This window comes from Oncorhynchus gorbuscha, linkage group LG15 (genome assembly GCF_021184085.1).
Source record: "Oncorhynchus gorbuscha isolate QuinsamMale2020 ecotype Even-year linkage group LG15, OgorEven_v1.0, whole genome shotgun sequence".
Lineage (NCBI taxonomy): Eukaryota > Metazoa > Chordata > Actinopteri > Salmoniformes > Salmonidae > Oncorhynchus > Oncorhynchus gorbuscha.
Genome location: NC_060187.1, coordinates 28,074,315 through 28,136,639, shown reverse-complemented (window position 1 = coordinate 28,136,639; position 62,325 = coordinate 28,074,315). Strand labels below are relative to the sequence as shown.

Below are 62,325 nucleotides of genomic sequence, written 5' to 3'. Positions count from 1 at the left end.
CTGGGAAACTGGGAAGGATGAATGGAGCCAAACACAAGCAAATCCTTCATGAAAACCTGCTTCAGAGTGGAAACGACTTTGGCGAAGATTTAGATTCCAACAGGACAATGACCCCAAGCATACAGCCAAAGCAATACTGGAATGTCTTCAGAACAAGAACATATTTCAGTGAAAATCTGTGGAAAGACTTGTAGATTGCTTTTCACCACCGCTCCCCAATCAAATTTAACAGAACCTGAGAAAATCTACAAGGAAATCCAGATTAGCAAAGCTCTCGAGTGGTGCAGCAGTCTAAGGCACTGCATCTCAGTGCTACAGTTGTTACTACAGACTCTGGTTTGATTCCAGGCTGTATCACAAGTGGCTGTGATTCCCATAGGGTGGTGTACAATTGGCCCAGCGTGGTTAGGGTTTGGCCGGAGAGGCCGTCATTGTTAATAAGAATTTGTTCTTTACTGACTTACCTAGTTAAATAAATAAAAATGCACATAGAAGCTGCCAGAAGTGCTTCTACAAAGTATTGGCTCAATAAATACTTTTGTAAATGTCATTTTCAATAAAATGTTATAAAAACGTGTCCAGTATTGTGTAGAATAGTAGACCCAGAGTTGCCAAGGGAGGTGATAGGTGGAAATGGGGAGGATACAAAGTAATACTTTAATATATTACAGATGCAGGATTTCAGGATACATGGCTTGTCTCAAACAGTTGTCAATAACAGCAACATTAAGAATATGAAAACTCACACAAATGACAGAAGATGGCAAGTCTAAAGCTCAGCCCCTCAATAGAGTTGCTACTGCAGCTAATACTAGGCCTAAATACTAAAACATATATTGGGACGACCCGTTTATCCTGTTTTAAACAGAGTCCAACTGTCCCCTTAGTGGAAGGAAAGAGAGTCTACAACATCCTAAATCAACTGCCTGTACGTACATGATGCAACAGACTGCTATGGCGCACAAGGTAAATTGATGTTCAAGCGAAGAGAAAAGGAAAGCATTTATCGCGATACACCTAAACTCCGCCCACACGTACTAACCGATGAGAATGACAACGACTTTACTTTGTTAATTAGACCAGGTAAGACGATAGAAACTATGATTGAAGTGATTTGCATTCATTAGTTTAAATGACCACATTTCGTCGTTTACAAGACAGTGCCACATCTAATACAGGGGTGTAAAACTCATTCCATGGAGGGCCTAGTGTCTGCAGGTTTTGGGTTTTTTCATTCAATTAAGCCCTAGACAACCAGGTGAGGGGAGTTCCTTACTAATTAGTGACCTCAATTCATCAATGAAGTACAAGGGAGGAGCGAAAACCAGCTGCCATCTGGCCGGCCCTCCATGGCATGAGTACGACACGCTAATTATCTAACGCAGCACACCTGCCTTAAACCTGAACAACCGACTCAGTAGAAAACAATTAAGGGTAGGAACAGCTACACTGGTAGGTAGCTATGCATGGCAATGGACTAGTGCACGGTACATAAACCCCACTTTAAGCATTTTAGATAATATCAACTGAAGACCTTTAAAATGGTGATGTCAGTCTAAGGCTGTCTGACCATAATTGTTTTGATTTAAATCCATTTTGAATTCTGGCTGTAACACAACAAAATGTGGAATATGTCAAGGGATAGGAATACTTTCTGAAGGCACTGTTATGTACATATCTACCTTGTACCTCCGCACATCGACTCGCTACTGGTACCCAGTGTATGTAGCCAAGTTATCATTACTTATTGTGTATTTATTATTACTTTTATCTTTCTCTGCATTGTTGAGAACCTGAAAGCGTTTCACTGTGAGTGTACACTTTTACAAAGCATGTGACAAATATATTTTTTCTTTCTGTAGTTGTTTAGGGCTCTAGATGGGTTCTGAGTGGGTTTGGTTGGTTAGGTTACAGTGGTAGTCTGTGTGTGTGGATGGTTAGGGTTTGGGTGAAGGAGGACCAGTAACCCTAACCCTAACTCAATAATGTTCTCTGGGAGATCACACTGTCTCTGATTAATAAAATGTACCCCGAATCTTACAAACACACACACACAGGATTGCAGTATGAACATGGAGTACAGCTGCCATCTGCTGGTGAAATGACAGTTTCTTTGATAAATGTATTTTTTTTTTTTTCACCTTTATTTAACCAGGTAGGCTAGTTGAGAACAAGTTCTCATTTGCAACTGCGACCTGGCCAAGATAAAAGCATAGCAGTGTGAACAGACAACACAGAGTTACACATGGAATAAACAATTAACAAGTCAATAACAGTAGAAAAAAAAATTTCTCAGTTCAAAGTTAATGTTTTTAAATGATACATTTTACACAAGCTACAATCACATGTATGACGATCTTAAGAGACAGTAGTATTCACACAAAGCATAAAGGTAATTTTGTCATGTTAATTCAGTAATTCGGTGATGCCAGCAGCACAGGAAAACATTTAAAGAAGCTAATGTCCTTCAGTCAAAGTGAATTTGGTTGTCATCTGTGTAACTAACTTCTAGGTTAGGAGGGTGGTGATTCTACAGTAGTGTGCACCCAGCAGGGGACAATTCAGGATAAACTCAGTAAATCCAGGAAGTGAATAGCAATTTTGACAGGACTGACAGTGACCTGGAATGTTAACAGGAATATGGACACAAACTACCCAAAGCGCCATCTACACCTGGTATTAAGATGCAACTTAAATGATAATGCTAGGTGTAACATCTGGGATATTCCTCCGACCAACCCCAGGCTACCCCAATTCCTCTATATCAGGCTGATGTAGAGGTGTGGGTCTGCTTCCTCAGATCGTATATGTTAGGTTTGGTCTACAGCTTGGGTGAAGGAGGACCAGTAACCCCTCTTCCTCCTTCCATAATCCTCATCGCTTCTCCAGTTTTTTGAACTTGGCCTCTGCAGAGACAGAAAAAGAGATGAACTCACTCACCTTCCTGCAGTTAGTCACACACAGGAGAAGTGTATTTTTAGCTGTTCATTTGGGACAGTGTGCTAGCGCTCTCTGCTGTTGGAGCTCAGGGTGGAGGGGTAAACTCAAATAGCAGAGGGTGCTCTCAGGCTGTCCTAAATCAAATCCCTAACATTAATGTTGAGCTGAACACTGGATCATGGCTATTATTAATACATCTGCAATAGAGACTAATAAAGATGTCCTAGAAACTCAGAATGAAAATACAGATATTTATTTCTATCGACCACTTCAGTCAGTCTGGTGAAGGTTACCCACTGGAACTCAGTAGTCTCTTCTCCCCTTACAGCCCTGGTATAAATATAGACCTGCAATATGACGATATGGCCTGTCTCTCCACAGCCATGTGTGTGTGTGTTACCCAGCTTCTTTGAGTAGGTGTCCAGTTTGTAAGCAGCCTGCTCCAGAGAAGACACTTGTTCCTCTATTTGATTTATCTGGTCTAAGTAGGGCTGCAGGCTGGCATCTGCAACACACACAATACCATTTTTAAAAAGTCAGCTAAATTAAGGTTATACTTTTTTCGTAAAGACCTACGAGAATTTCGCCCCTGTCACATCCGAAGGACTAATAAACATACACTTATGGTTGAGGTCCTGCAGGTTCCTGCTGATGTTGATGCTGATGTCTTTCATCTCCATGTACTTCAGACTTGTCAGCTTGTTCATGTTCTCCAGTAGATGGTAGTCCTCACAGGTGCCTAGGAATAGGAAAACAGGGGAGCATGAGAATGACATTTTCTCCACAACAGGAGATTCTTATGACAGTTGTTGTTATCCTGAAGATAAGACAGTATATAGTATGTGACTATATAGGCCTGTATAGACAACAAATGGAGACAGACAGATATTCAGACCAGACAGATATTCAGACCAGTGAGTTCTCCTTGTAGGAAGACAGCCATCTTATCGAACATGTCTGTACAGAGTTCATTGATGTCTGGCTCTGCTGGCTCTACGGCCTCCTCTGCAGTCTCCACCCCACCGTCACCTACACACAGACATATAGTAGTTACACCATTTTCATTTCTGAGAAACATCCCACCTCCTGATGTTGCTGGCAACTCCCTCAGATTTGAACTAACAGGTCTCTAAGTTCTCCAAGGAGGAAGGATGAATTTGCCACTCCCTTAGTAGGGCTACTGCATTCTAATGTGTTGATACTAACACCAAATTCATCTCAGCATAGAGATCAATGGTAACAGAACTATAAAATAGTTAGATAGCTAAATTGCTAATCTTCCTTTCAATGACTAAAACAGCGCATCAACTTGCAGTTAGGACTGGTCTTTTCGTCCATTTGAGGGCAAATTTGCTCTTGAAGCCAAAACAGCCAACTCAATCTTTAAACGTGAATCAATTAAATTGTAGTACGCTTCTCGAAACATAAATCCCTTTCATATCACATCAAAAAGTAAATGCAAAAACACAATTCCGAACGAGCGTATGTGCTCTTAGCGAAGACCCCTAAATCCAGTTACGTATGTGTAATGGAACTGAGAGTCATGAACAAGGGCTAGCTTGCAAGCACCACTCACTGCTGTTGATGGGCTTCTTGGGCGCCGCAGTCACAACCTCCTGGCCCTCAGAGGCAGGCTCTCCCCGGGGGTCTGAGCTCCCTCCCAGGCTGAGGACGGTGGGATGGGCCAAGGAAACTCTTGAGATGCAGTCCATCTCAGCAGCCTCCTCTCCCGTGGCCGCCATTTTGCATCTACTACAGTCACATGATACAGAGCTTCACGTGACATTGATTCTTTTCCTCCCCCTACAATTCCAAATTCGAGCCACACCCTTTTCCTTGACAGGTGCTTTACCACCACACAAACAATAATACCATGATGAATGTAGCTATAGTGTTCCTATTCATATTGATTGATAGTTTTATATTCTATTGTTTTCAGATTGTTCGAGTGTAACGTTAGTGAGCTCGAGCTTTCCATGCTGTTTTGCCTGTAGTCATTTTGCATTAGTAACACTTCGAATCGGTGTGAATCATGTTAGTTTGACAAGTGTTTGCAGAGTTAGTCAACCTTACGTTATATGTTTTGGGCTAAAAAGGGGGAAAGAGGGCTCCTCTGTCCTCTGGTCTTGTAATGGGTGGGTCAGGGTGGTGACGCTCTACACAGGAAGCGTCCAGTGAACCATCGTGACAGCCTGTGTGTGACTGTAAACATGGCGCCGTGCACGGTTACAGGGCTGTGCTGTTTTACACCCCGTTTCTAGCTAGCCTGAGACGCACACAACCTAACTATGGAGACAGAAGAGGAGCAACACATGACGACCCTCCTCTGCATGGGTTTCCCAGATCCTGTGGCTATACGCAAGGCGCTACGCCTGGCGAAAAACGACATCAACGAGGCTGTGGCGCTCCTGACCAACGAAAGCCCCGGGCTTGGGTATGGATATGAGCCGATGGAGAGTGGCCCTGCCCCGGGCCCATGCGGAGACGGGGAGACCACCGGGCGGACTGGGACTGGAGGGTTCGACCCACCCCCCGCTTACCACGATGTGGTGGAGAGCGAGGTAAGGCTGAGGATGGTAGCTCGCTGGCTACGTTAGTTAGCGAGAACACCAAGCTAGTTAGCATCAAAGCTACTAGCTAGCGATGCCGGCTAAATGGGGAGAAAGGGCTCGCTCATAGCATTCCATAGCGCGCTATACTCGTGCCCTGCTGTCAAAATAGGGAGGGAAAACCCGCGGCATGCGGGACGTAATTTCTCAATCTCGGGCTACAAAATTCGACAGACCTCGGCTAGCTGAGTTGCAAATTCAGTACTTTGATGATCAATATTGAAAATGGGTGCACTAGCCAACATCAGGAACGTAGATTTGCCTAGCTTGTTGGTTACTGTATGTAGCTAGCTAGTCCAACGCTTGGGGGAGGGGATATGGTCGTTGCGCGAACCAGCGGGTTAGTTTACTTTAAACAAGTAGTTAGTGTTTTGCAATAGTTGCCGATAAAGGTCTGCAGAGAGTGAATGTGGTGATCTCCGCACTCTTGGGAAAATGCACGTCTGCATACAGCTGAGCAGATTGTAATGGAGCTACGCAAGCTGGATATATAGCTGTACTAGTGGAGTGAGACGGTGCGATTTCGCAACCGCCTGTGGCTAACCTGATATGGCCATTTTGTGCTAAACATTTTATAATCAAAGCTCTTTAAATGGTTTGTAGTTCACTGACAACTTGATGTCTCACACACCCGTCAGAACCACACGTTTAAATGTCTGAACATCAGCTTGCCAGAAGATACCGACCCTACCTTTACGCTAGTTTACAATGAGTTGCACTGGTGTTGGAACACAGTCATGGTTACATTAAAGTGGAACGGACAGCGTTTTAGCAACATTAAATCTCATACTATATGTTAATATAACCCCCCCCCCGGAAGAATATGACCTCCTTTTTTTACATAAAAAAATCTGACATGTGAGAACTTGAAAATGACCATATCTAAGTGTTCATAAATTCATAGAACGTTTGTGAAAATTCTATAGCAATATAGAATGTGAATGCGGCTGTGCATTTGTACAATGAATTAATAAATAAATAAAACCTAATAAAAACATCTGTCTTGTCCAGGACCAGAGTTTCTGCAGACCGGTGCATCATAGCCAATCAGAGCTACAAGTAGGCCCATATGCAAATAAACCATTTGCCACACACAATTATATTAACAACAATGCCTGTATATCATGGAAGTTTGAGTAAAATCAAACCTATTTTTTTAAACCTCTTATAAAGTTTGTTTTAAAGCATAAAATAAATATTTTTGACTGATGTTATGATTGACTGATTCATATCTGCAAAGTATTTAAAACGTTGTATTTTACGCTTTAAATGCGTGGTTTATCCCATGTCTGCAGTGGCCATACAATGGCCATGTACCATCTCCACCCGGCACAGCCAGAAGAGGACTGGCCACCCCTCATAGCCTGATTCCTCTAGGTTTCTTCCTAGGGTCCTGCCTTTCTAGGGAGTTTTCCTAGCCACCGTGCTTCTACATCTGCATTGCTTGGTGTTTAGGGTTTTAGGCTGTGTTTCTGTACAGCATTTTATGACATCTGCTAATGTAAAAAGTGCTTTAGAAATACATTTGATTGGTACAGCATTTACTGTGATGGGTCCTCCACAGAAGTCAGAGCAGTCATACTTCTTGCGCTACGGGGAGCTGTCATACACATCCAATACATTGGTCTGCACCGCACCACTCGTAGTGATTCAGGGCTAATCTCTACAACCATCCAGCTAATTACAAGCAACTGGCTAGATGAAAAGACAAGACCTTACCCCTTCTGGGATGTTGGAGTCCCTTTCCCGGTGGTTAAAATAGGAGCTCAGCCAAGATAGCACTGTTTTCCCACCTGCCTCTCCATCCCAAGTCTCCCCATTGCCCCACCAGGAAAATTAGCCTACATTTAGGCTATTATTTATGTGTATTTCACACTGTCGAGGTAAACATCAGAATATAATGCTTGTATGGATGTCAACCTCAATACATGTTCATGTCAGCAATCAACTGCATTACAGATAAAAACTACTTTGACCGATTTAATGTATGCTAGCTATGCTACCAGCTTATACAAATGGGAGTCAGCATTTAGCAGTCACTTTTTCTAAACCTGAAAAGAGGCAACTTCTAAATGTTATGCAGTGATAACAGCCAAATATATCCAAATCAGAATTTAGTGATCATATTGTGGGCCTGTTACAATGCATCAATCATGACGAATTTGACAAATATCCACTTTGTTAGATCAGATTTGGTAAATGTTCTACCCTCACGGTCTACATTCCATTGACCTCTTTACCGCAACTATTCCCATTACCTCCCGATCTCTTTCCAGGAGTTCACTCGTTTTCATGTCTTTAAAATCCCTACATGAGGTATCATAAAGATCTCTTGTTATTTGTGAACTTGTTATGATATCCTGTTGTCAAAGTTCTCCATGTTTGCTGTCAAGGAAGTGAGTTTGTGTTATATAGGATATACCGCCCCCACCTACCGTCTACCAATCATGTCAATGCGGAGCTATACAGAACCCCCCCATTGTTACAAAATTTGGGAGGCGCACGGCATCATTTTGAGCTCATTTTGGCCTTCGCAAGTCTCTGGATGCTCCGCAATTGAGTCACCGGACTGCATTGCAGGATAAAACATAAATTGGCCTTTAGACACGGTGGAGCTGGCGCAAGATATGGGTTGGAAACTTACCTCAATGCAGGAATGGGATTAACCCAATATTGAATTAAAGGAGCCTAGTGTTACTCCTTAGACCATGTTCTGTTTAAAGGGGATATTTCTCTGGAAGCCAAAACAGACAAATACTCCATCTAAACGTGAATAGATTCTCTATTATGGTTCTAGAGACATAAATCCCTCTACTTTCATATCACATCAAAATGATTTGAAAATACACACTTATTGTGCACTGTTTTATCCCGTTTTAACACAGTTGCAGTCAACAGTATATTTCAGTGACAACAGGTTTGTGGCTTCCTTTTTGTTTCAGAGATGCAGATACAGGCCCTTCAGAAAGTATTCATACTCTTGACTTATTCCACATTTTCTTGTGTTACAGCCTGAATTCCAAATGTATTCATATTTTTTTTTTCCTACACGTTTTTAGAAATGTTTGCTAATTTATTGAAAATGAAATACAGAAATATCAAATTTACGTAAGTATTCACAACCCCTGAGTCAATACATGTTAGAATGACCTTTGGCAGCGACTACAGATATCAGTCTTTCTGGGTAAGTCTTTAAGAGCTTTGCACACCTGGATTGTACAATATTTTTCAAGCTCTGTCAAGTTGGTTGTTGATCATTGCTAGACAGCTATTTTAAAATCTTGCCGTAGATTTTCAATTTTATTTAAGTCTAAACTGTAACTAGGCGACTTAGGAACATTCAATGTCATCTTGGTAAACAACTCCAGTGTATATTTGGCTTTGTGTTTTAGGTTATTGTCCTGCTGAAAGGGGAATTTTAGTGTCTGTTGGAAAGCAGAGTGAACCAGGTTTTCCTCCAGGAATTTGCCTGTGCTTAGACCTAGCCCGTTTCCATTTATTCTTAAAATATACTCCCTAGTCCTTGCCGATGAAAAGCATACCCAAGAGTGGTACTCAGTGACGTGTTCTGTTGGATTTGCCCCAAACATAGCACTTTGTATTCAGGACAAAAAGTCGATATCTTTGCCACATTTTCTACAGTTTTACTTTAGTGCCTTTATTGCAAACAGAATTCGTAGGCCGTCAATGTAAATAAGAACTTGTTCTTAACTGACTTTCCTAGTTAAATAAAGGTTGAATAAATTAAATATTTTTATTCTGTACAGGCTTCCTTCTTTTTACTCTGTCATTAGGTTACTATTGTGGAGTAACTACAATGTTGTTGATCCATCCTCAGTTTTCTCATATTACAGTCATTAAACTAACTGTTTTAAAGTCACCATTGGCCTTGTTGTGTAATCCCTGAGCGGTTTCTTTCCTCTCCGGCAACTGAGCTAGGAAAGACGTCTTTGTATTGATACATCATCCAAAGTGTAATTAGTAACTTCACCATGCTCAATTCAATGTCTGCTTTTTTTTACCCACATACCAATATGTGTTCTTTTTTTGTGAGGCGTTAGAAAACCTCCCTGATCTTTGTGGTTGAATCTGTGGTACAGAGATGAGGTAGTCATTCAAAAATAATGTTATTAAACACTTATTGCACGCACAGTGAGTCCATACAACTTATTATGTGACATGTTAAGCAATTGTTTTTCATCTGAACTTATTTAGGCAGGTTATAACAAAGGGGTTGACTCAAGACATTTCAACTTTTCAGATTTTATTAAACAACTCCACTTTGATATTATGGGCTATTGGGTGTAGGCCAGTGACCAAATATCTCAATTCAATTCATTTTAAATTCAGGCTGTAACACAACAAAATGTGTAAAAAGTTGGGGGGTGTAAAGACTTTCTGAAGGCCCTGTATCTAATTGGCGCAGGTAGTCCACTCTGTCTCCTGTCTGTAACATGGAAATATGGCCGTGTGGAAATACTAACTCTATAAAAGTGTGTCGCGATTGAACCTTTTTTAGTTTTTAGAAAATGATTTCTCCGTGATATGAAAGGTAAAGTCCATATGCTTCCAAAACCGTACCGCAAGTGATGCTTGGCAATGTTCAGACCGTAGGGTCGGTATCTTGTGGAAAAGCACCAGCGTAGCTGCAGTCTTAACCAGCTAGCATCAATGTTCAGACCGTAGGGTCGGTATCTTCAGGAAAAGCACCAGCGTAGCTGCAGTCTTAACCAGCTAGCATCAATGTTCAGACCGTAGGGTCGGTATCTTCTGGAAAAGCACCAGCGTAGCTGCAGTCTTAACCAGCTAGCATCAATGTTCAGACCGTAGGGTCGGTATCTTCAGGAAAAGCACCAGCGTAGCTGCAGTCTTAACCAGCTAGCATCAATGTTCAGACCGTAGGGTCGGTATCTTCTGGAAAAGCACCAGCGTAGCTGCAGTCTTAACCAGCTAGCATCAATGTTCAGACCGTAGGGTCGGTATCTTCTGGAAAAGCACCAGCGTAGCTGCAGTCTTAACCAGCTAGCATCAATGTTCAGACCGTAGGGTCGGTATCTTCTGGAAAAGCACCAGCGTAGCTGCAGTCTTAACCAGCTAGCATCAATGTTCAGACCGTAGGGTCGGTATCTTCTGGAAAAGCACCAGCGTAGCTGCAGTCTTAACCAGCTAGCATCAAGTGTTTCCCGCTAGCTATTTTCTAAACATTAACATTACAATGCCTGCAAAGACAACTAGCTATCTATGTAAGTGCTGTTCAATAAGCAGCTATTTTCTAAACATTAACATTACAATGCCTGCAAAGACAACTAGCTATCTATGTAAGTGCTGTTCAATAAGCAGCTATTTTCTAAACATTAACATTACAATGCCTGCAAAGACAACTAGCTATCTATGTAAGTGCTGTTCAATAAGCAGCTATCTAGTCAAAATACATGCTGATTCGACACATCACCATGCATTTATGAATCTCAATGGATCACTAGAGTTTTGCATCTAGTGCATTGATTCAGTATCATATACAATATCACTGTTTCATCAATTATGACTTCATTTGATTGGTTGTTTGACACACTTGTCGTGTGATGAACTCAGATGGAGGACAGCTGGAGGACAGCTGTTAATCATGTACAGAATAGATGGGGGGGGGGGGGTGCTTCAACAGCAAGTCAACAGTTGTCTGTTTTCACTCCGTAAATGCCGTGCATAGAGAATGCACACCTGGAGATGCAGTTTTGCAAATCATTTTATTTCCAAACTGGACTGATGAAGGTGAATGGTATTGGCTCTCACTATTCCAGTTCGCTCAGATAAGTGCTAATGAAGGAGTTAAAGGCTCAGTAGACTATTGAAAGGAAGGAGAGGAGAGGAAGCCACTGTAGTACAGATGAATCTAGGGGAGGATTGTTGAAGGACGAGGTGGAGAGGAAGCCTAATGTGTAGCGTCCACCAGGTGTGTATCTCTCTAGGGTTCGGGTGGGTATGTCTCTGTTCGCTACACACAGTAGATCATGTCAGATGTCTTCATCGCTGTGGGAAATGGTGTGTAGGGTGACGTAGCTCACCAGGGTGTGTCTGGTGTTGTTGATTTAGTGGGATGTTGAGGTGCTGAAGACAAGCGGCCCCTAAGAAGAAACACGACAACGGGGTTGCATTCAGTAGGGCACAGTGTTGCGAAATGTTTTTAAATGTACCCCATTTTCCAGGAACAGTGCACTGTGACATCAAAGCAGCCTTGTTTTGTTTTTAAATTAAACGTGTCCATCCAGGTTAAAATAATATTTCACATTCAGACCATTGTACCAGACACCCTCCCTCCCTCTATCCCATTATTTCTCCTCCATCCTCTCCTCTTGTTATGTGTCTCTGCTGTTTGTGCCTTAGGATGCATGTCACTGGTCTGTGGCCCTGCGCTCCCATCCTAATTATAGCTCTACACACACACAGCCCTGCAGTCTCATATGCCAGACATACTAGGGGCTCAGTTACTTAGCTGTCCTGTTCAACACACACACACATAAAAACACACACACCGGAAAGACACAGACACCACACCCTGTCCCCCTGAGAGAAGCCCAGAGCTCCAGTCCTCCCCTTCTCCTCATGCAGGAAAACAACACTAGTCCTGTTATCATTACTGTGTTAATATGCCTAATGCTGACAGGAAACAGTGCTAACTGTCTATTGGATCAGCAGCAGCTAGTTACTACCTGGAGCTGTTTTTCTATCTATTAACCCAGATGAGTTTATTTCTAGACTAAAACATCATTCTATGGAGATTCTCCTATAAACATGCTTAGTGATCCTGGAGTTGACTCAGTCTGGGAAACTGGCCACCTTTTAAGCCACAGTTATTCTGTAAGTGGTAGGTCAACAGTTGTCCATACTGTCTTATCCTCAGAGGTATCTGATTGGACTGTGCTGTTCGGAGGTTTCTGATTGGTAGGTGCTTCCCAACCGTGGAATGTTTGCCTGTTGACCTTTGCGTCTTAGAGAAAAGCTCATCTCCATGACTCCCTCCATCCAGACTTTAACGCTCCACTTCTTTCTATGGAGGAGGAGCGCTGAAACCTGACGCTTCTCTCTCTTTCCTTCCATCCATCATATATTGGTATGCATTACTGAATGGGCAGAACACACACACACCCTCCTCTCCATCATCCTGTTGACACTGTCATAAAGCATCAGAAGTACAGTAGAACTATAAAGTGTTTGTGTTTCAGAGGAATAATGATGAGAATGGGAACTGTTCTGGGGGCAGTATGGAGTTCCCCACCACTAACCTGTATGAACTGGAGAGCAGAGTGTTCACTGACCACTGGTCCATCCCCTACAAGAGAGAGGAGTCACTGGGCAAATGTCTGGTCGCAGCCACCTGCTTAGCCAAACACGGTAAGAGAGAGTGATTGTGTGGGTTTTGTGTCATGTTGTCCCTGTTGAATGCTTTTCACACCTTATTATTTTGCACCCAGTTGTCAGACAATAACTACAGTCTCTCTCTTTCTCCTCCGCTCACTTTCTGTCTCAGGTCTGGCAGATGCAGATGAGAACTGTAAGCGGTTTATGGACCGGTGTATGCACGAGGCCTTTAAGAAGGTGAGGTGAGGTGTGTGTGTGTGTGTGTGTGTGTGTGTGTGTGTGTGTGTGTGTGTGTGTGTGTGTGTGTGTGTGTGTGTGTGTGTGTGTGTGTGTGTGTGTGTGTGTGTGTGTGTGTGTGTGTGTGTGTGTGTGTGTGTGTGTGTGTGTGTGTGTGCGCATGCACAAGGCCTTTAAGAAGGTGAGTTGTGTGTGCGCACGAGTCCTTTAAGAAGGTGAGTCGTGTGTGTGCATGCATGAACCTTTAAGAAGACGAGGTGTGTGTGTGTGCACGAGTCCTTTAAGAAGGTGAGTCGTGTGTGTGCACGAGTCCTTTAAGAAGGTGAGTCGTGTGTGTGTGCATGCACGAGTCCTTAAAGGTTCATACCTTTAAGAAGACGAGGTGTGTGCATGCATGAACCTTTAAGAAGACGAGGTGTGTGTGTGTGCATGCATGAACCTTTAAGAAGACGAGGTGTGTGTGTGTGCATGCATGAACCTTTAAGAAGACGAGGTGTGTGTGTGTGTATAAACATAACACTTATGAGTGAGCGCTGTATAACCTGTTTATAACACCAGTTTCAAGAAAGGAATACTTTTTTTAACAGGATTGTTTAGTGTAATTTTGCCGCTTTCACTAACTCTACTTCCTCCTGCCCTCGCTCTCTCCCTTCTTGTAGCTCCTGACCAGTAGTGCTGTCCATAAGTGGGGGACAGAGATCCATGAGGGGATCTATAACATGTTGATGTTACTGGTGGAACTGGTGGCTGAGAGGGTCAAACAGGAACCCATACCCGTTGGGCTAATGGGAGTACTGGCTATGGTGGGTATACAAACACCTGTTACTAACACCTGTTACATATAGTACACACATGCTACTCCATCACATCACCCTTACAAAGGATAACCTCTCTGTCTCTGTCTTTTTGTGTAGGCCTTTAACCCAGACAATGAGTACCACTTTAAGAACCGTATGAAGGCTTGTCAGAGGAACTGGAGCGAGGTGTTTGGAGAGGAAGCCATGTTCGCTGTTTCGCCTAGCAACAATTACCAGAAGGTGAGGTCACATGGTTGTTGCTCTAGGACAAAAACATGACTGACTGATCACCTATGTATGTATGCCTTTGTTTCTACAGGAGCCTCATGGCTGGCTGGTAGACTTGGTCAATCTGGTAAGCCCCACCTACACACACACACACACACACACACACACACACACACACACACACACACACACACACACACACACACACACACACACACACACACACACACACACACACACACACACACACACACACACACACACACATATTGGTGATAGTTCAGTGCTGTTGCTGTATTTAGTGATGTGACTGTGTTTCTCTCTTCATGTCCTTTTTTTCTTGCTCTCTCTCTAGTTTGGAGAGATGGGGGGGTTCACTGCTATCCAGGCTAAACTCAATACAGAGGAGATAGAGATTGGGGTAAACACACACACACACACACACACACACACACACACACACACACACACACACACACACACACACACACACACACACACACACACACACACACACACACACACACACACACACACACACACACACAGTCCTGAAGCCTCGCTCAGATAAATGCTCCGTTGTGTGCCTACTCTTAGGCCTCCTTGTGTGAATTGCTCCTTTTGAGGATCCTAACCGGAACCACACACACATTTGATCCCTCTCACAGCCCAGATGATCTCCACCATTAGCATGATAATCTCTCTCTGGCACTGGAGAATGCAGCTGCCCAAGCCCCCCACCCCCTCGCCCGTGGGAGACGACCACTCTGGTTTTTGAAAGTATGTGTGTATGTAACTGTGTGTGTCTCTGCAGTGTGTGTCTGCTCTGGTCCAGCCTCTAGCTGTGTGTGCAGAATACCTCAACTCCAGCCTTGTGCAGGTAACATCTTTTCCTCCAACATGCGTCAAACGTTACATCCTCAGCATTGTTGATTAGTTAATGAGGCAAATAATGACGTTTGTGTTTGTAGCCCATGTTGGATCCTGTTATCCATAAGATGATCACCTACGTTCAGAACCTGGAGGAGAAAGATCTCAAAGACAAGGTACCACAATAACCCCTGCTCTATATACCCACAATGCCCTGTTCTACATACCCTGGAAAGCTCCCGGAAACTTTAGAAATATAAGTGTCCAAAATCGTTCATTATGCGCTTCCATGTCTGAAGCAACTCTTTGTTTCCCAGACTGACTGTTCAGAGTTTCCTATGAACGCAGTGTAAGGTGATGGCTCATCATTTATATTCCCCTCACCTCCTGTAGAGGCTGGTGAGCATCCCAGAGCTGCTGTCGGCCATCAAGCTGCTGTGTATGAGGTTCCAGACTGCCCTGGTAACTGTTGTGGACGACCTACGCCTGGACACTCTGCTACGCATGTTGAAGACTCCTCACTTTTCCACCAAAATGAACTCCCTCAAAGAGGTGAGAGGTCAGGGGTTACAGTGTCAAGAGTTAGAGGTCAAACCGCTCTCCTTATTATTATGTTACTCTGCATGTGGACGTTTCTTGTTATATAAACTGTATAAAATGTGTTTGTGTCTAGGTAACTAAGCTGATCGAGGAGAGTACTGTGTCTAAGACGGTGAAGAATGCCATTGACACAGACAGACTGCTGGACTGGCTGGTGGAAAACTCTGTCCTCTCAATAGCACTGGAGGGTAAAGACGATGTTAATGTTAACAATGGAACAACATATTATTACTATTTATGTTATTGTATTATCTTGACTATTGATTCCAGGTAACATAGACTAGTAATATAGCTGTGGAGTGTGTATTCCAGGTAACATAGACTTGTAATATAGCTGTGGAGTGTGTATTCCAGGTAACATAGACTAGTAATATAGCTGTGGAGTGTGTATTCCAGGTAACATAGAACAGTAATATAGCTGTGGAGTGTGTATTCCAGGTAACATAGAACAGTAATATAGCTGTGGAGTGTGTATTCCAGGTAACATAGAACAGTAATATAGCTGTGGAGTGTGTATTCCAGGTAACATAGACTAGTAATATAGCTGTGGAGTGTGTATTCCAGGTAACATAGAGCAGTAATATAGCTGTGGAGTGTGTATTCCAGGTAACATAGACCATTAATATAGCTGTGGAGTGTGGTAACATTAATATAGCTGTGGAGTGTGTATTCCAGGTAACATAGAGCAGTAATATAGCTGTGGAGTGTGTATTCCAGGTAACATAGACCATTAATATAGCTGTGGAGTGTGTATTCCAGGTAACATAGAGCAGTAATATAGCTGTGGAGTGTGTATTCCAGGTAACATAGAACAGTAATATAACTGTGGGGTGTGTATTCCAGGTAACATAGAACAGTAATATAACTGTGGAGTGTGTATTCCAGGTAACATAGAACAGTAATATAACTGTGGAGTGTGTATTCCAGGTAACATAGAACAGTAATATAACTGTGGAGTGTGTGTTCCAGGTAACATAGACCAGGCCCAATATTGTGATCGAATAAAAGGCATCATTGAGTTGCTGGGCAGTAAACTGTCTCTGGACGAGCTCTCCAAGATCTGGATGATACAGGCAGGACAGTCGTCCACGGTGATTGAGAACATCCACACCATCATGGCTGCTGCTGCCGTCAAGTTTAACTTCGAGCAGCTCAGCCACCTATTTGTCCTTATACAGAAGGTCTGTATGTGTGCTTAGGAACGTTTCTGTGGGACAGTAAATTGTGTGTGTTTGTATGTGTTAGTAATGATTGGGTGTAACGTGTGTGTTTCCAGAGCTGGGAGGTAGAGAGTGACCGTGTGAGGCAGAAGCTGCTCAGTCTGATTGGGAGGATCGGTAGAGAGGCCCGCTCTGAGGCCACCACAGGGAAGGTGCTGGAGGTGCTGTGGGAGTTAGCCCACCTGCCAACCCTGCCCACCTCCCTGGTACAGCAGGCATCTGAGGAACACCTGGCCATCCTCACTGACGCGTACGCTGTGAAGGAGACTGTCAAACGCTGCTACATCATCAAATGTATAGAGGACATCAAGAAGGTGAGAAACACACACGGTTTCTCTCAAGGTTGAAGCGTTATGTCACTCACAGCTTTCGAGTTCAAGTCTAATATCAATTGAAGACACACAACCTGAATAAGCCAGTTTATGTTTATAGACTCAGACTGAGGAGGAGGGTAAAACCAGCGACATTCAGACCTCATTTCTTACTGGCTCCTGGGGCAAGAAGAAAGCCAAAGAAAACTCATTGGCCAAAGTAAGAGAAGCCCCTCTCCTTAAAACTCTAATGACCAATCAGTATTCACCTACAATCTTCTCACTGCTCACACCAACCAATCCTGGAGGAGGGCTGGATGGGGGTGGGTTGATTTGTAACTGAATGATTGCTGTATTGTTGATTTTAAAGAGCTGTTCCAGTACTACAGTGGGTGTCTAATTCTCTATGGGTTGGGCCAGTCTTCATTGAGGTTGTAAGGGGTATGTGTGTGAGTCAAGGTGTGAGGGGTGAGTTATTGGATAAGTGATGTGCATGTATAGTAGGAATGTAACTACTCACCGATACACAAATGTTTAAGATCTGAGTGCATCGGTCCATAGAACCTCAAACCGATCCAAGTGTACCTTGCATCAGTCAGAAAATCCATTCAGACATTATGAATAGCTGGTTCATGTTTTGCTCAAATAACGTTCTTTCTACCTTCCGAAAATATGTGGACACCTGCTCGTTGAACATCTCATTGCAAAATCATGGGCATTAATGTTGTTTCACATTGTCCAGTCGTTGTTTTCCTTTACCCCTTAGTCACGCACACACAGTTCATTCCCTTGTTCTCAAGCTTGTCAGTTCCTCTGTCACATCATGCTTACCAGGCAGGGTGTGCATGAACGCAGCATCACAGAACACAACAAACTGGACAACAGCAGCCTGTGGGGGGGACGGGACGGAGGAAGACAATGTCCCTGTACTATTAGACACCTTGCTTTATCCTCCTCTCCTTCCTTCATCTGCTCTATATTACAGCAGTCACAAAGGAGAGGAGGAAGGAATGCCTTTGTTTTATTCATATTGGAATGTGTTTAGTGAAGCCTGCAGAGAAGTTCTGGCCCGACAGCACATCTAGTTGATTCTAAAGTCAATACGTCATGAGTTCTAGCAGACAGTCTTCACGTTGGGGTAGCATTTGCATCAGAAAAAGGCTATTCAATGTTTGCCATTGTGATTGTTTCAAGGGTTATAGTATTATATGTGTGTGCACGTGCCTGGCTGTGTGAATATGCAGTATGTTTGTGCACGTGCCTGGCTGTGTGAATATGCAGTATGTTTGTGCACGTGCCTGGCTGTGTGAATATGCAGTATGTTTGTGCACGTGCCTGGCTGTGTGAATATGCAGTATGTGTGTGCACGTGCCTGGCTGTGTGAATATGCAGTATGTGTGTGCACGTGCCTGGCTGTGTGAATATGCAGTATGTTTGTGCACGTGTGGACATGTCTCCATGTCTTTCAGTGTGCAGAGACTTGTATTTGTTTTGTGTGTGTCAAGTGTTGGTAAACTCTGACTCAGTCCTTCCTTAGCTTTGAGGACATTGATTTCCCCTGTTAATCATCTCCAGATTCTGAGTTCATTCTCTCCCACAGAAAAACTATTCTGACATGCTGGAACACTCCTACACTACATGACCAATAGTATGTGGACACCTGCTCGTTGAACATCTCATTCCAAAATCATGGGCATTAATATGGAGTTGGTCCCCCCTTTGCTGCTATAACAGCCTCCACTCTTCTGGGAGACTTTCCACTAGATGTTGGAACATTGCTGCGGGGACTTGCTTCCATTCAGCCACGAGCGTTACTGAGGTCGGGCACTGATGTTGTGCGATTAGCCTGACTCGTAGTCGGCGGTCCAATCATCCCAAAGGTGTTCGATAGGGTTGAGGTCAGGGCTGTGTGCAAACCCATCAAGTTCTTCCACACTGATCTCGACAACTCATTTCTGTATGGACCTCGCTTTGTGCACGGGGGAATTGTCATGCTGAAACAGGAAATGGCCTTCCACAAAGTTGGAAACACAGAATTGTCTAGAATGTCATCGTATGCTTTAGCTTTTTTTAGCTTTTCCTTCACTGGAACTAAGGGGCCTGAACCATGAAAAATAGCCCCAGACCATTATTCCTCCTCCACCAAACTTTACAATTGGGACTATGCATTGGAGCAGGTTGTGTTCTCCAGCTCCAGTCCAATGGTGGCGAGCATTACACCACGCCAGCTGACGCTTGAGATTGCACATGGTGATCTTAGGCTTGTGTGTGGCTGCTTGACCATGGAAACCCATTTTCATGAAGCTCCCGACTGACAGTGCTTCCAGAGGCAGTTTGGAACTCGGTGGTGAGTGTTGCAACCGAGGACAGACGATTTCTACTCACTTCAGTATTCGGCGGTCCCGTTCTGTGAGCTTATGTGGCATACCACTTCGTAGCTGAGCCGTTGTTGCTCCTAAACATTTCTACTTCACAACAACAGCACGTACAGTTGACCGGGGCCGCAAGGCAGAAATTTTACGAACTGACTCGTTGGGAAGGTGGCATCCTATGACCGGGCCACGTTGAAATTCACTGAGCACTTCAGTATGGGCCATTCTACAATATTTGTCTATGGAGATTGCATGGCTGTGTGCTCGATTTTATACACCTGTCAGCAATGGGTGTGGCTAAAATAGCCGAATGCACTAATTTAAAGGGGTGTCCATGTAGTTTTAAATATATTTTGTGACAACTGCTTATATTCATTGGCTATGTCATAGCAAATGTTTTAAGATAAATATTGATACATTGCAAGCTCTAACAAATGAATTAGTGTGTGATGGTGATTTCTAAACAAAAGTGGGGGTGGCAAACATTGTGGGGTAGTAGATGCCCGGTGGGGGGGGGGGGTGCTGACGGTGCTACTCATCTAGTGTCTAACCTGTGTGGGTGCATGTAGTCTTCTCAACAGGGCAGTCCCCAGGCGGTCTGGGTGGTTCCAGCTCTGCGGCAGCTCCATGAGATCACACGCTCCTTCATCAAACAGACCTACCAGAAACAGGACAAGGTACACACTCACACACACATTACCCCTCACCCCCTGTCTCGCAAGAGAGCACTTGTCCAAGATGTCAGCAGTCGACGGCATTTAAAAAACCTGAATACAGCACATTAACGTAATGCATTTAAAACTAACAGACTAGAGCCGGACCGATATGTGATTTTTGTATTCTGATTTGTTTTTTGTTTTTATGGAAATTTTCACAGATAACTGATATATATCTGAAATAAAAAAAATAGTCTATATGGATTGTGCTTAAAGCAGCCCTACAAAGATACTCAAAGTTGATTTCTTACATTTGAGGAAAGAAAATGAATGGAAGGCCCACAGAATTTAGGAGCACTGAGAAAGATGAGATGTTTATTTATGGACAAATTGTGTATTACTCTAGTAAAAATTGGATAAACTGCACGGATTCCAGCTAAAGATTTGATTTGGCTCTGAAGAATGTGCTGCCTCATACTAGCCAGCTGGAAAACAACAACATGGGACACATTTTCAATGTATTAGTACTTCGCTATGTTTTCTTCGATTGTAGGGCTTTAGCCACTAAATTCTGGTAGTTGTCACTTTAAGGAAAAACCTAAATCACAAAATGACCCGCTGGCACAACGCTGCCTCTCGCACCAGGTGTTGCCTTAGTGCAATCTGAAATCTGTGGGACGTTCCCTACAAAGGGTTACGCTAAGGTTTGGGTTATGGTCCCAAGGATTCTGGATAGCACTAACCCTCCGTGAACGGCGTCAACTACTCTCTCGCACAGCTAGCTAGCTAGCACACGTCATGGAAATGGGGGTGATGATTGGCGAAACGGGAATTTGGACCAGTCCCTATCAAGTGGCAATGAACCCATACATCAAAACGTAGCTACGAAGTTCTACTTTATTTCCTGTAAAGGTATTTTTTTCTGTGTCTCTGAAAACATGTGAATGACAGTGGTTGAGGAATAACCTTCGCAATGAGAAAATATAACACTCCAGATTTCACTGGCTTCACTAAAGGGCTGTAACCGCATTTACTTTACATTTGGGCAAAGCATCAATTGTTGTTTCATGACACTATACGTTACAGTATATGGCCGTGTGCATTTTTGGCACTTTACTCCGCACTCACCAAAGAAACAGTAGTTAGTTCACTCTCCTCCCGGGTTGCCAGGTATAGTTAAAATTTCTAACCCAATGACTACTCAAAACCTGCCCACAAAGCCTGAAAACTAGCCCAAAAAAATCCTGCTTTTTCCTGCAGCAAGAGAGGAGTTTGCCACATTTGGCCAATAAACCCTGTTTCCATAAGGTTGACGTAACGACGTAAGAAGCAAAATTCAGTTTTCCATCAAATAATAATTGTCAGCTAACGTGACTAATAATGGAGTTTGAATATGCCGCAAGAGAGAAGATAATTTGCCCTTATTAAACTCGCCAGATGTTTTCCATCAATGGATGTTGATTTAACTTGTTTGACTGCTATGATTAAGTAATAAGGCCGAGGGGGTGTGGTATATGAACAATATACCACGGCTAAGGGCTGCTCTCATGCACGACGCACCACAAAGTGCTAGGACACAGCCCTTAGCCGTGGTATATTGACCATAACCACAAACCCCCAAGGTGCCTTATTGCTATTATAAACTGGTTACCAATGTAATTAGAGGGGTACAAATAAATGTTTTGTCATCCCCATGGTATACGGTCTGATATACCATGGCTTTCAGCCAATCAGCATTCGGGGCTCGAACCACCCAGTTTATAATTGTAAAAAAATCCCTTATGTGCATGTCCATAATAATAGATACATCCAACCGGAGAGTTTGAGGGATGAAAGTTTCACAGAGGATCTCAAAATCTCTGTTCAAAAAACACTTTTCAAAATAATGTTTGGCTATTTTCTGACAATTGTGCTGTTATTATGGGCGAGATGTTAAGACTACAAACCGTTATAAATGGCCTATTTGCAAGATTGACTTATGATTTCAATAGGCATAGGCTAGGCCTACTAAAATCAGGGTTCATGATTGTAATTCAAATTTGTTTAGTTATGCTAATTGCAGGTAGCCTATAGCCCCTGATGACCTACATTAGCTTAGGCAAGATGTAAGATGAACGATTTAGCAGCTTGCTTCGTTCATATTGACAGACTAATGTATTTAACATGAATAGTGAGGTGATTTTGAGATAAGAAGTGCTTCTGTTGCCCAATAGCCTGCTGGAGGAGGCTACTGAGGATGGGGTCTTCAATCACTGAATCGTATATTAATAATATGAATATGAGCTGAAAAGGCTTGTCAACAGCCATTGTTTTTAAAAATATTTTAATTTTTGAAATGTTTACCTGTAGTCTAATCTGACTGATTTACCTTCAATCTAATGCATTGTAACAACAGCTGATCTGCAGTTGTGATAGAATTGTGACCCATGATCACAATTGATAACTTCCAATTTCATTAACTAAACATGGCAATTAATAATTGCATAATAACACAAGGCTACAACAACAATAAGTTAAAGGTTATTTATTGAGTCAGTTTGCCAGCTCCAGGTGGGCTACACAAAGTGGCACATTGGTTTGCAACGACTCCAGTGCTGTTTGTCATTTCAACATAGCCTCCCGAGTTGTGCAGCGGTCTAAGGCACTACGTCTCAGTGCTAGAGGCATCGCTACAGACCCTGGTTCGATTCTCTGGTTCGATTCCAGGCTGTATCACAACCGGCCGTGATTGGGAGTCCTATAGGGCGGCGCACAATTGGCCCAGCGTTGTCCAGGTTACGGTTTGGCAGGGGTAAGCCGTCATTGTTAATAAGAATTTGTTCTTAACTGACTTGCCTAGTTAAGTCAAAATAATCAAATAAAACATGGCATAGAAATGAATGTATCAGATTTATAACTCTCCACATTCAATGTCAGTTTCATTGTGTAGCACTCGAGACCCAAGAACGGAGTATGCATAAAACCCTTCACTTGATATGGCTTTCCATAGGCAAAGTCGACATTAGAGTGCAGTTTAAACCACTTCCGATCAAATTGATCTAATGTGCTGTAGAAGTATGAATGCCCCGACTTCTGCAGAGGCCGTATCACTGTAAATGCTGCAGGGCCAATGCAGACGTCGGATTGACCATGGAGCACCTTTAAGAAACAGTAGTTAGTTCACAATAGTTCACTCTCCTCCAGGGTTGCCAGGTATTCAAAACCTGCCCACAAAGCCTGAAAACTAGCCCAAAATGTTTTTCCCTGCTTTTTCCTGCAGCAAGAGAAGAGTTTGCCACATTTGGCCAATAAACCCTTTTTCCATAAGGTTGACGTAACGACGTAAGAAGCTAAATTCAGTTTTCCATCAAAATAATAATTATTGTCAGCTAACGTGACTAAAGTAGTTTTCCTGTGCGTTGTCGCCTTATTTCAGTTCTAACACATTAAGATGTTTTATATAAAAAGGGTTGGGAATATGTGTCTCCATAATGACAATCTACCTACAACTGGTAAAAAGTTGTCATGACATGCGTGCGTGCTGCTCATGTGACTCCTGCCTGCTGCGGTGCTCAGTCTCAACATACCCACACACCTCCGCCCCCTCCCCACCACTAACACACTCAGCAACAGGCTGCCTTACGACCTGATAGTGAGCAGCAGCAGGTCACAGTGAAATATTTATTTTTAAGAAAAATGCATTTTCATCATTTTGAAAGTAACCCAATTTGTAGTAAAACCGCAGGCATGGCAACCCTGCTCCCTGACTGGTGTAGTTGAGTTGGGACACTACCAATGTCCCGTCTTAAAAGGTGCTCCATGGTCAATCCGACGTCTGCATTGGCCCTGCAGCATTTACAGTGATACGGCCTCTGCAGAAGTCAGGACATTCATACTTCTTGTGCTTCATGGAGCAGTGCAGAGCTGTTGTGGAGGAAGTTGTTAAGGAAGTGGAAGTGATTTTCTGTTTATTGAAGACCTCCCACCTTCAACTACCATCAACCAATCATGTCAATGCGGAGCCATACGGAGCCCTCCACATTGTTACAAAACTTGAGGCACATGGCAAAGGGGTATGGAGCTGGATTTGGCCTCCGTATGTCTCCAGAAGCTCCGTAGTTGTGTCGCACCCTCCATACAAAGCCTCCGACCACATTTCAGGATCAAGCATAAATTGGCTTTTAGTGTAGCGTGCCAAGGCAATATAGGCTTATGGCTATTTAAAGAGAGACATCTTCAGTACAAATAATGAAATGCACAAAACGTCAACTTCTATGAAGAACAGTGTTTTCTCCATCGGTCCTTTTCAATGGATTAAACGCTGATGCAAATACATCGGTAAAAGGCTAATATCGGCCAACAGTATCGGTCAACTGATAAATCGGTCGGGCTCTATTGCAGACATCCAAAGCCACAGACACATCTTCATAGCACATGTGCTCCCCCAGCAGAGCATCATCCAGGACTTGAAGAAGAACTTTGAGATCGTCAAACTGATTACAGGATCTCTGGTGGTCTGCCATCGACTAGCGGTGTCTGCAGCTGGGAACAACGGACTCACCGGACACACACTAGTGGACGGACGATACACCTACCAGGAGGTACAGTTCTATCTGTCTCTCTCCTGTCTGTCTGTCTGATTTGCTTTGGTAGAAGTTTATGTGGTTGAGATGCTGGATGATGGATTGAGGATTTTGATATCTGTGAGATAAACACATGAAGTCCTTGCTGGTTCCTGACTCACTCTCCCTCCCCCTCCAGTATCTAGATGGCCACCTGAGGTTCCTGGCCTTCTTCCTCCAGGAGGCCAGCCTCTACCTGGTCTGGAACAGAGCCAAAGAACTATGGGACTGCCTGGTCTCTGGACCCGAAGTCTGCGAGCTGGACAGAGAGGTACACACACGTGTTACATACTCTATATTACATAGTCTACTCCATCTATATGTATACGCTAACTTTAACTGTGTGTGTGTAGATGTGTTTTGAGTGGTTCACTAAGGGCCAGCATGATCTGGAGAGTGATGTTCAGCAGCAGCTCTTCAAAGAGAAGATCCTCAAACTGGAGCCCTACGAGATTACTATGAATGGTGAAACACACATAATCACACACACTGACACTGAATTAACTCCAGCCACTTTAATAATGGGAATTGATGGGAAATGATGTAAATATATCACTAGCCACTTTAAACAATGCTACCTTATATAATGTTACTTACCCTACATTATTCATCTCATATGCATACGTATATACTGTACTCTATATCATCAACTGCATCCTTATGTAATACATGTATCACTAGCCACTTTAACTATGCCACTTTGTTTACATACTCATCTCATATGTATATACTGTACTCGATACCATCTACTGTATCTTGCCTATGCTGCTCTGTACCATCACTCATTCATATATCCTTATGTACATATTCTTTATCCCCTTACACTGTGTATAAGACAGTAGTTTTGGAATTGTTAGTTAGATTACTTGTTGGTTATTACTGCATTGTCGGAACTAGAAGCACAAGCATTTCGCTACACTCGCATTAACATCTGCTAACCATGTGTATGTGACAAATAAAATTTTTGATTTGACTTTTGATATATTATTTTGTTAGCATTTTTGATGGCCCACTCTTTTAATATTATATACAGTGCCTTCGGAAAGTATTCAGACCCCTTGACCTCTTCCACGTTTTGGTATGTTACAGCCTTATTCTAAAATATGGGGTATTGTGTGTAGATTGAAGAGAAAAATATATATAATTTAATCAATTTTAGAATAAGGCTAACGTAACAAAATGTCTGATTACTTTCCCAATGCACTGTAGCGCTTACATAGTGGCTTTAACCAGTGTTTTTGATTTGGGATATTTCAGGCTTTAATCTGTTTAAGACCTTCTTTGAGAATGTCAACTTGTGTGACCATCGCTTGAAACGCCAGGGGACTCAACTGGTGAGTCATTCCACACTAGGGTTGCCAATGGAGAAGATATAACTAGTAACCTGTTAACTATAATATTTTTTGTTACTTTCAAGGATTTTATGAAATGTTATCCCATGACTACATGTAGTGGCATCATGTGTGGGACTTAAAACCCTAACCCTGTTTGTGTGTGTGTGTGTAGTGTGTGGAGCGGCTAGACCTGGCTGGGATGGACTTTATCTGGCGTATCGCCATGGAAACGCCTGATGAGGAGATCGCTAACGAGGCCATACAGCTAATCATCACATACAGCTACACCAACCTCAACCCCAAAATGAAGAAGGTGTGTGTGTGTGTGTGTGTGTGTGTGTGTGTGTGTGTGTGTGTGTGTGTGTGTGTGTGTGTGTGTGTGTGTGTGTGTGTGTGTGTGTGTGTGTGTCTCGGGGGGGCGGGGTTTATGTGTAGCAGGACTACAGTCTCTGGTATTCACTATTTGTGTCTGTGTAGGATTCTGTGTCTTTACACAAGAAGTTCATTGCTGATTGTTACAAACGACTGGAGGTGAGTTCTTCATTCATCACTATCAGATGGAATGTGTTCAACTTCTTATATAAGATAATTACATACTATGCTAATAAAGCTTACTGACTTGATGAAATGAAGTCTCCTTGCCTTGTTCTTTCTCTCTCAGGCAGCCAGTTCAGCTCTAGGAGGGCCCACGTTGACTCATGCTGTTACCAGGGCAACCAAGATGCTGACCGCCACCACCATGCCGACTGTAGCCACGTCTGTCCAATCACCTTCCAGGTCCACCAAGCTGGTGATCATTGAGAGGCTGCTGCTATTGGCTGAGCGTTATGTCATCACTATTGAGGTAATCCCCTCTCTCTGGCTCTGACATCAAACTGACCAAGCAATTTCAACTGGTTTTCACCCTCAACATATTCACCCGTAGTTACAAACTATTTGCATTTGATTGATGAGAAGGGGGGTGAAAGAACGAGATGGAAACATGAAAAGAAGATGACTCTGTTTCTATGTGTAGGACCTGTATTCTGTGCCTCGTACCATTCTACCTCACGGAGCGTCGTTCAACGGCCACCCTGTCTCTCTACATGTCACCTATGAGTCCACCAAAGACACCTTCACCTTGGAGGCCCACAGTAATGAGACTATAGGCAGCATCCGCTGGAAGATTGCTGAGCATCTCAACTGTCCAGTCGACAACGTTCAGATCTTTGCCAACGACAGCGTGGTGAGTGTATTATTTGTGTCTCTGTAAGCCAAAATATGTGTGTGTGTGTGTGACTATGTAACTATATGTGTGTGTTTTGTGTAACTCTCCCTCTTGCTCTGTAGTTGACTATGAACCGGGACCAGAAACTGCTGTCCCAGCTGGGTTTCAGTGATGAGCAGTCTCTGACAGTGAAGAGCTCTGGCACAGGGACACCCTCTGGTGGCAGCTCAGAGTCCTCTGTCTCCGCTTCCTCCTCCAGCTCCGCTGTCTTCAACTCAGCTTATGCCATGGAACAGGTACGCCACACACATGCGCGCCCATGTATATGCAAACACATTGAGTGATGTTTGAGTTGGATTATGTGCTAACGGTATATGTTTGTGTAGGAGAAGTCCCTTCCAGGTGTTGTCATGGCATTGGTGTGTAATGTGTTTGAGATGCTCTACCAGCTGGCCAACCTGGACGAACCACGGTGAGTTACTCACGCAGATACTTCAAGGATCGATTTGATTTGAGAGGATCTGGACCTGACTCCCGAATGGTCAAAAATGTATAACGTTCTGTGTGTGTGTATTCCAGGATAACTCTGCGTGTACGTAAGCTGCTGCTGCTGATCCCAACAGACCCAGAGGTTCAAGACGCTCTAGATAACTTTGTTCCCAAAGAGTCCAGTGTCTGGAGTCACCAGGTACATATTATATATATATATATATATATATATATATGCGCTGTGCTTAGGTTGAAATTATGATGAGGAGAGTTCAACTGCTCTGACCTGAGCCAGTGTGAAAACGTGTGTGTGTGTGTGTGTCTCCTATAGAAGACATTGTTCACCTTGGGTCAGGGGTCAGGCTCTCGGTCTCCGTCTCTGGGTTCTAAGCAACAGCACCAGCCCAGTGCTGCCTCCATCTTGGAATCACTCTTCAGATCCTCTGCTCCTGGGATGTCCACCTTCAGAGTCCTCTACAACCTGGAGGTGCGCGCGCACACACACACAACACTCACATTTGTGCATGGACACACTTCACACATTTCTTCCTTTGAAATCTCTCTTTCTCTCTCATTAGGTGTTGAGTTCTAAGTTGATGCCGACCTCAGATGATGAGATGGCTAAGACCAGTGTCAAGTCTTTCTGTGAGAACTTCCTGAAAGCTGGAGGTCTCAGTTTGGTGGTGAACGTGATGCAGCGGGACTCTATTCCCTCCGAGGTGGACTATGAGACCAGACAGGGAGTCTACTCCATCTGTCTACAACTGGCCAGGTACACACACACACACAGCACATGTGTTTTTCTAGCCTTGTGCTAGAGCTAACATTTATTTCCATTCAAAATCCTATTTTCCCTAACATTAACCCCTAACTCCTAAACTTAACCCCTAAGCCTAAAATAGCTTTTGCCCTCATGGGGACATGAGGGAGAGGTTTTCCTTGTTTTGCTATCCTTATGGGGACTTCTGGGGATTTCTGTGATCCACGAGGACAGCAATACAAGACCACACATCCACCTTGTTAGAGGTTGAATGTGATTGGATCTTCCTTTTCCCTGCAGGTTCTTATTGGTTGGCCAAAGTATGCCGTCGTTGCTGGATGATGATGTCATCCGAGAGGGTGACACTCTATCTAGTCGGCCATTCCGTAACGCAGGGCGACCAGGGAGACAGCTGTCGCTGTGTGGAACGCCTGAGAAGAGCTCCTATAGACAGATGTCTCTGTCTGAACGCTCCTCCATCAGAGTAGAGGAGATCATCCCTGCTGCACGCGTAGCTATACAGGTACACACACACCTCTAATGTATACCTAACACACACCTAATACATGCACACACACCTCTAATGCATACCTAATACACCTAATAAATACATACATACACACACACCTCTAATGCATACCTAACACACACCTAATGCATACCTAACACACACCTCTAATGCATACCTAACACACACCTAATGCATACCTAACACACACCTCTAATGCATACCTAACACACACCTAATGCATACACACACACCTCTAATGCATACCTAACACACACCTAATACATACACACACACACCTAATACACATACATACATACATACATACATACACACACACACACACACCTCTAATGCATACCTAACACACACCTAATACATACATACACACACACACACACACACACACACCTCTAATGCATACCTAACACACACCTAATACATACATACACACACACACACACGCGCACACACACCTCTGCATACCTAACACACACCTAATACATACATACACACACGCACACACACCTCTAATGCATACCTAACACACACCTAATACACACACACACCTCTAATGTATACCTAACACACACCTGATACACACCTCTAATGCTTACCTAACACACCTAAAACACACACACACCTCTAATGCATACCTAACACACATGTAATATACACACACACACACACACACCTCTAATGCATACCTAACACACACCTAATACAAACACACTCCTCTAATGAATACCTAACACACACCAAATGCATACCTAACACACGCATACACCTCTAATGCATACCTAACACACGCATACACCTCTAATGCATACCTAACACACGCATACAAATGCATACCTAACACACGCATACACCTCTAATGCATACCTAACACACGCATACACCTCTAATGCATACCTAACACACACATACACCTCTAATGCATACCTAATACACCCCTAATACACACACCTCTAATGCATCCCTAATACACACCTAATAATGCATCCCTAATGCATACCTAATACACACACCTCTAATGCATCCCTAATACACCCCTAATACACACACCTCTAATGCATCCCTAATACACACCTAATACACACACCTATAATGCCACCTTACACACACACACACACACACATACATACATGCACGCAAACACACACACACACACACACACACACACACACACACACACACACACACACACACACACACACACACACACACACACACCTACCTCTAATGCATACCTAATAATCACACACGCACACCTCTAACCCTGTCTCTCCTCTGTAGACGATGGAGGTGGGGGACTTCACCTCAACGGTGGCGTGTTTCATGCGTCTAACCTGGGCGGCAGCCGCCGGCCGATTGGATCTCGTCGGCAGTCCTCAGCCAATCAGACCTGAACACAGCTCACTCCTCCCCCTCGTGGTCCGCAGCCGTGTCAGCAGCACTGGTGAGACACACACACACACACACGCACACACAAGAAACTGATGGATAATAATGGCACCGACAGCCTGAATTATCAGCCTGTTTCTCTGGTGTTCTGATTGTTTTGCCTTCTACTGATGTCTGTCTCTCTTTCTACAGGAAGTAACTGCAGCTCCAGCAGTGAGGGCGAGGCGCCGCCCACAGCGTTGCATGCTGGGATATGTGTGAAGCAGCAGAGTGTTTCTATTAAAGACTGCATCATTGCTAGAGAGGCCCTGTCTCTACTGGTCACCTGCCTACAGCTACGGACACAGCAGCTAGGTAACAACACGTGTTACACACACACACACACACACACACACACACACACACACACACACACACACACACACACACACACACACACACACACACACACACACACACACTATCTTGTGAAGACCTAATGCTAACAGTGTTTGTCTCTATCCAGGGTCATTCTACAACCTCCCCTGTGTCAGCGACTTCATCATCGACATCCTGCTGGGATCAGCCAGTGGAGAGGTAGCTAGGGTGTGGGTGGGGGGTGTGTGTGTGGGTGAGTGTGTGTCTTATAACCCGTGTCTCTATGTCAGATCCGGCACGTGGCGTGTGACCAGCTGTACACTCTGAGCCAATCAGACACGTCTGCATTCCCTGAGATCATCAAGCCCAACGTGTTCCTGCTGCGAGTCGTCCTCACCTCTCAGCTGCCCCTCTGGAGCCCCACGTCTGTCATGAGGGGAGTCAACCAGAGGTACACACACACACGTGTTGTTGTTGTCGTTGCTGCTGGGAGGCAGTAGGAAGTTAATTTGACAGCAGATCTGCTGTCAAACATATCTGTGACTAATGATAGATTGACAAAATTGAAAATATAATGGAAGCTAATATGTATGTAGCGTCATATAGCTATAGTTGGTTCTAAATGTATTTGGATGTATAGCGCCAGGGCCCATTTTGTTCAGTGTGTGCCTGTCTATCTGTGTATCTGAGTGTATAATATTGTTCTATCTGTCCAGGTTGCTGTCTCAGTGTACGGAATACTTTGAACTGCGATGTCAACTACTGGATGACCTGACCAGTGAGTTTACACACACGCATGCACACACACACACACATGCACCAACAGTTTTCCAACACTGTCATTGACCCATGAGGAATGTTCCTGTCCCCTCCCGCAGGTTCAGAGATGGAGGTGTTGTCAGTGAGTGCGGCAGCCATGTTGGAAGATGAGATCAGCTGGTTGGATAACTTTGAGCCCAGCTGGAGCTCTGAGATGGAGACTAGCGAGGCTGACAACATCCTGCAGGCTGGACACCTCCGCCTCATCAAAACACTACTGTCACTCTGTGGCACCGAGAAGGAACACCTGGGTGAGAACACACATAAGCATTTTTTGAGATTTTGATCGGGAGGTCGTACGGCCATCTGGAGCTCGTAGACTGTGTGTGTTCTGATGTCTGTCTGTGTCTGTGTTTGTTCGCTCTCCGCAGGTCCTTCTCTGATCCAGCAGCTGTTGGATGACTTCCTGTTCCGAGCATCCCGCATCATCCTGAACACATCTGACCCCGCCTCTAGCTCCCCCCCCAGCCACGACTTCCACCCTAAGTGCAGCACGGCCAGCAGCAGATTGGCAGCCTACGAGGTGCTGGTGATGCTAGCAGACAGCTCTGTGGCCAACCTACAGCTCATCACCAGAGAACTGCTGTCCATGCACCACCAGTCAGACCCCTCGCTCAGTAAGGAGTTTGACGTGAGTCTCCCACACATGCTTGAAACACACACACAACAAAGAAACAGAGGTGAATGGAGAATTGCGTGATAGAACTGAAGTGTTACAGGTGCGTGATAGAACTGAGGTGTTACAGGTGCGTGATAGAACTGAGGTGTTACAGGTGCGTGATAGAACTGAGGTGTTACAGGTGCGTGATAGAACTGAGGTGTTACAGGTGCGTGACGATATAAGAAAGGCTAATAGGTTTTCTTGATATACAGTCTACCTTCAACGTGTCTCTCTCTTCTGTTCCCTCCATGCCCCTCTCCCAGTTCCTCCCGCCGGTGGACAGTCGCTCTGTGTCGGGGTTCGTAGGCTTAAAGAACGGTGGAGCCACCTGCTATATGAATGCTGTGTTCCAGCAGCTGTACATGCAGCCTGGCCTGGCTGAGGCCTTTCTGTCTATAGAGGATGACACGGAGCAGCCAGACGAGAGTGTTTTCTGTCAGGTCCAGTCTCTGTTCGGACACCTGATGGAGAGCAAGCTGCAGTACTACATCCCTGAGAACTTCTGGAAGGTATCTAAACATGCACACACACTACACACACACACACACACTACACACACACACACACACACACACACACACACACACACACATACACTACACACACACACATACACTACACACACACACACACACACACACACACACACACACACACACACACACACACACACACACACACATACACCATACACACACACATACACACATACACACACACACACACACACACACACACACACACACACACACACACTGCACACTACACACACACATACACTGCACACTACACACACACACACATTGCACATTCCCAACTGACTACCCACGTTTCGGTCAGAAATAACAGGTGTATGTGTTTCTGTAGATCTTTAAGATGTGGAATAAGGAGCTGTATGTACGAGAGCAGCAGGATGCCTATGAGTTCTTCACTTCACTGGTGGACCAGTTGGACGAGCACCTCAAGGTAACACACAATAACAAAAGGCACTAGTCTTGTCCCACTAAGGCACTAGTCTTGTCCCACTAAGGCACTAGTCTTGTCCCACTAAGGCACTAGTCTTGTCCCACTAAGGCACTAGTCTTGTCCCACTAAGGCACTAGTCTTGTCCCACTAAGGCACTAGTCTTGTCCCACTAAGGCACTAGTCTTGTCCCACTAAGGCACTAGTCTTGTCCCACTAAGGCACTAGTCTTGTCCCACTAAGGCACTAGTCTTGTCCCACTAAGGCACTAGTCTTGTCCCACTAAGGCACTAGTCTTGTCCCACTAAGGCACTAGTCTTGTCCCACTAAGGCACTAGTCTTGTCCCACTAAGGCACTAGTCTTGTCCCACTAAGGCACTAGTCTTGTCCCACTAAGGCACTAGTCTTGTCCCACTAAGGCACTAGTCTTGTCCCACTAAGGCACTAGTCTTGTCCCACTAAGGCACTAGTCTTGTCCCACTAAGGCACTAGTCTTGTCCCACTAAGGCACTAGTCTTGTCCCACTAAGGCACTAGTCTTGTCCCACTAAGGCACTAGTCTTGTCCCACTAAGGCACTAGTCTTGTCCCACTAAGGCACTAGTCTTGTCCCACTAAGGCACTAGTCTTGTCCCACTAAGGCACTAGTCTTTGCTGATATATACTTTGTGGGGGGAGAAATGGACTTGATACGATTGTGATGTGTTGTCTCACTTAGCCAGTTTATGACTAAAATGTCAAATGTAATGTAACACACACTCTCCATCAACTTAACACGTGTGTACTACAATGTAACACAACACACACCTTTATAATGCTAGAGATGTTGGGTCTGTCTTGTTTTCAGAAAATCGGCCGTGAGCAGATCTTCAAGAATACTTTCCAGGGAATCTTCTCTGATCAGAAGATCTGCAAAGACTGCCCTCACCGGTGAGCGCACACACACACACACACACACACACACACACACACACACACACACACACACACACACACACACACACACACACACACACACACACACACACAACAAAGGCAGCCATCACGTATAAACTATAACCTGTGATCTCTGATCATAGGTATGAGCGAGAGGAGACGTTTATGGCGCTGAACTTGGGTGTGACCTCCTGTCAGAGTCTGGAGATCTCATTGGACCAGTTTGTCAGGGGGGAGGTGCTAGAAGGAACCAACGCCTACTACTGCGAAAAGTGCAAGGAGAAGGTGTGTGTATAAAGAGGGTGTTTTATTAAGTCGCTGTCCAGTGTTTTTGTGTACATTTATGTTAACTCGGTGTGCGCATCTCTCCAGCGTACCACAGTGAAGCGGACCTGCATAAAGTCCCTGCCCAGTGTTCTCTGTATCCATCTGATGCGCTTCGGCTTCGACTGGGAAAGCGGACGCTCCATCAAATACGACGAGCAGATCAGGTTTCCCTGGGTGCTGAACATGGAGCCCTACACAGTGTCTGGCATGGCTCGTCAGGATGGGGGGGCGGAGGGGGGAGATTGCCGGGGCGAGGCAGGGGGCTCACCCAGGAAGAAGGTGACCATCTCAGAGAACTACGAACTGGTGGGAGTTGTAGTCCACAGTGGACAGGCACACGCTGGGCACTACTACTCCTTCATCAAGGACAGACGGTAAGAGACACACACACACATGTATATCTCACGTTTAAGACAAGTACTTGTACTTTTAACACAAATTATCAACTTATCATCCTGTCCTCTCCTCTGCTCTCCCTCCTTTCCTCTACTGTCCTCAGCAGTGCTAGGGGAAGGTGGTATAAGTTTAATGACAACGTGGTCGAGGAGTTTGATATGAATGACGAGACTCTGGAGTACGAGTGCTTTGGAGGAGAGTACCGGCCTAAAGTCTACGACCAGTGTAAGTCCTATTTAACAGGTAGACCAAGTAGTGGATGTCAACAAAACATTCTCAGCGGCAAAAGTTGTGATGTCCCTCGGGTAGTGTCCTTGGTCCCCCTCTCTTCCAGTTCCTTCTGTACATTAGTGCTAATATGTAACTTTTTTGGCTACCTGACCAAATTCACATAGAAATGGGAATTAGAGATAAATCATTCCACTTGAAAGCAAGTCAAAAAGGGGTATCTGTTCTATGTGCCGTATTTCTATGCTTCCCTTAAGTTTTGTTTTTGTGTCTTTGTTACTTTCGGTTTTGTACACCAGCTGGAACAAGAATATTTTTCACAGGGGTTTAGATGGTACAATGATTCTCTACACTATACTAGCTTATTTTGTAACATAAACTGAAATTTGGCAAACCATTAGTGTTAGCAACCAGTAAATGGCGGAGCACTTTCTGCGTAGTGCTTTAATGACATGAAAGATGAAACATCCCATTCTAGGTGTGTGTGTTGGTATGTATCTGTGTGTGTGTAGCTAACCCCTACCCTGACGTGCGGAGGCGGTATTGGAACGCCTACATGTTGTTCTACCAGAGGATCAGTGACCAGAACTCTCCTGTTCTCCCTAAGAAGAGCCGAGTCAGTGCCATGAGGCAAGAGGCAGAAGACCTCACACTGTGAGTCTCACACACACACAGTCTAAAATATACACCCACACAACTCGCACTTTAACCCTCTCTCTCCCATGTAGTTCGGCACCCTCTAGCCCAGATGTCAGTCCCCAGTCGTCCCCTCGGCCCCCCAGGGCCAACAATGACCGTCTCTCTGTCCTGACCCGCCTCGTACGGAAGGGAGAGAAGAAAGGACTGTTTGTGGAGAAGATGCCTGCTAGGATCTACCAGGTAAATACACTGGTTCTGTAGACCACGTTTTTTTTAAATCAATAACCTTACTTGAGACCAGGAGACTTTAATAGCACACTGTGTTCATGCTTTGGCTAAGAAAGCTAACAGACTCTTGTGGTACACAGACAAACTTCTTTCTATCTCTGTCTTTCTGTCTTTGTGTGTGTGTGTGTGTGTGTGTGTGTGTGTGTAGATGGTGAGAGATGAGAACCTGAAGTTTATGAAGAACAGAGATGTGTACAACAGCGACTACTTCAACTTCACTCTGTCACTGGCCTCCGTCAACGCGGTATGTGTTTGTGTGTGTAGGATAAACAGAGACGTGGCAGCATAATTCAAGGTTGTGCCTGTCTCTCCAAACTGTTCTTATAAGCAATGTGTGTTGGATTGCAGACAAAGCTGAAGCACCCAGCCTACCAGGCCATGGCCAGAGAGAGTCTCCAGTTGGCGGTCCACTTCCTGTTCCACACCTACCTCCACACCAAGAAGAAGCTGCGGGTGGACACAGAGGAATGGATGGCTACGGTGGAGGTGCTGCTGTCTAAAAGCAGTGAAGCCTGTCACTGGATGGCTCAGTACCTGGTGGGACCTGAGGGACGAGAGATCACCAAGTCAGTACAACTATAATACTACTACACTCCACACGGAACCACTGCAGTACTAACATAATACTACTGCTTATAGTACTTACATTACTACTCATCAATCCAACTGATCTACTACTCATCAATCCAGCTGATCTTCTCTTTCTCTCCTCCCTCCAGGGTGTGTCTGTTGGAGTGTGGGGTGAGGGAGGTGAGGGTCGTAGTGGCAGCCATCTTAGAGAAAACCTTAGAGAGTGCTCTCCACTTCGCTGACTCTGGATTGGACAGCCTGACCGATGCGCTCCTCTCCCTATTGGACAAAGACGTTCCTGAGAATGTCAAACACTGCAACCAATACTTCAGCCTCTTCAGCAACTTTGCTCAGAGGGTAACACACACAAGCACCATGTGAACACATTACATGCACACAGACAGATCCACTCTGATATCCAGTATCTCTTTCTCCCAGGGCTCTGGTCCGTGCCAGTTGTTGTTGAAACACTCAGCGTATCGCAGGATGCTCATCTTCCTCCTCGGACCCAACAGACAGAACAACCAGGTACACACACACACTCAATTCCTGCTCATCTGCAGACAAATTAATATGACAGGATGTTGTTGTTGATGGTTCTGGAAGCTCATCACCTTTTTCTTACTCCCTCTATCTTGCGTCCTCTATCTCTCTTTCGTTCTCTCGCTCTAGAATCGGAGGTGGAGTCCAGCCCAAGCCAGAGAGTTCCTGCACCTGCACTCCACTCTGGCCCTGATGACTCTCCACTCAGACCTCAACACACAGCACACACATGGTAACACACACAAACACACATTACTACAGTTAGGATGCTTCCATAATACGCTGATGTGTGTAACCTGGCGTGATTGTGTGTGTTTCTCAGATCAAGGTGTCTGTAAGCTGAATGTGAGCAGTGTCCCTGCCTCCTCCACCCTCCTCCAGCTCGACGCTGACATCATGGCCTCGCTCTTCACCCACGAGGGACAGCCTTACCTGCTGGAGGTAACATACACAGTCTCATGCACACACACACATTGACACATCTATATGGAAGAGGTTGTATTTGTAACTTTTTCCGTGTGTGTAGGTGATGTTTGCGGTGCGGGAGTTGTCCGGCCCTCTGACTGTGCTGATAGAGATGGTGACGTACTGCTCCTTCTGTAATGAACCCTTCTCCCTGGGAGTACTACAGCTGCTCAAGGTAAGAACTACAACTCCCAGCACTAAACAAATCCATTATCACAGATAACTAAAAATCCCAGCACAAAACGCATCCAATACCATTCATGTGTGTGTAGACTCAGTTGGAGACCGCTCCGCCCCATGAGCTGAAGAACGTGTTCCAGCTACTGCAGGAGCTGCTGGTGAGTGACAGCTGGCAATCAAACCTTTCTGCGTATCCTTGGAAACACTGAATAATGCCAGCTCCAGACTGCATGTGTAATGTGTGTGTTTTCTCAGGTGGTGGAGGATCCTCTTCAGACTCAGAGACTGAAGTACGCCTTTGAGTCAGAGAAAGGTCTGCTAGGTAGGCTACCTTCCACTCTTCACTGGGCTTTTGTGTGTGTGTTGTTAAGTTCATGTTTTAAGTATGCCTATATTTCTGTTATTATGGGGCTATCACTCAGTCAAGAGTGCGCCTGCGCAGGGAGTCTAGTTGTTGATGGACCTAGCCTTGAGTGGAATGGCTACCTTATAGTAAACTTTGTTAAACTGGAACTTTGTCGTTGTGTCATTTCGAGTTAACATTGGTAGCAGACGATGGCTAATAACTACAATGTGCCACCTCACTTCGACGAGGTCGTACGAAAGTTGGTAAAAATGAACTTGGAATCGACACGGGTTACCGATCTGACGTGAAAAAGCAAGCACTTGCGGTGGTATTATCGCTTGAGGGAAGAGCGAGAGATACAGTACTGGAAATATCCGTTGAGGATTTGAACAAGGATGACGGTATGGGAACTTTGATCAGAGCACTGGATTCTGTACTTCTTAAAGAAGAGAAAGACCGTGCCTACGAGGCATATTCAAACTGACAATGTTACGAGAGATATTTCGGTTGCTATGACAGACTACATCACTGATTTCGATGCGCAAGTACGACATGGTTCTCCCGGATGCAGTGTTAGCTTTCAAGTGGCTAGATACTGCCTGTCTAGGGAGAAACTGTGCTGACTTTTGCGTCAATGAAGTCGGCACTTAAAATAATTTTTGGTGAAAAGACGTCTGTCGCGCTAATAACATATGGAATGCAAGTGAGTGATTCAGCATATTACACTGAGCAGCAGAGAAAATGCGCCAACAAGTCACGTTCTCAAGATAACCAGAAGAGGGCGCCATTTCCCGGCACAAATCCACTGGACAAATATGGAAGGAGATCAAAACGTGCTATTTGTCAAAGCACTTACCATTGGCTTAAAGACTGTCCTCATAAAAATGAACAAGTTAAACTAACATAGGAAAATGTAAACACAGAGATAGAGCAGTGTAACATTACACGGTTTTCAAATGAATCTGCTTCTGATACTGAGATTTGTATAGTTGAATCCTTAGGATCTACTGTGATTGATACTGCATGTACACGGACAGTGTGTGGCGCAAGATGGCTTGATAGCTATGTCCATGAACTAAATATGAAATAAGTACAAAATATGATTGACACACCAAGCAACAGAGCTTTCAAATTTGGAGATGGGAGAATTGTCCATTCCACCAAGAGAGTTAAGATACCAGCAAAAATTGGTCAGACAAAGTGTCACATTGAAACAGGTGGTCCCTACAGATATCCCCTTACTATTAAGCAAAGCTTCCCTCAAGAAGGCAGGGGCTGTACTAGACATAAAATATGACAAGGCATTGATGTTTAAACAACCAGTGACTCTTGAACTTACTACCTCAGGCCACTATTGTGTAAACATTTTGGACAAAGACCTCAGAGTCCATGTAAAAATGAGATTCTGACGGACACGGAGCACATGGAGATTCTGACAGTCACAGAGAACATGAACACAAAAGAAAAACACAAAGTGTTGTTAAGCTTCACAAACAGTTTGGACATGCTACAGTTGACAGATTTCAGAAGTTACTCTGCAGTTCAGGGAATAATGATGATGAGAAGTACGAGACTGGAAACAAAGTGTACTACAAACGAGTTGACTGTCGAGTGGAAAGGACCGGGAGTAGTCATTGGCCAAGATGGTGTGGTGGTATTTGTGAGGCACAGAGGCATCATTGTCAGGGTGCATCACTCAAGATTGCGGAAAGTAAATGATCAACAAGAAAGAGGGGCTGTTGCTGAGAATCAGTCTCCTAATGAAAATGACAAAAAGGACACAGTAACAGACACAAACCTACCAGATGTCGCATCCAATGATATGGACACTGAAACTGACACAGGAAATGGAGCAGAGACCTTCAACCATGCCACAGATAATACTGTTGAGCGTTCAAATGAGGAAAACATTCAACAACAGCCACATGTGTTAAGAGAACATGGTTGTTCCAATCTGAAAACTGGACAAACTGTTAAATACATGGACAGAGAAAGTGGTATTCCACATACAGCAACCGTCAATGGGCGAGCAGGAAAAGCCAAAGGAAAACACCAGAACTGTTACAACTTGCAGTAATCTGAACCAGCTACACTTTCTGGTATAGCAGGGTCAGCTGACCTGTCACTTGTAGATAATATCAGAATTGAACCAATGGAAAATCGAGAAAAACAGAATGACATTCAAAATGATGATGTACTTCAAACAAAGGACGTGTCATTTGACTCAGCTAAGCTAGATGAGCTCAGTAATTGGAGGAAAAATGGAGTGTTTGAGGAAGTCAAAGACATTGGCCAAAAATGCGTCTCAACAAGGTGGGTGTGTACCCTTAAAGAATCCTTAACTGGAATAGTGCCTAAAGCACGTATAGTGGCTAGAGGTTTTGAGGAGCTGGCTGCGAAAGAACTCTCAAAAGATTCACCGACATGCTCCTCACTCACTCAGATTGCTGATGTCAGTGATCTGCCAGAAAAAATTGAATCTTAATTCCATAGACATCAAATCTGCATTTTTGCAGGGAACAGAGCTGTCAAGGGACATTCACATCTGACCTCCGCCTGAAGCTAAAAACAAAGGAACACTGTGGAAACTAACGTGTGTGTCTGGCCAGGCAGATGCATCACTCTACTGGTACATGGAAACTAAAGTGTGTGTCTGGCCTGGCAGATGCATCACTCTACTGGTACATGGAAACTAAAGTGTGTGTCTGGCCAGGCAGATGCATCACTCTACATTACATTACATTTAAGTCATTTAGCAGACACTCTACTGGTACATGGAAACTAAAGTGTGTGTCTGGCCAGGCAGATGCATCACTCTACTGGTACATGGAAACTAAAGTGTGTGTCTGGCCTGGCAGATGCATCACTACTGGTACAACAAAGTCAAGGCAACAATGCTGAATACAGGTGGAAAAATGTCACAAGTGGATCCTGCAGTCTTCTATTGGCTTGATCAAGACTGCAATGTGACTGGAGTACTTGCCTGTCATGTTGATGACTTTATCTGTGGTGGCTCACAGACCTTTGCCTGTCATGTTGATGACTTTATCTGGGGTGGCTCACAGACCTTTGCCTGTCATGTTGATGACTTTATCTGTGGTGGCTCACAGACCTTTGCCTGTCATGTTGATGACTTTATCTGGGGTGGCTCACAGACCTTTGCCTGTCATGTTGATGACTTTATCTGGGGTGGCTCACAGACCTTTGCCTGTCATGTTGATGACTTTATCTGGGGTGGCTCACAGACCTTTGCCTGTCATGTTGATGACTTTATCTGGGGTGGCTCACAGACCTTTGCCTGTCATGTTGATGACTTTATCTGGGGTGGCTCACAGACCTTTGCCTGTCATGTTGATGACTTTATCTGGGGTGGCTCACAGACCTTTGCCTGTCATGTTGATGACTTTATCTGGGGTGGCTCACAGACCTTTGCCTGTCATGTTGATGACTTTATCTGGGGTGGCTCACAGACCTTTGCCTGTCATGTTGATGACTTTATCTGGGGTGGCTCACAGACCTTTGCCTGTCATGTTGATGACTTTATCTGTGGTGGCTCACAGACCTTTGCCTGTCATGTTGATGACTTTATCTGGGGTGGCTCACAGACCTTTGCCTGTCATGTTGATGACTTTATCTGGGGTGGCTCACAGACCTTTGCTTCAACTGTGATTCCACACCTCAAAGCTGTTTTCTAGGTCGGCCGTGAGAAGCATGAAGAATGATGATTTTTGTTATGTTGGCATAGAGTTTTTATTCCAGTTGATGGAAAAATACTGATGCAACTGAACTGAAGAATCTTCAACCTGGATTCTTCAAGAGCCGTAAAAAGGAATTCCCCTCTATGTGGAATTGAAGCTGATCAATTGAGGTCAAAGATAGGACAAATTTTATGGGTTGCTAGACATAGTAGACCTGATGTAATGTTTGATGGTTGCAACTTGGCATCAATCACAAAACACGCCACTGTACAAACCTTTTTTTTTTTACCTTTATTTTACTAGGCAAGTCAGTTAAGAACAAATTCTTATTTTCTAGGAACAGTGGGTTAACTGCCTGTTCAGGGGCAGAATGACAGATTTGTACCTTGTCAGCTCGGGGATTCGAACTTGCAACCTTTCGGTTACTAGTCCAACGCTCTAACCACTAGGCTACCCTGCCGCCCCATTCATGAGGCAAACACAATTGTTTGTAAACTGAAATCACAACAAGTGACTTTTTAAAGTTTCAGCATGTTGGAAAAGATGACTCTTTGAAACTAGTTGTCTTCAGTGATTCTTCGCTAGGGAACCTTACAGATGGAGGCACACAAGGTAGACGTCTAATCGTGTTAATGGGTGAAGGAGGAAGATTCTCACCTTTCTGTTGGCAGTCAAAAAGGATCAGAAGGGTTGTCCGAACTTGCTGGAGAAACACTTGCTCTTGCGGATGGAATTGACAATGCGATCTTTCTTGCAACTCTGTTCTCAGAGCTTTCCACTGGTGAGACAAAACGGCACATTCTACCTGTAGTTTGTGTCACTGACAACTACTCATTAGTTGATGCTGTGAAGTCAACCAAGTCTGTCACAGAGAAAAGACTTCGTCTTGAGATTAGCAGCATCAAGGAACTTATTCAAGCACAGAGAATCCAGCGGATTCTGTGGTCGACCACAAAGGAACAGCTGGCTGACTGTCTGACTAAAAAAGGAGCATCCGGTCTTACAGGCTCTCCGTAATGGAAAGTGGCAGCTTGAATAATACTTTTCATTATGTTGTTGATGTTTTTTTATTTGTCTTTAAAGAAAAGGGGGAGATTGTTAAGTTCATGTTTTAAGCATGCCTATATTTCTGTTATTATGGGGCTATCACTCAGTCAAGAGTGCGCCTGCGCAGGGAGTCTAGTTGTTGATGGACCTAGCCTCGAGTGGAATGGCTACCTTGTAGTAAACTTTGTTAAACTGGAACCTTGTCGTGGTGTCATTTCGAGTTAACATGTGTGACTCTGTTCTCTTGTTTGCAGCATTGATGCACCAGAGTAACAATGTGGACAGCAGCCGCTGCTATCAGTGTGTCAAGTTCCTGGTTACCCTGGCACAGAAGTGAGTTCCTCCAGAGACCGTTTTGAGAAATGTGTTCATGTCACCACAATTGTGTCTCGGGCTGAAAATATTGAATGGGGGTAGATTGGACCTTTGCGGCAAATACATCAAAAGTATTGCACATTTTTCAGTTCTGTGAAAACCTCTCATTTCACACTTCCTGGTTTCACATAACGTATAAGTGTGTGTCTCCAGGTGTGTTCCTGCTAAGGACTATTTTAAAGATCTGTCTGGTCACTGGAGCTGGGCAGTGCAATGGCTGCAGAAAAAGGCAAGCATCAAGCACAAATAACACACACAATCCAGCAGACTATTTCAGACCTGTCTCTCATATGTACGTGTGAGTCACAGGAGGCTGCTGAGGGGAGGACAGATCATAATGCCTGGAACAGAGCAAATGGAATGGCATCAAACACCTGAACTATGAGTGACGTATATGATACCATTGCACTTACTTCAGTAATTACCACGAGCTCGTCCTCTCCAATTAAGGTGCCACAAACCTCCTGTGGTGTGTGTGCGTGTGTGCGTGTGTGCGTGTGCGTGTGTGTGTGTGTGTGTGTGTGTGTGTGTGTGTGTGTGTGTGTGTGTGTGTGTGTGTGTGTGTGTGTGTGTGTGTGTGTGTGTGTGTGGGAAAGTAGAGTATGCGTTAGAGTAACAGTGTGTTTCTCTGTCAGATGTCGGAACACTACTGGACTCCTCAGAGCAACGTGTCCAATGAGACGTCAACAGCCAAAACATTCCAGCGCACCATCTCAGCCCAGGACACGCTGGCCTACGCCACAGCACTGCTCAACGAGAAGGAGCCATCTGGCAGCAGCAACGGCTCTGACGGTAGTCCAGCCAACGAGAACGCCGACCGCAGCCTCCGACAGGTACACACAGTCTGACAGTGTGTTTATGGAAAACTCCAGAGGTAGAATGTATAAAGAGAACAGTAACAGCCCAAGAATAGAGATATTGCAACTTCTCAGAACGGGGCTTTAAATCTAGGCTGGAGAGTTTCGTTTGAATCGATTTCATAAAAACTATATCTACATATCTCTTTACTCTGAAATGCCACGTCTCATGTAATCCTCTCTCTTTATCTCAGGGTTCTGAGTCTCCCATGATGCTTGGTGATTCAAAGAGTGATCTGGAGGATGTTGACCCTTAGATCCTCCTATAAGACACAATTCCTATAATGGCAAGACCGCACGGCTCCATACAGCCAATCAAAGACTGCTTTTCACCTCTGATTGGTCAGAATATGGAGGGAGGGTCCCGCTACAGCCAATCAGAACACTTATTCTCCTGGTTGCTGGGGCAACAAAGGATGCTTGAATAATCATGTGTCTTTCTGCCACACCAGACTAATGGAATCAGAGCTGGAGGAGAGTTTAGAAACCTGACTAATGGATTACAAAGCAGTTTGTTCTCTTACTGGGAGTCTGAAATGTCACCTAGTGGAGACTGGTGGGAGGAGCTATAGGAGGACAGGCTTATTGTAATTGCTGAAATGGAACGGAGTCAAACGTGGTTTCCATATGTTTGATACCGTTCTATAGATTCCTTTCCAGCCATTACAATGAGCCGGTCCTCCTATAGCTCCTCCCACCAGCCTCCACTGACGTCACCCTGCTGCTTATAGTCCACTACTTTTGACCAAAGGTTCAGTGACATATATAGTGCACTATATATAGGCAGTAGGGTGTCTTCAGATGTAGACCGTATTGTCTCACAAGGAAGGGATGAGGTTGTTGTTGTTTTTTAAGTTGTTGCTCATATTTGCCTACGTAACTAAATAGACATTGATTATTGTAAAGAGCTGTTCCATAGCTGTAATTTCAAATGTAAGATATTTTAAAGTGTCCTGTGCTCCACTCTGTAGAGGTGTGTATGTGTGAGGCTGTGGTATAAGGTATAACCTGCTCTGGAGGAACTCAGACACACACGTCTAACTGGGGTTTTTAAGTATGCACTTTATAGTCCACCCCAGTCTTTAGTGAAGTAGAGAAGCAGTGATTAGGTCTGCTAGACCAGCTTAACCACCCTCCTCACACCTCTTCTTATCACATCAAACTGAGTTGTCAGTGCTTTACACACACAGACACAGCTGATACCTCCTCCATAGAGAACACGTGCTCCTATGGCTGTGTCTGTCACTCCACTAACCACAGTGATATTTATGGCAATGCAGTCTATGGAGGGTTCTAGAACACAAACGGAACCAAGCCAAGGAACCAATCTGCGCTCTCCTCCCCGTCCAGCTGATGAACAGTGACTCACAGTGCTGGATTATTTGTATTTTTTCCCCCATTTGTTTATCAGTTGACATCACTGTACTCATGCCTTATGCCACCACAGCTGCCCTTTGACACGGACACACACAAGACAGCAGAGGGTCAACGTGCCAACCAGAGGAGAGATCAGAAGCAAGTTTAATTTTGGGTGCCAATGAAATACACTCTCCCTCTTATATACACACACACAGTGTCCCCTCTGTGCTTGATCATTACATTATCATTATTCAGGAGCTTATTTGCAAACTGGGTTTCTCTTTGCCTTTGTTTATCTTTGCCATTGGGGTGCATGACCTCTGACACCTAAACCCCTCTTATTGACACCACAAAGTTCAAGGCTGACCACTGTACTGCAGGCATTGTTTGCAGAAAACAGGATCCCCATTATAGTGAATGGGAATATGGCAATCTTCATGTAATAAAAAAATGGAAGACAATCATGGTACCAATAATTGCTTCTATTACACTAGATGTATGTCCTTGAACCGATTATTTTAAAATTGTATAGTAGCCTGCAATACCCTGTTCTGCCTTCAACTTGAGTCAATGAGAGGGGGCAGCACTGAGCTAGCCTGCAACAACTCAAACTGCACATGTTATGTCTACATAAATCTCCCACATGAGACACCATCTTAACGACTTCCTTGGCTTCAAATGCACTATTGAATCTTCACATAGGAATGAATAGTGTCATGTGATTGATTGCTTTGTCCATTCATATACATATATAGTCATTGCTCTGACATCAAACAACCCCACTCTGACCACTAACCTCTTGACCTAACCCAACCCCTGGGAGAATTCAAGTGCCTTCATCTCCCAACTCCCCTCACCTCTCTCATCCCTCCTCTCACCTCGGGCCCTTGTCCCTCCTCTCATCCCAATCCCATACCTGTCCACAGATGACTTGCTATAATGAACTGTGTGTGAATGTGTGACCATGCTGCGTATTGTCCTGGTCTCAGAAGACTGTGTCAGATGTCAGAGTGGTCAGGTGTGCCAGTGACACAGCACTCCCCACTCACAGTGCAGAATGTTGTTTGACCCTCAGCAGCGCCTGTAGTCCTTCTCAACAGTACCAACTAATCAATAATGTATTTTTATCTGCGTGATAAGGGAGGGGTGAGGAAGGAGGGAAGGAATGACATGGATCCAGGATTTGATTCTGTCAGTTGGTCTGCTTTGAGCATTACTCCTGCTGAAGGCCAGTCTGCTGAGGCAGAACCCTGCATGTTGAATCCCAGTTTTCATTTGTACATCAGAGTTTGATTATGGGGAAATTTGATATAAAATAAACTGGAATGCACAGCCTTTTGTACACTTTGTGTTTTTTGTTTGTAGCAGGAGTGATCACAGTAAAATATAAAATCACTGTTTATTTCAGGTCCAGCTAGTTGCAGTATGGGATAGTTGTGTGAGGAATGGAGGACCAGAAGCACAGAACCAGAGTCAGTAATCTGGTTGGTCAGGCGCTCAGAGAGGGCAGGGCCACGGATGCTGACCTTGTCGTCAGTGGAACACAGAGTGAAGGCTGAGAAAAGGGAGAAAAATCAGTCTAGAAGATTATCTCTCCCTGAAGCTACATCACGTCGTCAATATACAGTCATGATCACATTACTTCCTAGTAAAACTAGATATTAGTATATTACGAGTGTGTATACAGTACATGGTGTTCTTCTCCCCTGCAGCAGTATCAATGCTGCCTTTATTTCCTCTCCTCAGGGCTCTGAGAGATCAACACCACCTGACACAGAATCACATGCTAAGATTTGATTATGTGATTTGTTTACCCTGTGCATACTCATTTTGTGTTTGTCATGTCTCTGGGAAAGCCAGTGGAGACCGAGACCACACACGCTGCTACTACATCACAGTGGTATAAACCTCCATCCTATTCAACACTTTCTCTCTTTTATAAACAGATGTGTAACCTTACCTGAGACTTAAACTTAAGTTCTTGTTTTACCTTTGCCTAAACGCAGACCTGTATGTCCTTACCTTAGGGTAGCACTGGAATAGGCTCAATCCTGAGTCATAACAAACAGACGACCAACTAATGACACACAGCCCCGCCATACTGGTAGGGCTTCCCTTCCTCCATACTGCTACCCTAAACCTGACCCCTGACATCTAACCGTAACCCACTATCAGGGACAGCCTTAAGATGCAGCTTAGTTAACCCAGGGTTAAACACAGGTGCTGTATTAGCTAAGATTGATCTATTAGAGTTAGCTAAGCTATATTAATGTATGTGTTAGTTCTAAGTTAGACTGTTGTCTCTGGGTCAAACACTGAAGGTGAGGGAGAGGAGAAAAGGAAGAGGGGGAGAGAGGGTAGACTGAGTTCCACTCTGCTGGTTCTCACAGCCTGCAGACGACTGTAGAGCAGGGGTTGTGTGTGTGTATGTTGGCTAGTGTGTCACCTTGCCCACAGCTCAGCTCCTCAACTCTGTCCTATTTTCCTCTCTCCTTGAGAAAGCATTTACTTCAAGTGTAAGTGAGGTTAGAACAGAACAAAGAAACGGAGTAATAACACACTCAGAACCACTCAGAGATCTTTGGCTATTAATTTACTAAAGTTGATCATGACATCCCAGTCAAACAGGAAGTGCAACAGTGGATAGAATGGAACCCTGCAGCAGTGGGGCAGAGAGAGCGAGAATAATGCTGTGGATAACTGTGTGCTGTGACAACAAGGCACTTCTGGTTGAGATCATCTGTCTATCCTGATGTCAGCTGTGTGAATAGAAAGAATCCATGGTGCATACATGACCACAGAGACACACACCCGCACTCACACACTGGAGAATGACACAACCTCCCCAAGCAGTCACAGCACAAACAGTCACAGCACAAACAGTCACAGCACAAGCAGTCACAGCACAAACAGCTAATGGAGTCCAAAGCAGCAAAAAGGTCCGACAGTGGTTTTAAAGGCTGGGTTATCCATTTGGACTGGTAATAAAGGCTGAGTGCTTCTGGATAGTGAATGCTTAGTGCTGGGTAGATGCTGCATGGTGTAGCTCAGTGTTCCACTACAAATATATGGGCGTCGAGCGGACTTGAAAAGTGGCATCAACAACTTCAGGTGGTGGAAAGTAAAAAATATATATATATATTTGTTATATATGTCTTTATAGGAGTGCAGTGTATCACACTATAGTAGTCTTAATAGTAGCATTATAAACACACTCCTCATTCTTCAAACAAATATGTAAACCTGTCATGTTAACATGTAAACAACGCTGAGGCGCTCAACCCCTTTACAGCCCCTCCATTCCAGAACAACGTCTCTCCCAGCACGGGTGTGCTTGATTTAGTTCACTGTAATGGCACAAAGGGAATTGTCCAAAGTTACAGAACAGTAGCCCTCAGAGGTCAGAGGGACCCCGGCTCTTCATGACAGAGTCGTAGGAGGGGGGGTGCCTCCAGGTCCCAGGGAGGAGGGGTGGGGGGCAGGGGGAGGGGTGGAGAGGGGGGGCACTTGCACAGAGTCCTCAGACATCTCTCTCCGTATCCGGTCCAACCTCCTAGAGTGAGAGAGAGGGAAGGATTATTTGGACAAAGTACACTACATGACCAAAAGTATGTAGACACATGCTCGACGAACATCTCATTCCAAAATCATGGGCATTAATATGGAGATGGTCCCCCTTTGCTGCTATAATAGCCTCCACTCTTCTCGGAAGGCTTTCTACTAGATGTTGGAACATTGCTGCGGGGACTTGCTTGCACGAGCATTAGTGAGGTCGGACACCAATGTTGGGAGATTAGGCCTGGCTCGCATGTTTGCAATCCAATTCATCCCAAAGGTGTTTGATGAGGTTGATGTCAGGGCTCTGTGCAGTTCTTCCACACCGATCTCGACAAACCATTTATGTAAGTACCTCGCTTTGTGCATGGGGGCATTGTAATGCTGAAACAGGAAAGGGTCTTCCCAAAACTGTTTCCACAAAGTTGGAATCACAGAATCGTCTAGAATATCATTGTATCCTGTAGCGTTAAGGTTTCCCTTCGCTAGAACTAAGAGGCCTAGCCAGAACAATGAAAAACAGCCCCAGACCGTTATTCCTCCTCCACCAAACTTTACAGTTGGCACTATGCATTCGAGCAGGTGACACTCTCCTGGCGTCCGCCAAACCCAGATTCGTCTGTCGCAAGATTCATCACTCTAAAGTCACTCTTCCATTTAGGAATGATGGCAGCAACTGTGTTCTTGGGGACCTTCAATGCTGCAGAAATGTTTTGGTACCCTTCCCCAGATCTGTGCCTCGACACAATCCTGTCTCGGAGCTCTACGGACAATTCCTTAGACCCTCAGGGCTTGGTTTTTGCTCTGACATGCACTGTCAACTGTGGGACCTTATATAGACAGGTGTGTGCCTTTCCAAATCATGTCCAATCAATTGAATTTACCCCATGTGGACTCCAAGTTGGAGAAACATGATTGGATGCACCGGAGCTCAATTTCGAGTCTCAGAGCAAAAGGTCTGAATACTTGTGTAAATAAGGTATTTATGTTTTTGATGTTTAATACATTTGCAAAAATGTCTAAAAACCTGTTTTCACTTTGTCATGACGTATTGTGTGTAGATTGATGAGGTAAAAACATATTTAATCCTTTTTAGAATAAGGCTGTAACAACAAAATGTGGAAAAAGTCAAGGGGTCTGAATACTTCCCGAATGCACTGTATAGTGGATCTCCATTTACTGTACAGGGAGCCAAATCCATACTGCGCTTTAATAGCAACCATTCCTTGTCTCCCAGAATAATTTTATTGTCTCCTGTCCATCCTGCTCAGTGATGTAATAAAGCTTGAGGCTGAAGCCAAACAGTGGGATTATCTAGTTAGCTTTTATGTTATCTCTGAACTAACCAGGCTGAAAAAAGCAATGTGAGTGACTGAGACATAGTATAGACAGGTTGGTTGTTTAGCAAAAAGAACGACGCGTGCAAAACAGAAAGGGTTGGCTTAGAATGTTGACATGTAAACGATATTTTGGAAATTATATTTTGCAATAAATGTGTACAATGACCACTTGTTGTCTCTCAAATACATCGTTACAGTTGTTGGTAAGCTAGATAGCGAATTTTAGCCATATTAGTATTGACATGAAATCAATCAAAACACCTTAAAACAAGACATGGATCAAGAACAAGATTGTCATTGTTGCTAGCCATCTGGCCACCCAGAATCACAACACCTCTTCTCCCCCTTTAAGGCATGTGCATTGTTTTGGGGAAATTGTCAGCCAACCCCTCTTATGTACCCACTGAATAGCTTGAAAGATACAGTTTATTAGTGTTGAGCTCCTCTGGTCAACATCTGCTTCAATAATAACCTGATGGCTCAGTGTTCCTGGCTGCTACTCTGCTCTCTTTATCTATCTGTGTGTGTGTGTATCTGTGTGTGTGTGTGTGTGTGTGTGTGTGTGTGTGTGTGTGTGTGCGTGCGTGCGTGCGTGCGTCCGTGCGTGCGTGTGTGCGGTCATGCATGTATATGTTCGTGCCTGAGTTGGACACTGAGCAGAACTAACCTTGTTTAAACTTACTGACAGTTACAACAGAGCAGAGCAGGTGAGGCTAGGGGAGTGTGTGTGTCAGTATTTCCCTAAGGTTGGACACTACAGTTACAACAGAGCAGAGCAGGTGAGGCTAGGGGAGTGTGTGTGTCAGGATTTCCCTAAGGTTGGACACTACAGTTACAACAGAGCAGAGCAGGTGAGGCTAGGGGAGTGTGTGTGTCAGGATTTCCCTAAGGTTGGACACTACAGTTACAACAGAGCAGAGCAGGTGAGGCTAGGGGAGTGTGTGTGTCAGGATTTCCCTAAGGTTGGACACTACAGTTACAACAGAGCAGAGCAGGTGAGGCTAGGGGAGTGTGTGTGTCAGGATTTCCCTAAGGTTGGACACTACAGTTACAACAGAGCAGAGCAGGTGAGGCTAGGGGAGTGTGTGTGTCAGGATTTCCCTAAGGTTGGACACTACAGTTACAACAGAGCAGAGCAGGTGAGGCTAGGGGAGTGTGTGTGTCAGGATTTCCCTAAGGTTGGACACTACAGTTACAACAGAGCAGGTGAGGCTAGGGGAGTGTGTGTGTCAGGATTTCCCTAAGGTTGGACACTACAGTTACAACAGAGCAGAGCAGGTGAGGCTAGGGGAGTGTGTGTGTCAGGATTTCCCTAAGGTTGGACACTACAGTTACAACAGAGCAGGTGAGGCTAGGGGAGTGTGTGTGTCAGGATTTCCCTAAGGTTGGACACTACAGTTACAACAGAGCAGAGCAGGTGAGGCTAGGGGAGTGTGTGTGTCAGGATTTCCCTAAGGTTGGACACTACAGTTACAACAGAGCAGAGCAGGTGAGGCTAGGGGAGTGTGTGTGTCAGGATTTCCCTAAGGTTGGACACTAGTTACAACAGAGCAGAGCAGGTGAGGCTAGGGGAGTGTGTGTGTCAGGATTTCCCTAAGGTTGGACACTACAGTTACAACAGAGCAGAGCAGGTGAGGCTAGGGGAGTGTGTGTGTCAGGATTTCCCTAAGGTTGGACACTACAGTTACAACAGAGCAGAGCAGGTGAGGCTAGGGGAGTGTGTGTGTCAGGATTTCCCTAAGGTTGGACACTACAGTTACAACAGAGCAGGTGAGGCTAGGGGAGTGTGTGTGTCAGGATTTCCCTAAGGTTGGACACTACAGTTACAACAGAGCAGAGCAGGTGAGGCTAGGGGAGTGTGTGTGTCAGGATTTCCCTAAGGTTGGACACTGAGCAGAACTACAGTGCCTTGCAAAAGTATTCGGCCCCCTTGAACTTTGCGACCTTTTGCCACATTTCAGGCTTCAAACATAAAGATATAAAACTGTATTTTTTTGTGAAGAATCAACAACAAGTGGGACACAATCATGAAGTGGAACGACATTTATTGGATATTTCTAACTTTTTTAACAAATCAAAAACTTAAAAATTGGGCGTGCAAAATTATTCAGCCACCTTTTGCTGCGATTACAGCTGTAAGTCGCATGGGGTATGTCTCTATCAGTTTTGCACATTGAGAGACTGACATTTTTTCCCATTCCTCCTTGCAAAACAGCTCGAGCTCAGTGAGGTTGGATGGAGAGCATTTGTGAACAGCGGTTTTCAGTTCTTTCCACAGATTCTCGATTGGATTCAGGTCTGGACTTTGACTTGGCCATTCTAACACCTGGATATGTTTATTTTTGAACCATTCCATTGTAGATTTTGCTTTATGTTTTGGATCATTGTCTTGTTGGAAGACAAGTCTCCGTCCCAGTCTCAGGTCTTTTGCAAACTCCATCAGGTTTTCTTCCAGAATGGTCCTGTATTTGGCTCCATCCATCTTCCCATCAATTTGAACCATCTTCCCTGTCCCTGCTGAAGAAAAGCAGGCCCAAACCATGATGCTGCCACCACCATGTTTGACAGTGGGGATGGTGTGTTCAAGGTGATGCGCTGTGTTGCTTTTATGCCAAACATAACGTTTTGCATTGTTGCCAAAAAGTTCAATTTTGTTTTCATCTGACCAGAGCACCTTCTTCCACATGTTTGATGTGTCTCCCAGGTGGCTTGTGGCAAACTTTAAACTACACTTTTTATGGATATCTTTAAGAAATGGCTTTCTTCTTGCCACTCTTCCATAAAGGCCAGATTTGTGCAATATACGACTGATTGTTGTCCTATGGACAGAGTCTCCCACCTCAGCTGTAGATCTCTGCAGTTCATCCAGAGTGATCATGGGCCTCTTGGCTGCATCTCTGATCAGTCTTCTCCTTGTATGAGCTGAAAGTATAGAGGGACGGCCAGGTCTCGGTAGATTTGCAGTGGTCTGATACTCCTTCCATTTCAATATTATCGCTTGCACAGTGCTCCTTGGGATGTTTAAAGCTCTTTTTGTATCCAAATCCGGCTTTAAACTTCTTCACAACAGTATCTTGGACCTGCCTGGTGTGTTCCTTGTTCTTCATGATGCTCTCTGCGCTTTTAACGGACCTCTGAGACTATCACAGTGCAGGTGCATTTATACAGAGACTTGATTACACACAGGTGGATTGTATTTATCGTCATTAGTCATTAGGTCAACATTGGATCATTCAGAGATCCTCACTGAACTTCTGGAGAGAGTTTGCTGCACTGAAAGTAAAGGGGCTGAATAATTTTACACGCCCAATTTTTCTGTTTTTGATTTGTTAAAAAAGTTTGAAATATCCAATAAATGTCGTTCCACTTCATGATTGTGTCCCACTTGTTGTTGATTCTTCACAAAAAAATACAGTTTTATATCTTTATGTTTGAAGCCTGAAATGTGGCAAAAGGTCGCAAAGTTCAAGGGGGCCGAATACTTTCGCAAGGCACTGTAACCTTGTTTAAACTTACTGACAGTTACAACAGAGCAGAGCAGGTGAGGCTAGGGGAGTGTGTGTGTCAGGATTTCCCTAAGGTTGGACACTACAGTTACAACAGAGCAGGTGAAGCTAGGGGAGTGTGTGTGTCAGGATTTCTCTAAGGAAAATGTGGCGCCTGACATTTGACGGGCAGCATTTGACTTTTCCAGACATTTGAGACATTTACCAGACCTATATGCATTGTGTAGGTAACCTGCATTGTGTATGTAACCTGCTTAGGGTGTCCACCCACGGTGCTCAGAATGACAAAAATAACATCTATATTATGCTAATTCATAATTCCAGGATGCAATTGTGTGTTGTCCTTCTTACCGAATTCTGATGCGCACTTTGAAGATATTAGAATAAGTGACCAATGAGTCTGATGCAACCTATTAGAACATTTAGCTTAAAACGTTGATAAACGATTATTTATTCATATTAAAACCGCAGGAGTGCGCACAAGGCAGTAGGCTATGTGCGAATGTTTGTTCCATAATTCAATTAGCGGAACAACACCATTGTCAAAAGCGCACCGCACATGCGAGCGGTTTAATGTGACAGATTAAAATATCAGTTTAAAATGTTTAAATTGGGGAGATCTAATATGCAACAACTAGCATGGGTGGCTATATTACTAGGATTGTTCCTTTGGCTATTGGACAATGAAAGAATGATTAAATAATTGCCTCCACAGATATGGTCTGCTTTTTGCTAGGCTACTTTGAAGCAAGGTAAGACACGCCTCATAATGTGTAGTAAAACATTCAGGTTTCAAACAATTAAGTATGTTTTCATAATGCATACTGCCTCTAGCTTAAGTAAAATACATAACAAATATACTGTACAGGCGAGCTAATTTAATTCCACTAAATTAGTACGAGATAATCAAGAAGTGTCTATGCGTTCTATAGAAACTAACCTTTGACGGAGTTGCATTATTTTCCAGAGAGCGCAGAAAGCCCCGAGTTGATTATCCCTGGCTATAGTTTAACACATTTGCCGCTAAAAACGTGTTCATTTGCTGGTAGAAATGTGTTCATCATCAAGTTTACTAGATAGCTACAGTAGTTGCTGTGGTAACTAAACAACCAGACTTGTTAGTTTAGCTAACCAAACCATCAGTCCTAGCTTGCCATTATGAAAATTGAATTCAATAATGACAATGTTTTCAATTCGACTTTTGCTTTAAAAAGCAGCTCAAACATGATTATTATTATTTTTTTTACCTTTATTTAACTAGTCAAGTCAGTTAAGAACAAATTCTTATTTTCAATGAAGGCCTAGGAACAGTGGGTTAACTGCCTGTTCAGGGGCAGAACAACAGATTTGTTTGTACCTTGTCAGGGGTTTGAACTTGCAACCTTCCGGTTACTAGCTCTAACCACTAGGCTACCCTAGTAGACCATGCATAGAACATGTATGAATGACATGAACTGTAAGGTGTAATTATACTGTGCCTTATAGGGAAATAATACACTCTAGAATGCCCTTCAAGCCAATCAAAAACAAGTATTCAACAATGCCATGGTATAATTAAACAATAAGGCCAGAGGGGTGTAGTATATGGCCAATATACCACGGCTAAGGGCTGTTCTTATGCAGGATGCAACACAGAGTGCCTGGATACAGCCCTTAGCTGTGGTATATCGGCCATTTACCACACTCCGAGGTGCCTTATTGCTATTATAAACTGGTTACCAACTTAATTAGAACAGTAAAAAGTAGTTTTTTGTCATACCCATGGTATCAGCCAATCAGCATTCAGGGCTCAAACCACCCAATTTATAATGCAAATGAACCTATTGACCGATAAGCTTGATAAGTCAAATGTATTTACATCGACTGGGATTTACATAAATGAATAGGCTAAAAGGCATTATTTCGCAATAGGATATTTTTCTTCTTCTCCCAGACAGTTGAACGGTGCAAATTTTATTAATCAGTTTTTCTATTTTTCTATCGTCCAAAAGCCGGCTATTACAGGCTAACAGAAACTCTGGTGTGTTTGTACCTCTGGATGGCTAGGGCCTGGTGTGGACTATAGCGCGTTCCTGTGCGGGGGTGTAACAGGAAGTGTCCAGGTACATCCGACACCTGTAGCGTTGTCATTAAAATACAGAGCCCAGCGATGGTCAGTGTTGCCCCGGTAACAGCCATCAGCACCCCCATCCAGAGCCCTGGACCTTGCAGAGTCAGGAAAGTCAGGAAACCCCCTACTACCTACACACACACACACACACACACACACACACACACACACACACACACACACACACACACACACACACACACACACACACACAGTAAGCCAGGACACCATCTACAATTTAGTTAACATATTATTTTGGTAGTAAACACACACACACATCTAGAATGAGGCCCCCTCATACCATCATCACCGGGCCTAGAGATAGCAGCACACCCTGGGGAGATGGCCGCTTTCTCTCCTCCTGCCTGCATGGTGCTATCCCCTGGCTTGGCTCACACACACCTCCACACTCCTCCTCCAACACCATCACACCATTATTCACAATCTGCAGGAAAGAGAGAGAGGGATCAAAGACAAAGGGTTGAGAGTTATCAGATGATCACGTGTTGATTGAACTGTCAGAGGGCAAATACAATCTCACTACTTTACCTTCTGAAGAGGCTTCTCCAGTGCCGAGCCAGGGATAATGGTGATTATTTAGTTTCTAAACCTCTCCGTGTTCTTTTTACACCATTTTTCCTCAGCTTGTTGCACTTCCTTTTTGCTTTCCATGTGGCGTGCGGGGATCTGATTATCTAAACAAAAATGAAGAATCTCAAGAATCAAAATGTTCCAAAAAACCGAGCAAGCTATAACTTAAAACTCATCCCGCTGGCTTTGCCAGAGAGCCGTTAAATCCGTTATAGCGGGACATCGCGGTCGACATATTGAATTTGTTTTGCTGTGTGGGCAGGGTAGTCACACAGCCCCGTTCTGCGCGTGGTCAGAGGAAGTCAGTTTCTGACAGTTATTCAGGAGGAGGAAAGGAGGGAACAGAGAGAGGAAGGGGGGCGGGGCAGGGCAGTGGCGGAGAAGAGGAGGATCTGAATGTCGTCAGTGTTTGTCAGAAATATGTTTGGATGTTGTCTGAACTAGAGGACGCTGCAAAGAACCCAGATGACGCTGGCTGTGTCATCCCACGGGCACAAACGGATTAAATCAATGTTGTTTCAACATCATTTTACAGTTTATTGTGTAGTGGAATACACGTGGAAAATACATTGGATTTGAAAAAAGTAATCAACATAAACTGTTGTTTTAGGGACACTTTTCAGCACCGATGTAAAGACAGTTTTAAGTTGGATATTCGACGAATATTCGCATGTAGTTTTCCTTACTTCCACCAACAGCAGTTAGGGACCGTCAACATAGTGACAAATCACATTTTTCAAATTTCAATAGCTCTTTAACCATTACTCCAAACACTTTCGAATCTGGTTGTTGCTAACCCGATGGCATAGACACACATTGCACACCCTTTAGTTTGTCCTTTTTTTTTATCTCACATGATTTTACACAAATTTTTCAAAATGTAGAATTTCAATAGCTCCTTGGTCATGTGACCTGGTGACTTCAAACAAGGTTCAGAATGTCCAACACAGTGGGCCTACATATTGCACACCCTTTAGTTTGTCCATTTTCATCTCATGGTTTTCCATTCATTTTTCAAAATGTTGAATTTCAATCGCTCCTTGGTCATGTTACTTAGTGACTTCAAACAAGGTGCAGAATGTCCACTGACTACCCTTCTATATTGCTCACCCTTTAGTTTGTCCATTTTCATCTCATAAGATTTTAAAATAATTTTTCAAAATGTAGAATTTCAATAGCTCCTAATGTCCGCTGACTACCCCTACCCGCTGACTACCCTATATTGCACACTCTTGTTTGTGTACTGTAAAATCACACGGTGTAATGTACATTTTCCATAGTTACAAATTTGCAATAGCCCCTTGGTCATGTCAATTACACACCTAAGAAGCATACAGTGGATATACACCCATATTGCATAACCTCGAGTCAGGTATCTTGTATATTGTTGTACATTATTATTAGTTTGACAATTAGGGGGTTCAGTCCAGAGTTGTGTTTACCCCTTAATATTTATCTATAATAATTGGTAGTTCTCAGTACTTATTTTCCCTGTTTCTTTTATTTTTAACAGCGGTACACAATAGGAGAGAGACAGATATGTCCTTTCGTCATTAATATCAACCATAAAGGAAAAGGGCAAAGTACGAGAGTCATGCTATTACTTGTCCAAAGCAGGGATGGAGAATGAGTTAGTGTGGTAGGCTGCAGTGGGTTTGCTGGTCAATACATATACTGAACATGTAACCACAGTAATGGTGGCCAGTAAATCAATGAATAAAAATATAATATTGACAAATTAAACAAATTGTAGACCTTTAATCTTTTCCAACATGTCAACAGACACTTAACTTCAATTAAGTATGAAACATTTCAGTGTTAACTTTCTCTTTATCCCTGGTTGATGTACATGTCAGAGCCTCTTCAGTGTGGATGGGGTATAGCATACATTTTCAACAACAGACTGCACTTCCAGTTTGTGTTCTTTACTCTGTTGAGCTCTTTTGTCTTCATTCCTAGTTACAGCACATGGAACCTCAGTTGGCATGTAAAACTGTTATGCAGGTGAGTGAGGACCCAAAAGCGACTTAACAGAAACTGAGTTTATTAAAGTCCAAACAGAGATAACATAATCCTCAATCCTTTACAGGAAATGTCCAAACGGGGAAAACAGAAATCCTCTAGTTGTTGAGGGGAATTGCAGGATAAGCGGCAACAGACTGCAGGTCCCTTCGGGTAGGCGCAGGCCGTAGCTGACAGAGACACCTGCTCACACGCAGCATCTGATGATAAGGCAAAACACGACAGGACGGAACAAGAACACAGCAAACAGCAAACAAGAATCCGACCAGGACAGAGGCAGAAACCGAGAGAGAAATAGAGACCTAATCAGAGGGCAAAATAGGGGACAGGTGTGAGAGAGTAAACGAGGTCGTTAGGAGAATGAGGAACAGCTGGGAGCAGGAACGGAACGATAGAGAGAAAGAGGGAAAGAAACCTAATAAGACCAGCAGGGGGAAACGAATAGAAGAGAAAGCACAGGGACAAGACATGACAATATATGACAAAACATGACAAAAACATTCAATCAAAACAAAACAAAGTGTAACACATTATAAATCATATCAAATATCAATGTAGTATGACGAATTAGCCATCCATTGTGTTATATCATAAATTGTCTTACATGCCGTTACTGTCAAAAGATTATAAACATGTTAAATAAAGTTACTAACCCAGTCAGTCTTTGGGCCACATCCAGGTTCTTTATCAGTTGCACACATGAAGCAGTTGTTGGCTTTGTTGAACTCTGAAATCATAGGCATGAACTGAACATATGGCTGTCCCACACATCTACATAAAAATAAAAAATGTACATTAACTTTGAATTAAATGTCATTACCAGACATGTTTTCACAAAAAAATACAGTTTTATATCTTTATGTTTGAAGCCTGAAATGTGGCAAAAGGTCGCAAAGTTCAAGGGGGCTGAATACTTTCGCAAGGCACTGTATTTCCCCTCCATGTCCACCCAGTCGTCTTTTCCATGGCAGGATCTTCTCATTTTGAAGTATTCTCTTTTTTATGTAAAAATAATGTAATTATGATTAGTTAGAGGATTCAGATATTCAAATATACATTTTCACAAAGTCTGCTGCCTCAGTTTGTATGATGGCAATTTGCATATACTCCAGAATGTTATGAAGAGTGATCAGATTAATTGCAATTAATTGCAAAGTCCCTCTTTGCCATGCAAATGAACTGAATCCCCCCAAAACATGTCTACTGCATTTCAGCCCTGCCACAAAAGGACCAGCTGACATCATGTCAGTGATTCTCTCGTTAACACAGGTGTGAGTGTTGATGAGGACAAGGCTGGAGATCACTCTGTCATGCTGATTGAGTTTGAATAACAGACTGGAATCTTCAAAAGGAGGGTGGTGCCCGGAATCATTGTTCTTCCTCTGTCAATCTTGGTTACCTGCAAGGAAACACGTGCCATCATCATTGCTTTTCACAAAAAGGGCTTCACAGGCAAGGATATTGCTGCCAGTAAGATTGCACCGAAATCAACAATTTATCGGATCATCAAGAACTTCAAGGAGAGCAGTTCAATTGTTGTGAAGAAGGCTTCAGGGCGCCCAAGAAAGTCCAGCAAGCGCTAGGACCGTCTCCTAAAGTTGAATCAGCTGCGGGATCGGGGTACCACCAGTACAGAGCTTGCTCAGGAATGGCAGCAGGCAAGGTGTGAGTGCTTCTGCATGCCCAGTGAGCCAAAAGCTTTTGGAGGATGGCCTGGTGTCAAGAAGGGCAGCAAAGAAGCCACTTCTCTCCAGGAAAAACATCAGGGACAGACTGATATTGAGGACAGGGGTACTGTCATTTTATCTGATGAATCCCCTTTCCAACTGTTTGGGGCATCTGGAAAAAAGCTTGTCCGGAGAAGACAAGGTGAGTGCTACCATCAGTCCTGTGTCATGCCAAGAGACCTGAGACCATTCATGTGTGGGGTTGCTTCTCAGCCAAGGGAGTGGGCTCACTCACAATTTTGCCTAAGAACACAGCCATGAATCAAGAATGGTACCAACACATCCTCCGAGAGCAACTTCTCCCAACCATCCAGGAACAGTTTGGCGACGGAAAATGTATTTTCCAGCATGATGGAGCACCTTTCCATAAGGCAAAAGTGATAACTAAGTGGCTCGGGGAACAAAACAGCGACATTTTGGGTCCATGGCCAGGAAACTCCCCAGACCTTAATCCCATTGAGAATTTGTGATCAATCCTCAAGAGGTTGGTGGACAAACAAAAACCCACAAATTCTGACAAACTCCAAGCATGGATTATGCAAGAATGAGCTGCTATCAGTCAGGATGTGGCCCAGAAGTTAATTGACAGCATGCCAGGGCGGATTGCAGAGGTCTTGAAAAAGAAGGGTCAACACTGCAAATATTGACTCTTTGCATCAACTTCATGTAATTGTCAATAAAATCCTTTGCCACTTATGAAATGATTGTAATTATACTTCAGTATTCCATAGTAGCATCTGACAAAAATATCTAAAGACACTGAAACAGCAAACTTTGTAGAAATTAATATTTGTGTCATTCTCAAAACGTTTGGCCACGACTGTAGAGCATTTGTAGACTTTAAGAAATAAGTATTAAGTGACAGTTTCATCAGTACGTGCTTAAAGAAAGTCATGTCACAAAGATAACAGAAGACAGTGCCCACCAAATCTATGACAATAGAGAATGAATTGAAGTGTGTTTGTCAAAATAATATCGGAAAATGTCAGTTGTTGAACATAATACTGCTATTTTTTCCCCCTTTATTTAACTAGGCAAGTCAGTTAAGAACAAATTCTTATTTTCAATGACAGCCTAGGAACAGTGGGTTAACTGCCTGTTCAGGGGCAGAACGATTTGTACCTTGTCAGCTCGGGGATTTGAACTTGCAACCTTCCGGTTACTAGCCCAACGCTCTAACCACTAGGCTACCCTGCCGCCCCTAATTATTTGCAATAGCAATTTATGATATATGCAGTTGAGGAATATTCCATGTACCAACACTACATGTAGGATGGACATAAGACATTCCCACGTACAGTATTTAAAAAATATATATATTTCACCTTTATTCAACCAGGTAGGCCAGTTGAGAACAAGTTCTCATTTACAACTGCGACCTGGCCAAGATAAAGCAAAGCAAACAACAACACAGAGTTACACATGGAATAAACAAATGTACAGTCAATAACACAATACAAAAGTCTATTTACAGAGTGTGCAAATTAAGTAAGATTAGGGTGGTAAGGCAATAAATAGGCCGTAGTGGCGAAATAATTACAATTTCGCAAATAAACGCTAGAGTGAGATGTGCAGAAGACGAATGTACAAGTATATATTTAAACTGTGGTGCAAAGGGGAGGATAAAAAATATATAAATCAAATAAATAACCATATGGGGATGAGGTAGTTGGATGTGCTATTTACAGATGGGCTACGTACAGGTGCAATGATCTGTAAGCTGCTCTGACAGCTGATGCTTAAAGAGAGTGAGGGAGACATGAGTCTCCAGCTTCAGTGATTTTTGCAATTCGTTCCAGTCATTGGCAGCAGAGAACTGGAAGGAAAGGCAGAAAAAGGAGGAATTGGCTTTGGGGGTGACCAGTGAAATATACCCCTGCTGCTATGGGTGGGTGCTGCTATGGTGACCAGTGAGCTGAG

At 44.0% G+C, this 62,325-nt stretch overlaps 2 protein-coding genes and 1 long non-coding RNA gene across 8 annotated transcripts; 1 reads left to right on the top strand and 2 right to left on the bottom strand.

The window, feature by feature from the left end:
- Positions 1-2,169: 2,169 nt before the first annotated feature.
- LOC123996854 (biogenesis of lysosome-related organelles complex-1 subunit 2-like) lies at positions 2,170-4,692 on the bottom strand. The gene is made up of 5 exons (XM_046300632.1): positions 4,517-4,692; positions 3,853-3,969; positions 3,560-3,679; positions 3,341-3,445; positions 2,170-2,906 (listed from the first exon to the last, which is right to left on the bottom strand). Exons 1-5 carry the CDS (start codon positions 4,680-4,682, stop codon positions 2,875-2,877), a joined length of 540 nt encoding a protein of 179 aa, XP_046156588.1. The 5' UTR covers positions 4,683-4,692; the 3' UTR covers positions 2,170-2,874.
- A 122-nt stretch (positions 4,693-4,814) lies between these two features.
- Positions 4,815-46,889, top strand: LOC123996852 (ubiquitin carboxyl-terminal hydrolase 24-like). Of its 6 annotated transcripts, none has more exons than XM_046300629.1 (57): positions 4,816-5,501; positions 12,770-12,938; positions 13,075-13,142; positions 13,802-13,945; positions 14,057-14,179; positions 14,259-14,294; positions 14,523-14,588; positions 14,982-15,047; positions 15,139-15,213; positions 15,431-15,589; positions 15,711-15,825; positions 16,607-16,818; positions 16,914-17,171; positions 17,290-17,388; positions 20,110-20,217; positions 24,624-24,776; positions 24,937-25,068; positions 25,151-25,262; positions 26,055-26,131; positions 26,304-26,444; positions 26,609-26,662; positions 26,793-26,975; positions 27,147-27,356; positions 27,461-27,634; positions 27,725-27,810; positions 27,918-28,026; positions 28,159-28,314; positions 28,406-28,599; positions 28,888-29,110; positions 30,395-30,557; positions 30,695-30,856; positions 31,008-31,078; positions 31,150-31,310; positions 31,576-31,637; positions 31,738-31,929; positions 32,050-32,309; positions 32,603-32,848; positions 33,207-33,305; positions 34,148-34,230; positions 34,380-34,521; positions 34,609-34,937; positions 35,066-35,184; positions 35,700-35,841; positions 35,916-36,066; positions 36,263-36,358; positions 36,463-36,680; positions 36,834-37,041; positions 37,123-37,212; positions 37,357-37,459; positions 37,550-37,668; positions 37,754-37,867; positions 37,965-38,030; positions 38,128-38,194; positions 43,218-43,296; positions 43,492-43,567; positions 43,974-44,171; positions 44,390-46,889. In XM_046300629.1, the coding sequence occupies exons 1-57, from the start codon at positions 5,229-5,231 to the stop codon at positions 44,450-44,452; spliced, it is 7,854 nt and encodes a 2,617-aa protein (XP_046156585.1). In that variant the 5' UTR covers positions 4,816-5,228; the 3' UTR covers positions 44,453-46,889. The 6 variants fall into 6 exon arrangements, 5 of the variants coding, with proteins under 5 accessions (XP_046156585.1, XP_046156584.1, XP_046156583.1 ...); XM_046300628.1 differs by having other exon boundaries at positions 4,817-5,501; positions 24,627-24,776; positions 35,063-35,184; XM_046300627.1 differs by having other exon boundaries at positions 4,817-5,501; positions 35,063-35,184.
- Positions 46,890-48,093: 1,204 nt separating this feature from the next.
- LOC123998349 lies at positions 48,094-56,976 on the bottom strand. The gene is made up of 4 exons (XR_006832257.1): positions 56,615-56,976; positions 56,367-56,510; positions 55,988-56,196; positions 48,094-49,107 (listed from the first exon to the last, which is right to left on the bottom strand). It is a non-coding gene; the product is annotated as an uncharacterized LOC123998349 (long non-coding RNA).
- Between the last annotated feature and the right edge of the window lie 5,349 nt (positions 56,977-62,325).

Coding starts and splice junctions, on each gene's coding strand:
- LOC123996854 (XM_046300632.1), bottom strand. CDS start 4,682: ATGGCGGCCACGGGAGAGGAGGCTGCTGAGATGGACTGCATCTCAAGA. Junction 3,970..4,516: donor CAAGAAGCCCATCAACAGCA/GTGAGTGGTGCT, acceptor GTCTGTGTGTAG/GTGACGGTGGGGTGGAGACT. Junction 2,907..3,340: donor CACCTACTCAAAGAAGCTGG/GTAACACACACA, acceptor CTGTCTCTGCAG/AGGCCAAGTTCAAAAAACTG.
- LOC123996852 (XM_046300627.1), top strand. CDS start 5,229: ATGGAGACAGAAGAGGAGCAACACATGACGACCCTCCTCTGCATGGGT. Junction 29,111..30,394: donor CTGCACGCGTAGCTATACAG/GTACACACACAC, acceptor TCTCCTCTGTAG/ACGATGGAGGTGGGGGACTT. Junction 32,849..33,206: donor TCCCTGAGAACTTCTGGAAG/GTATCTAAACAT, acceptor GTGTTTCTGTAG/ATCTTTAAGATGTGGAATAA.